At 33.5% G+C, this 70445-nt stretch overlaps 2 protein-coding genes, 1 long non-coding RNA gene and 2 pseudogenes across 4 annotated transcripts; 4 read left to right on the forward strand and 1 right to left on the reverse strand.

The window, feature by feature from the left end:
* The first annotated feature begins 5254 nt into the window (after nt 1–5254).
* LOC128161050 (uncharacterized) lies at nt 5255–7194 on the forward strand (annotated as a pseudogene).
* Nucleotides 7195–16505: 9311 nt separating this feature from the next.
* On the forward strand, nt 16506–31536 carry LOC128158685 (cytochrome P450 1A2-like; annotated as a pseudogene).
* Nucleotides 18792–21006, forward strand: LOC128158700 (uncharacterized). Of its 2 annotated transcripts, XR_008240027.1 has the most exons (5): nt 18792–19050; nt 19460–19554; nt 19631–19771; nt 20134–20220; nt 20527–21006. It is a non-coding gene; the product is annotated as an uncharacterized LOC128158700 (long non-coding RNA). The 2 variants fall into 2 exon arrangements; XR_008240026.1 differs by having other exon boundaries at nt 18792–19554; nt 20527–21004.
* Nucleotides 31537–34213: 2677 nt separating the features above from the next.
* Nucleotides 34214–37854, forward strand: LOC128158695 (protein rolling stone-like). Its single transcript, XM_052821639.1, has 4 exons — nt 34214–34817; nt 35707–35926; nt 36410–36520; nt 37353–37854. Exons 1-4 carry the CDS (start codon nt 34689–34691, stop codon nt 37745–37747), a joined length of 855 nt encoding a protein of 284 aa, XP_052677599.1. The 5' UTR covers nt 34214–34688; the 3' UTR covers nt 37748–37854.
* A 4684-nt stretch (nt 37855–42538) lies between these two features.
* Nucleotides 42539–44100, reverse strand: LOC128158693 (uncharacterized). The gene has a single exon (XM_052821637.1). It carries the CDS (start codon nt 43757–43759, stop codon nt 42764–42766), a length of 996 nt encoding a protein of 331 aa, XP_052677597.1. The 5' UTR covers nt 43760–44100; the 3' UTR covers nt 42539–42763.
* Nucleotides 44101–70445: the final 26345 nt, after the last annotated feature.

A 70445-nucleotide genomic window follows, 5' to 3' on the forward strand; every position in this document is an offset into this window, starting at 1 on the left:
TTTTATACATATCTTGTTTACTTTTATATTTTCTATGTCTTGTAAAACATTTTTACAGGGACCTGTTAAGAGACATTCTGTTTTAGACATATTTAATTTCATACCTGATACTTTACTAAAACTTTGTATTATCTCTAGGGAATTTTTCAATGAAGCTTCGTCTTTTAAAGGGAGAGTACAGTCATATGCATGTTGTAAAATCTTTATACTCTGAGTCATTCCAGGTTTTTGAAAACTATTATATTTGGATTAAACCTTATGACGATTGCTAGGATTTCAACAACAAAAAGAAATAATATTGCTGATACCGGACACCCCTGTCGTATGCCTGTATACACATTACATGTCTTAGATATCCAACCATTGTTTTTTATTCTGAATATAGGTTTGTAATACAATATGTTAATCCATTTTAAAAAGTTTTCTCCAAAATTGAATTTTTTAAGAACTTTTAACATAAAATTCAACTCTACAGAATCAACCACTTTTTGAAAGTCAAGAAACAAGATTGATTCCAAGTCATTCTCCTCATAATAATAAAAAATATCAACAATTAATCTTGCGTTTAACGCTATATTTCGTCCTTTAATATAAGCTGATTGATTTATATGTATTGTTTTATCAAGTACATTTTGTAGTCTGTTACCAAAAATAAAAGCCCTAATTTTTTTAATCGGTGTTTGTAAGGCTAATAGGTCTATAATTACAGTACCGATCAGACCCAACCTAACACCAGAGTAAACCCCAACTAAACACTGGGTCTACTTTTTGGGTTTACTTGGGGTTTACTTTTTGAAAATTTGGGTCCACTCGGAGTTTACTTTGGGTTTACTCGGGGTTTACTTTGGGTTTACTCGAGAATTGCTTTTAGAGTCACCTATACGCACTGAAGTGTAAAGCAGACCTGTATTTTATCTTATCATCCTACTGCCAGTGATTCCTTCCCCTTGTATATTCCGAATACACATGTAGTGTCTGCTTTCAGGGTATACTTCTGATCGGGGTTTCCTCTCTGTGTCCACTCTGGGTTTACTTGGGGTTTACTCTGGGTTTACTCTTGGTCCACTCTAGTAAACCCAGAGTAAACCTAGAAAGTAAACCCAGGGTTTAGTTGGGGTTTTACTTTCTGTTAGATTGGGTCTGATCGGTACTGTATTTAAGTTTTGTGGATCTCCTTTTAAAAATAATAGAGTGATTAGGGAAAGCCTCTGCGAATATGCCATAGTTTCCTTTTTATAAATTTCTTGAATAATACAATAATAATTTTCTTTTAAGCTTTCCTAAAATGTTTGGTAAAATTCTGATGGTAATCCATCAAGTCCCGGGGACTTATTTCTATCATACTTAGTATAGCTTTTGTACATTCCGAAAGCGTTGGAAATTTGTCTGGTTCTATTCTGTCTTTGTCGCTTAATATATATTCTAAATTTAGATTATCGAGATATTCATCTACTGTACTGTTATTTGTGTTTTGCATGATTTATATAATTTCTCATAAAATTCGCAAAGAGATTGTAAAATTTGGTCTTCATCAGATAAATAATCATTTCCGTTTCTTAAAGATTTAATCACGTTTGATAATTGTCTTTTCTTTTCTAAATTTAGAAAGTAAGCGTTTTTTTTTCTCCATTTTCTATCCAGTTTGCTCTCGACCTCATTTGAGCACCTTTTGCTTTTTTGTTGATCAACTCTGATAATTCTGTTTCTAATTCTCTTTTTCTGTTCATACACGTTTGATAGTTCTGTTATGAACTCCCACCTGTTAACATTTCAGTATATCTAAACATTGAGAGTTCAAGTTGAACTGCCTTCCTATATCAATCATTGCATTGTTGTATTATATTTTACTTATATCATTATTGTCCAATATGCCGCGTATTCAAGGAGATGAAGAGCAGGAACATGAGGCAGGTAACCCACATGATGCAAAAGATGAAAAGGGTGCCACAGTTACTGGTTTATCAGAGAAAAATATGACAGAATTATATGCTACTTTAGACAAAATGAAGATTTAACCAGATAACTTCATTTCGTGGTTTACAAAGCAGGCAGGGGAGAAAAAAGAAGCCTAATATTCCAATTCCACCTAAAACTCCTGTAACATTGTCACGACACTTACCACCAACGCCACAATCAGATAACAGCTATAAAGTACCATTGAGAATTTCATTCTTCTCAGAATAAGAGAAAGACTCATATGACTTCTGGAAATATGAGGTCATTTGTCTCATGAAGGAACCTCATTTTGAACAGCCTCTTCTTCAAGCTATTAGAAGGTCTCTAAAAGGTTAAGCAGCCAAGGTTATTATGAGATTAGGAGTTGGTGCTAATGTGCAAGAAATTCTGTCAAAGTTAGACAGTATCTATGGAAACGTGTTAGAGAAAGAGAATATTTTGGCTGAATTTTACAGCGCTAAGCAAAGGGATGATGAGACTTGTTCTGCATGGAGTTGTCGCCTTGAGGAAATTATATGTAAAGCAATGAAGATGGGCAGAGTGCAGGATCAGGCAGCAAACGAAATGCTACGAACTATGTTTTGTAAAGGTTTGAGGCAAGACCTTAAGGATATCAGTGGACACTTATACCACTCTATTACTGATTTTGATGAGTTACGGGTAGAAATCCGAAAAATTGATACTGAGCATCCAGTTCAGAGCAGATCTAAGCAAACCTGCAATAGTAAACTCGGGTATATCTCAGGCTGATACAACAAGTACCTTTGAAGTTTCAAGTTTGAAGATCTTCAGGCTCAGATTAATCAGCTGAAGACATCTCATTCATCCCACTATAGGCCCCCCTCTTATGGTTTTAATAACTACAGGGGTAGACCATCCTTCCAGAGAGGTTTCTCAAGACATGGTAGAGGATACACTCCCAGGATGCCTGAGCCGAGGATCACTGATGTAGATCCGAGACTACAGATGCCTCCAAGCACCAACAGCAATGTCTGTTATAGATGCGGACAAGAAGGTCACATAGCCATTGGATGCAGAGTTAGGATAGATCACAAAAGGAATTTAAATTTCAGACGGCCGACTTCCGGGGACAAGGGTCCGGCTGGCAGAGACATGGTCCCATCCACTCGCAAATAGTAGGAACAGCCAATGAAGTTCAAGTTGCTATTAATAGAGTATCATGTTTAGCACTGCTTGATACAGGTGCAACAGTATCTACAATATCCCAAACATTTTATGTACAGAATCTGCAGGGAAAGACAGAACTGCATGCATTAGAAGAGCAGATTGATATTGAGTGTGCAGATGGGCAGATGATGCCTTACTTGGGATTTGTAATTGTAGACTTATCCATTTATGGATTTTCAACATTAGAAGTATTGAGACAGTGTATGTTTTTGGTTATTCCGGATAGGCAGTACAATGCAAAGATACCTGTTCTTATTAGAACAAATATTTTAAATCATTTGCTAGAAGTTACCCGATCAGAGCATGGCTCTCGATTTTTACAAGATGCTGACTTGCACACATCATGGTACTTAGCTTTTCGATGTTTAACTTTAATGGAGAAACAACTTCAGAGGAATAGAAGTCGACTCGCTATAATGAAGTCAGCAGAATCTGCAAGAATCATCATACCACCCAATGGTCGAGTGGTTATACGTGCTTACCTTGACAGAAAGATTCCTTACCACAGAGTTCTAGCTATGCTGCATCCGACACACAAGTCTTGCATTCCAACTGACCTGGATATAACTCCAACTTTACATTACTATGGTTTTAAAGAGTCTAGTATTATCCCAATAGAGGTAAGTAATGTAACAATGCAGACCGTGTCAGTCCCTTCAAAGGACTTTTTTGTGAAATGCAGCCAGTTTCTATCACAGATACAGTCAAAGCTGAACCGAATTCTTCATTGTAGTGTATACTTGATAAGGTAAGTATTTCAGATTCCCTCACTGATTCGGAGAAACAAGAATGTCAAGAACTTATTGCAGAATATCAAAACATTTTTTCAACAAGTTCTACTGACATTGGTAGTATAGACAAAGTACACCATCATATAGAGTTGACAGATCTTACTCCTTTTAAGCAGAAATATCGGCGAATACCCCCAGCAATGATAGATTTTAGCTGCTGGTACACTGTATTATAAGGCCGTCCCACTCGCAATTCTCATCTAATGTCGTTTTGGTGAAAAAACAGCTGAATCAGAGGACAGTGAGGGATAAGTACGCACTGCCTAGGATAGATGAAATCCTTGATTCTCTGTCTGGATATAAGTTCTTCTCCGTCCTGGATATGAAATCTGGTTACCACCAAATTGAGATCTTGGAAAAACACAAGCAAAGGACAGCTTTCAGTGTGGGGCCATTAGGTTTTTTCGAATTTAACAAGATGTCTTTCGGACTCGCTAATGCCCCAGCAACATACGAACTTCATTATAAGACTTGTTTCATTTACTTAGATGATGTAATCATCTTTTCTAAGACTGAGCACCTTGATCGACTTAAGCAAGTCTTTGAGAGATGTAGAGACTCTAGATTGAAATTGTCCCCCAAGAAATGTTTCTTCTTTATGAAAAGGGTAAAGTATAGGCCACATTGTCACTGAAGATGGGGTACAAGCAGACCCTGAGAAAGTAGACAAAGTGAGAGATGGGTCCACACCTAAATCTCCTGTAGATGTTTGGCAGTTCCTCGGCTTTGCAGGGTATTATAGGAAATTCATTCAAGATTTTTCCAAGATTGCTTGCCCTTTAATTAATATAATGGCAGTTGGGAGGAAGCCTAGAGGAAACTAAAAGCTGCCAACGTCTAGTTGAAATTGGGGACCAAGTCAGGAGAAGGCCTTTGCTCTACTGAAGGAGAAATTAACTTCAGCGCCAGTACTTGGTTATCCCGAGTTCAATTCCCCATTTAAGCTTTATACAGACGCTTGTCAAAGTGGCTTAGGGGCAGTCCTGTACCAGGAACAGGGAGGTGTTACAAGGGTCATAGCGTATGCTAGTAGGGGACTTAGTAAGTCAGAACAAAATTACCCAACTCATAAGTTGGAATTTCTCTCATTAAAATGGGCGATTACAGAGAAGTTCTCTGATTATCTGACAGGTCAGACATTTTCTGTTTTTACTGACAATAATCCCCTCACATATGTACTGACATCAGCTAAGCTTGATGCAACTGGGCACCGTTGGGTTGCAGCTTTGTCATCCTATTACTTCAACATCACATACAAACCTGGTAAGTCAAATACTGATGCTGACCTGCTATCTAGACTGCCATCTTAGATGGAGACTATGGATGGAGATACAGTCCGAGCAGTTATGGATGAAAAGCAGCCCTACATTGAGACCCTCCCAGTTCCCCCTTCTGTATGCCAGAAATTACAGACTACTGATATACTAGATAAGTTTGACAGACTGATTGATCTTAAGCAGATCCAGAGGGAAGATCCTGTTATCTCCACTATTATAGACTATATCAGACAAGGAAACAGACCTCCAAAGAACTCGGCCAATAGTGAGACTGAAGCTATTTTATATCAAAACTTTAAGTAGTTAGAGTTAGAAGACAACCTTCTAGTCAGGGTGACACAGAGAGATGGAGTTGTGCAGAAGCAGTATGTTGTGCCATGTGCATAGTGTCAGTTGATTCTACAGTATTTGCACAACAATAGGGGTCACCCTGGCCGAGACAAGACAATAGCTTTAGTCAGAGAAAGATTTTATTGGCATAGGATGTATCCAGACATAGCTAAGTGGATAAATGACTGTGGAAGATGTATAAAATTCAAGACACCTGATAATAAAAGAGCATCCCTAGTTAACATCACAACAACAGAACCCTTGGAGTTGGTATGCATGGATTATTTGACAGTGGAACCATCAAAAGGAAACATCCAAAATATATTAGTTATGGCAGACCATTTCATCAAGTTTACCATAGCAGTGCCAACTACGAATCAAACTGCAAGAACAACAGCAAGGCAATTTTTAATGAGTTTATTTTGCATTATGGATTGCCGAGAAATCTTCACTCAGATCAAGGAGCTAACTTTTGTAGTAACATCATTAAAGAACTATGTCAAATCACCGGAATTTCCAAATCAAGAACCACTCCTTACCATCCTATGGGAAATGGAATTACAGAAATATTTAACTGTACTTTAATTTCAATGCTAGGAACTTTAGATCCAGAACAGAAACATAATTGGAGGAAATACATTTATCCATTGGTACATCCCTACAATTCAACTATTCATATTCACCCTACTTTTTGATGTTTGGAAGAGACCCAATTCCGCCCATAGACTAAGTTTTTGGTTTAAACAGAAATAAGGATAAGAACTCAACAACTTCAGCATATATAGAGAACTTGAAAGATAGACTCCAGAGTGCATATCAGAAAGCACAGACAGCAATAAAGAATTCCCAGGAAAAACAGAAGTCTAACTATGACTCTAAGATCAGAGGAGTTTCTTTAAAAGAAGGTTATAGGGTTCTCGTTCATGTTGTCAAGTTTGATGGAAGACATAAGATTCAAGACAGATGGGAAGATCATCCGTATTATATCATCAGTCAGCCTAACAGAGATATCCCAGTTTTCAAAGTCAAGAGAGAGGATGACCAAGGGAAAGAAAGAGGTCTTCATAGGAATCTCATGCTCCCTTATGGATCAAAATTGACCTCCCCTCTTCCAGCATTCAGGAATAGAAAAAAGAAAACTGAGGAAACTGAGGTTGAGGAATTATCCATCCATCATCAGGTAGGATGATAGTATTTATCTGATAGCGGAATACCCTGTACAGAACAAAGATACGTCTGAGGATGGAAGCATTCCCACTTTAACTGGTGACGATCAGGAAAGTGCGGAGGGCCTGGAGGAAGAATCAAGGGAGGACGCTCCTAATCAGAACACATATGCATCTGATGATCCTGATACCAGCAGTAGCAGTAGCAGTAGCAATAGTAGTATTTCAGGAGTTCTTGATGATACTCAGGATGAAATACAAGACAATGATGCTGCTGATGATGATGATCAGAATATCCCAAGAAGGTCAACAAGAGTAAAACAAAAGCCAAAAGGAATGGAAAACTTTGTAAGCAGTCAGTTAGCATACCAACCATCCAAATGGAAAGAAAAGGTGTTATGCTTTAAGGAAATGGCATCTGAATTGAAAGAAATGGACAAAGAAATGTCAAAAAAGTTTTTAAAAATGTTAATCAAGAAATTTTGATTGTATTGTTTTCAGATTTATATACATGTTTTTATTTTTTTTGCAGACTCAGGGTTGGTAAGTCCCCTTTAAATGACATGGAAGTCATTTTAAAAGGAGGGGGAGTTTGTAGGAGTTACAGATTTATTAATTATGAAATGAATAAATCTTTAAATAAAAGTAATTAATTTATTGATAATTAAATTAAAATAATTATGTTTTAATTATTGTACAAATAAACTTAAAAATATTAATACTTAAGTATCTAATAAAATCTTAAATAAACTTAAAAATCTGGCCATGGTCAATTGAATAGAACAGGCTATCTTGACCATGGTATAAATTGCCTTAGGGTTGTAGTTAAGGTTCAGGCCAAATATATAATGTATCTAGGTATTCAATTGGATTTCAGTTTTTTCTTCTTTGATTTTATTGGTTGTTGATATTTCCCTCCAAATTCTTGGAGCTGGTTTGTCATATTTCTTTGTCACATCAAAGAGAGTGGAGGTTTTTCGTAATCTGAAAGCTGACTTTTGAAACGTAACAAACCCTACCTCTTGGTAAGTTAACATTACTAATTCTAATAATTTTGATTAATAGTAATACATTTCATTAACAGTGAATTCTATAATTTTTGCTAAATTCAAACAATAGCTCATGCACAGCAAGAGTGAATGATTTTTTGTGAGATATCAACTTTTTAATAGATAAGAATAACATGAATATGTTCACTGTTTTTATCCCTTTATATTTTGAACGTAAGTACAAGTTTGTTAATGTAAACTTTACAATAATTTGTAGTTGCCATACCAGATAGTACACTGTGCATACAAATTTTCATAACGCGCTAACGCGCGTTAATCAAAACTGTATGGAAACACAATCATAATTGACAGTTATAATACAAGTGACAGCAGAATTGGTAGAAAATGGTACAGTCGCGTCGTGATTTCTTAAAACAATTATAGTATTTATACCACAAAAAAGTCGTAAACTGACTTTTATTGGCAAAGTCTCTATTTAACGATACTACCAGTAATAGAATGGTTTGTCGCAATTTATTTTTGCTAAACATTCTTTAATGCACCTTTAACTCATGCCATAAACATCAGAAAGCTGATTTGCAGTGAGAAATATTCGTAATAGGGAGGTTCGCGAATAAAAGATGGTTTTCAATTATTGTTTAGTGCTAATTGATATTTTATATGATTATTTATAAGTGTTATCTTTTTTATCCGTCTCACTATAAGGTTACATTGTATTACGAGAAAAAATTGATTAACACCTTAAAACGAATTGTTTAACGACTCTTTCAAACGTCTCAAATATTTTTTGTTCTGTTGCATTAGTCGATGACCAAAGAAAAGCATGCTTCGATGTTTTTTCTCCTTCCGTTATGCCAATTAAATTTGATTATATTGACTTGATAGAATGAAATGCTGTAGTTGGTCCTTTTGGTATATGTAGAACATCAGAAATGCAACGATCTTCCTTGGTTTGTGCAAGCAAAGTAAGCCATTTATTTTCATTAAATTTTAAACAATAGAAATTCTTTTTTTTTTGTGTTTTTGAAAGACGGTTTTCTTTCTTTGAGAATTTATATGCACAGGTAGGATTATCATTGTTATAATGCACACAATTTGGGATAAAGTCCGGTATATTTCAAGCCTTAGTGAAAATGTATTCTATTTATTACGTATGTCTTTAGAGAACAAGCAGTAGCAGGTTGTAGGTTTAGGAACTTTTGTGTGAAACAATCAATACATATCTACAGACTGTCATCAAAACATCTATGGAATGTTTCTGCAATTTTTCTAAGAATGTTGTTGCAAAGCAACTTGCTTACGTGACTTTGAATTATCTTTAAATTTTCGACTTTATTGTCTGTTTTATTTTGTTGAAATATCATTATCTGCAAAAACGGTTTTTTAGATAAAACCCATCAACCCCTCCCCCAGAAATATACAGAAATAGACGTGCTGAATAAAACGTTTGAGCAGCTTTTAATAGATTATTTTTATTTTCACATACACGTAGCAAAATTGCAATTAAGGTAATACAAAACAGTTACGCCTCAATTTTACTAAAATTTAATTTTTCCGACATTTTTTGTTTTTGATTTCTTTCTTAAACATGTAAAATTTGGAAATAACCCGGCCTCACAATTTTAGCCCACATGTAAATCGTCTCAAACCTTCTATTTGAATCTCCTCTCACAAGGAGTGTAAATTGATATAGTCCTTGTTAGAAATTGGTATGCAAATTCACTACATTGTATTACTGTATGTTACTTTTTTAAGGTTATTAAATGTTAATATGTGCTGCAATTTTAAATAAATTCTAACTGAAGGTATATTTTGATTTAAGATAACGCAAAACTAGCGCTTGTAAATTATTTATTTTAGGACGAAAATTTGCGACACTTAACGGTCTCTTAAACGATACTGTATGATTCAAATTCAAATAAAATTTAACAGTATGGTTTTTATGACCCCGTTGTTAAAATATATCAAAATAATACAAATTCGACCATATGGGTTTTAGATAAATTGAAGTTTAAATTTTTTGACATAGGTCAAGGTTTTGATAAAACATAGATGACGTAATCAAATATGACTTTTGACATTTTAATACGACCTTGAAAGTTGGTTGTACACAAATTTCAGATCTTTTCTTTGAAAAGAACTTAAGTTCAATATGTTTAAATGATAGAGGGCCAGATTGCACAAACATCGAAATAACGCCTGTCAAATGTAGGCTTCAACATGATAAAAATACGGTGCACCTTCAGTATTTAATTTGTATAATTTATATATTTTAATAACGATAGTCTATTGAAATTAACTTTTACATGATATTAAGCCATTATTATGTGTATTTGGGTAAATACGTTGTATTTCATGCAACATGTATCGATTTCACGGGTACCAGTGTTTCGAATTACCTCAAATTTATAGGTCAAGTAAGCTAAACAAAATCAGTGATAATGGATTTCAATTGAGCAAAATTGGAAATAACTTGTCTTTTGATCCAACAGAAGTCTTAAAAAAGCTCTTTTTATAGTAGATAAATGCCCTAATTAGTGCAAACGTATTATTTTTAAAAATTAACGAGAAATACATGCATGCCCTTTGATATATCCCTTTTACATAGTTATTTTCTCGTAGCCCCCTCTGACTAAAAAAAATATGAAAATTGACTGCATTTGGAGGAGGTTTCAGATGCTTCAAGGAGCAATTATAAGGTTTTGTCCTAATTTAAATGAAAGGTGTGTCTTTAAAGTGTCTTTAAATAGTCTTCTTCTTAAGAACCGTCTTTAGGGCTTCTCACATCTTGCAGCTCAGCTTGCTTTTATTCGTGAGCGAGTTAATTACATTATGGATTTGTGTTGTTGACAATCTCGGCTAATATTCAAAGGAATTAATGTTGGGAAGCAATACACGACCTTCATTTTGCGATGTACTTTTTACGAAATAATACGTTAAGGCTCGATGGTCGTGGCAAATTTTAGACATTAACAGGTTGGGCACCCCCCCCCCCCCCCAATGGTGGTTTGAGTCCCGTTTGGTGGGTAAACGCCTAAATGGTATATAAATATATGGTTGTGGCAAATTTAAGACATTAATTGGTCTTTTTTAAAAGACGAGCTCTATATAAAAATATACAAATTTACCCAAATTTAATAGTTAAAATGTAAAGATTTTTTGTAAACTAGATAATAGTTTAGAGCTCAACAAATCATATCTTAAAATAGACATATGTAATGGTGAATTTGTTGACCATCCAGCCTCCTTAAAATCTTGTATTTTTTCTCGTCTCAAACTCTTGATGTTAAGCTCTTAATAAAACAAAAAATAAAGAGTCATTTACTGAGGTCAAGAGCTTGTTTAATGCCGTTTTTGGAGAGACTGTAGGCAATCTAGATATATTTCATCAGTCAATAATGGACACAACTCCGAGATTTGTTACTTTTCTCCTTCATATTTCATAGAAAATGGTTATTTAAAAAATGACTTTTCATTGTGTTTACCAAATATTTAAGCCCCGGTACACCCTATGAAACATAAATATTGTTATGAAGAATCATTAAAAGAATTTATATCTTGAATATCATAAACCTGTAGGCACCTGTCATTTACTAGATCTTGACCTTAAGCTCTAAATAAAATAAAAAATAGAGAGTCATCTACTGAGCTTCATTATTTGATTCTTAAACCTGCTGAGGCTATTACAATTCACTCATACGAATTTATGAATTTTGTGGTCAAACATCGATTATAAATTTTATTATTTCCGTTCGTTTTAGTTTGTATATGGTCTACTTAGATTAACGTGATACCTAAAGCACTGTCTTACAACTAGGGTTCTCTATCTGTGCATTTTGACGATGTGACTCAAAAAATGTTCTATGCATACCACCTTAAATTGTCAAAACCTGACAAACTGCCTTATTATTATGTACGGGTATAAAATATGTTTTGAAGCATGAATGCAGGTTCAATTTTAAGTAGGTCACGTTTGAATAATAAAATCTTGATAACGATAAACACGCAAGTGGCTGTGTATAGGTTAGTAGACCTTGACATGCATTAACGGTAAGACTTCACTTTTTAGTTTGGTTTAAAAATATATCTTATTCCATATGATGTTTATAACAAAATAATCTGGCATGCGTTCTTGAAATTACGCCGTGTACAAACAGGAGCATTGACTAAAATATCTGCAAACTAGTCAGAATGTGAAACAACATCGCTGAAGTAAATCCAGCATACCGGTAAAGTACTTGGCATTGTATTGGTTATACGAAGCTTTTATTTTTTTTTTTTAAATTTTTGAAACATTTTATTGAAACTCTTTTACAATTTTACATGGTACAAGAAAAATTAGTATATAGCATAATATTTTGCAAAAGAGTAATATATGATAAAGAAAGAAAAAAGAGAAAAAAAGACAGACAGGCAATCACATCATGTACATCAAACATGAATCAGCTATGTATATTTTACTTATAGTAATAAATGTATTAGATATTGGGTTCCTAAGTTCTATATAATAGCTAATTTATATGCTACCTACAGCAAATCACAAATTGCTTTCCATTCTCTTTTATATTCTAAATATTTGCAGTTTTTTAATAACATTTATACCAAACCTTTAAAGGTTTTTCAAATTACATGAAGTTTTTATCCATGATTTTTCATACAATTATGAAATTGAAAGTACAGCCGCTGAAATGTGCCACTGCGGATTTTGTTAAATAAAAAAAACTGTATCACATCGTGCATGAACATGCACACCGTTCTGAAAAAAGAAGCGTATTGTTGACGAAACGAAAAAATGTGCAATCAACATAGATTGAGAAAAATGTTCAAGTCTAACTCTTCCAGTGTCGTTCATGCTACTTCTATACCCTGGATCTTTGACAAAAGCTTGCTGATATATTTTTATTTATCCCTGATCCAGTTGAATATTGATTTTAACTACACAATTTTGAACTGGTCGTCGCTTTGTACAATATAATCAATAAATATTTAAAATAATAAAGATTTGAACTCAATACACTGTTGTAAGTACAATTATATGAGGACGATTAAAACTTTTTTTTAGGAAAAGGAGTAAGATTCAGTCAACTCCAGATATTTTTGCTAGAAGAGGACATTATTAACTGTTAGTTTTCGAAAATCGAACATTCCCTTTTGAAATTATTCCTCCCTTTTCCTTCTATCAGAAAAAAATGATTGTCCGTTCATTAAAATCAACTTGCCAAAATATATGACAAATATAAATTTTCTGGCATATTTACATATTAGCTTTTCGAGAAGTCAATATATTATCTGATAGAAAATAATCAAAGATTAAACCAGCAGTTGAAAAACTAGCCAAATCAGTTCCTTTAAACTAGACTTCTTATTAAATGGTGTCGACTTGTTTGATGATAAGCATTTATCTTTCAAATTACAAAAAATTGTCGAGTATTCACAATTATCCGACGAGTCATTTAAGTATTATTTAATTTATGAATGGAATGTACCCGCTTCTAGCATCTAACATTTTCTTTGGCTAAATTTAAAGATTTATCATGAATCAAAAGAAGTCTCATTTATCCATACCTGTGTTATGACACACTGAATTTTGTATTACTAATTTATGTTTTAATTTTTGTGTTCTTCGAGAGAGACAACTGTTACACAATATTTCGCATAACAAAACAAAATTGGGTATGTTCATGTTCTAATAGCCTTTTATTCTTTTGTCCTCGTGCATACTTTATCATATAGTTTCCTTTTGGGCTGAAAATATTGTACTCATAAATGACAAAAGCGATGCATCGTTCGATTGAAATTATTCATAAGTCGATTGTAACAAATTTATCAAACGCATAAACGACCTGCTTTCTTTTCTAGACTAATATATACATGATTTTGCACAAGGATTAAATTAAGGAAACTAACAAATTGCACTATCATTTTTCCCACGTGCAATATGTGTTGTTGCATGTTTGTCTTTGTTGTTGTTGAATAATTATCGTTATGATAAGATGCCAGTTCATTTTAAAGTGTGTTAAAGCAAGATGCCAGTTCATTTTAAATAGGCCACGTTTAAATAAGAAACATAATAAGGTTAGTCACAAGTTCATACGTGTCATTTTGGTGGACCTTGATTCATTTGCAAACCGTCGACACAACAAATTGAACGGTAAGAATTCCATGTATTGAAAAGTTTTTAATTTGGTTGACTAGATTTTGATAAGCGTTTGACACACGTTCATATAATTACGTTGTTTACATGTATCTTTGAACATATATTTTAAAAGAAACAAAAATTACACGCGGGCTTTAGTGGATTTCGCATAACTAAGCATTATATACTAGCGGAAAAAAGAAACTGTGCATTATAAAATTTAGTATAATTTTTCTATATCTATTGTTTGTATTTATAAAATTTAAACAATCGATAATGGTAATGTTTTTGACAAAATCGGATGGTAACCGTCCGGGTGCACGGACTTTTTCATTGTTATGAGCACCTGTTGTTTATTGAAGAATATGTACGCACGAGTTTTACGGGCCAATACTGTTTGGGATAAGAACTGTAAAGGATTTGTTTAAATTTGTTTTGTTAAGGAAATCACTTTAGTTCAACAAAATTTACCCCTATGTCATGCCACGACTCAACGAAAACCAACGTAATCGTGCTGTTGGGATGCTGCAAGCTGGAATGGACAAAATACTGTAGTAAGACACTTTGGAGTTCATCGGAACACCATCCAGTCATTATGGAGACGTTTTCAACAATCTGGCAACACTCAGGATCGACCGCGCTCTGGGCGACCTCGTGTGACGTCACGTCAACAGGACAACCACATTAGTCTTGTGCATCTAAGAAATCGTTTCCAGACAGCAAGTTTGACTGCCCGTAGCATTCCAGGGCTTCGACCAATTAGTCCAAGAACTGTGCGTAATCGTCTGCGCGAGCAAAACATCAGACCAAGACGTCCAGCGGTGCGCCCAGTACTGCTTCAACGTCATCGTATCGCCAGACTAGCGTGGTGCACACAACATCTGCGATTCAGAATAAAGGACTTGGCCAATATTCTGTTCACTGATGAATCCACATTTGGATAGCAGTGACGGCCGTTGTAGGGTGTATCGTCGCGTTGGGGAGCGTTACCAGGACGCTTGTGTTGTGAAACGTCGACAATTAGGTTGAGGTAGCGTTATGGTATGGAGAGGAATATCAGCACGTGGAAGGACCCCTCTACAAATTGTCAATGGAAATCTCACCGGCGTACGCTATCGAGATGAAATTATTCAGCGTCATGTGATACCCTTAATACAGAGACATCAAAATCACATCACTCTGCAGCAAGACAACGCAAGACCACACGTTGCACGTGTAGTCAGGGACTTGTTTGTTCAACAGAATGTCGATGTCTTGCCTTGGCCAGCTGTTTCCCCCGATTTGTCGCCGATCGAGCACGTCTGGGATGAAATGGAAAGAAGTTTACGCCGTTTACCAAATCAGCCAGTGACATTGGCTGATTTAGGCCAGGCTTTAACCAACATCTGGAACAACATCCCTCAAGCATTTCTGATCACTTTAGTGACATCAATGAGGCGTCGCTGTCAAGCATGCGTTAACGCAAATGGTGGTCACACGCGTTATTAATTTTGTTAATTCAATTTCAAATAAAAGTGACTTTCGAGTGTGCTTAAATTGACGTTATTCGACATTGACATTAATGTGTTATGAGATGTTGCTACGAATACATGTGTTAATAGTATTACAAAAAAATAAAATTTGTTCATTGTAATTTTTAAATGTTTTTTCATATATCAAATAATGCACAGTTTCTTTTTTCCGCTAGTATATATTGAATGTTCTCATAAGAACTTAAAATGGAATGCACTTGCAAATATACATGTAGTTGTCCGAATTTCCCGACAAAGTATGTAAATTATAAGTGGTAAGGAATATGTTTTGCTAAATTGAATGCAATGCCCCCAGAATGCTTGTTGAACTTACATTTAGTACATTAAGTAGGTTTCGTGGAATTGCCTTATCATTCTTCAAATGATATATGATGAAGTGTACTGTACTGTACGTTTCTTACCATGACATTATTCATACGTTGCTCCAAGAAACGAAGTGTGTCGTTTACAAACAATGTTCAGTGAACATAAGTTGAAATATTATCCAAAGATTAAAGCAGTGTGTCTCAACATTATCCCCTCTTATCAGCAATGAACTCTTCCAGCTCGTCCCTAGCTACTCTTTACAATCAGCTAGGCAATAAACACCAAACTTAAGATATATTTAGAAATTTTTCGTTGTAGTTTAAGGCAAGGGTCGTCAAGGTCAACATTTTAAAAAAATGTTGACAGCTTTTGTCCATGATTATTACCAATGAATACAAATAACCCCGTTTGCCACCCATACCTAATACGTCAATATGTGTACATCTGCATCAGTTGTATGGACGAATTTATAAAACAACCATTTTGTTTTCGTTCTTTCAAAAATAATGTAAAAACGTACTAGTATTATATGGTGTGCAGTGTCATTTTGTTGTGTGTATTTGTAATTATGCGGTGTGGATATTTGCAACTGATGTGTGGTGTTTGATATGGAAAAAAAAGTTTAAGTTTTGAATTGGTTTTACGTCGTAATACATATATTATATTACATCCTGAAGTTTGCATTTATGTACATGGTGTGGCGACTGCATTGAAAATATATTTTTTTACATATCATTTATTTTGTTTCTTTAGATAAACACATGTAATTGAACAACTCTATTGTTTATCTTTACAGAACAGCAGAGACATAAAATGTTGGAATATATTCTTTTCTCCGTTTTCTGCCTTTTATGTGGAATCTACATTTCGCACAAAATGCAATTTTTTTGGAAAAAACAAAGCCCCGGGACCAAAGGGGTGGCCATATTTTGGTGTAGTATTTGAGGTTAAAATTGCAACATTACACTTAACACTATACGATTGGGCAAAACAATACGGGGACGTGTTTCAATTCAACATGCTAGGAAAGAAATTCTTTTGTATAAATTCTGTAGATGTTTTAAGAGATACTTTTCTAAAAGAACCAAATGCAACTATAACTGCAAACAGGCCCCCGACTTTCATCGGAAAGTACAGCTTGTCGAATTACGCCGATGTTGGGTTTGCTTCTCCAAGCCCTCTTTGGACCAGGCGTCGAAAGCTCACCTATCAACTGCTTCATGCTTATGGGGAAGGCTTGACTTGCTTAGAGAAGCAGATTCTGAAAAATCTTCAAATACTAAAGGGTGAAGTCCAGGCTCTAGACGGTCGTAATGCGGAGCCAAATGTGGTGGTCGATAATTTCATCTGGAACACTGTTGAAATACTGGTGATACTTCTTATTATGTTTGGATACAAAATTCGAAATATTTTGTGATGGTTTATTTTTGAAACAAACCTTTAATATTCTAATTCTGTTCTTATACCATGACCTCCGGAAGGTAATATTTAGCAGAAAAAAAATGTAATTAAGCATGTAGGAAGAATTTTATTTCATTAATTACCCGAATTTCAGTTAATGATATGTAGAAACCAAATGGTATTTGATTTATCGATTACCAATGTCTAATAGCAGCACTAGAAAATAGTGACTAAAACTTTCAATTTAGGACCCGTCAAAAGTCAAGGATGTAGTTTAAAAGTAAGCATTTAAAAATTTTTAATTTTTTTTTTGTATAGTCTGTCCCAAGATATTCATGCAGCACATTTGGGCGATTTTTAACAAAAATACACATACCACTGAAAGAATTGCAGTTGAAATAGTTGTAAAGGATAATTTCCAAGATAATTTCATTGACACATTATCATCTTTCACTCGGAAAAATTCACAGGAACAAAAACAGATTCCTTACGGAGATTTATAATGTTGAATGTTTACATCTTTTCTCCATTCGGAATACACTCGTAATACATCGCGCAATTTTTCAACGTTAACATCCGGGCTTTCTGCAATGCATAATCCCCGTTGACATCACAATTTTTAGCATTGTATTGAAACCTTATAAGCTAAGGTATTTACACAGCTAATTGTGCCACATACGTTTCACATATGTTTGAACTTAACACACGTACAACATACGTAAAACATACGTTACACACATGTGAAGTCAAACCGTACGTTACACATATGTTGAGAAACGCATGGTTAACATACGTGTGATAACATACGTTCAACATCACATATGTTTAACATACGTTAGATTTTACATATGTTAAACATATGTGAACCATATGTTTTACATATGTAGATCTCAACCACATGTTACACATATGTTAATAAACACATGGTTAACATGAGTTCTAAAAACCATGTTACACGTGCGTTCATAATATCAGGCACGTAGCATCAGGGGGGGCCAGGGGGGGCCTGGCCCCCCCACTTTTTCTCGCAGCAACAAATTTTTTAAAATTTACATATAAAAAAATGAATGATAATAGAGTTGGCCCCCCCACTTTTTTGGCAGTTAGTAAAATATTGATATGAAAATAAGGAAATGAGTAGTCAAATTGAAGGTACTACCCCCCCCCCCCCCCCCCACGGATTAGGAATTTGAAGATTTGGAGGAAAAAATTTTTTGGTAGGGAAGAATTTTTTTGGAAGTATAGTTGAGTCCCCCCCCCCCCCCCCCCCCCGGAATAGGATTTTGAAGATTTTTGGAAAACTTTAAATTTCCTTTTTTTTTTTTTTTTTTTTTTTGCTTGTCAAGATTTTTTGGATGGGTCTGGCCCCCCCACTTTCAAAAACGATGCTACGTGCCTGAATATATATGTTTTACATATGTGTGAACTGAAGGCATGCATTTGAATTACTTTACATTAAAATTATCTGCATGCGCGGATCTAAGGGGTGGGGGGGGGGTCGGAAGGATCCCCCCCACCGGAAAAAGAAAGTTAATGAAATTTACACAGTAATATTATCGCAAATATGCCTCGGACCCCCCCCCCCCCCCCCCCTGGGCAAACACAATTATCGTTCGAAGCCCCTCCCCCCCCCCCGGAAAAAAAATTTCTGGATCCGCGCATGATCTGCATGTACATGTCTGATGTTGCTTTATTACTCATGTCTTTGAAATGAATGCATGTGAACATGTGTGAAGAATAGCCTTGCTACTTTGCGTGTTTATTGGTTTAAACTATGCATAAATAAAGTTGTTTAATTAACAGAAGCCACGTGTCTTCTTAAAATTAATTCGATAACGAATCCGGAATTAATACGAAATCGGTTTTAGTTTTGTCGATGACAAACTATACGTCACATTTTTACGTCACGGAACCAGAAGATCGAACTGCAGTGTAGGATGGATTTAGCAGAGCTGAGGTAATGATTGTCAAGCATTCGTTTTTATTTACTTGCATTTGAAAATTATATCGTACAATTACCGATGTCAAAAGAGTAAACATGTAGCACGGAGCTGTAACTGTGTTCTCCGGGAAAATTCGGGCTGAATTAATGACGATAAAAATGATGTTTCCCCAGAGAGCTACAACTAAGCAGCTATTTGGTTTAGTTAATATAGAAGAATCAATACTTATTAAAACCCATAAAATATATGTCGATCTTGGATAAAACGCATTTGAAAACTGAAATATTTGAAACTAGAGAAAAACTAGAGCAAAGCCTATGTAAAGTAACGAGTAGGTCTTCCATTGCAACTAAGTGAAATAATTATTGAATTGCCTCTATTAAGTTGTATTCTTATTGCATGGTCATTGAAATTTTTTTATAGGCATGCCTTGGCTGTTTCACATATCCCTGGAAGAGGACACCAACTAGCTAACACAGTCAATGACAGATGTCTCTTTGAATGGATAAAATCATAATGTAAGTACACATACCATTGCATTTCACAATTTAAACATTATATCTATTTATCTAATGCATATATTATATTTTGTAGCAAATGGATATAATACAGAAGTTTCAAAGATCTGTTTTGATGTAGCCTGAAGATTTTGTAATGAATGATCCAGGATCCAAAAGTTCTTCGCGGAGTTCAAAGACAGTTGCAATGTGGTTGCTAATTTAGTGACAGATTAAGGTAATTCAATTTAGATAAAGATTAATACAGACATGTATCCAGTCACCCCCAACCCAATACCCCCCTATTTTTTTTTTTTGTTGCAGCAAAGATTTCTCTTAAATTTTCATATAAAAAGTGAATTATCAAGGAGTTGCCCCCCCCCCCCCCAATGCATGCACACACACTTTTCTGGGGACTATGTGAAACTATGTGTAAGTGTACTTTAGAATATCATTTCACCCAAATGATTCAAGTTTATTTGCATAAAAAATATTTACCTGTATAGGTTGTTTTCCGCTTACATGTATAAATTATATTTTTTATCGTGTATTTAAAAACTCTAATGATTGTATGTACTTAAGTTTGTATTAATATTTTAGAAAGAAGTTCAAACAAGCATTGTCATGGGAAAACATTAAAAAGGAAGAAGTTGGAGGTGGACAAAAATCAGGATGAATATACTAGAGGTAAAAAATTATTTTGTCAAATTAATACTTGTGATTGACCTTCTAATTCCCCTCTCTCTCTCTCTCTCTCTCTCTCTCTCTCTCTCTCTCTCTCTCTCTCTCTCTCTCTCTCTTTCTGAGAGCTTGCAAATAAAAAAAATTTATTAACAATTGTAAACTTTCTTCATGTTGTATTTGCAATAAAAACTAAATGGATCCTGTCATTCTTTAACAATATTGTTAAATAAAAAAAGCAACTGAGGCATTTGTAAATTTTACTTCATCATAAAATGAAATTTAATGTAAAATTCTTTGTTTTTTTTCCAGAAACTATTAAAGCACAGAAGAATGACAACAATATAAATCTAAATGTAATCATTCAAGGAATTAAATTCATTTTTAATCTCGAAACTGTCTTTTTTCTGTAACTCTAATTTTAGATTAACAAGTAGCTGGAAATGCAAAATGAATGTTTCCAAAGATTCACTGAAGTTACTGAGTGATTAATTGAAATGATTCAAGCAGCAAGATGAAGTATATCAAGAATGCAAGAATGAACTGAAAAATTAAAAATATTCAAGTAATGTAATTAAGCAATTTACATGCGATATGTATGTAATTTATGTGAAAAACGTACGTTGGATCCACATACGTAAAACGTATGGAATGTATCACGTATGTCTAACACACGTGTAACATACGTTTCACATATGTTCATTAACGTATGTTAAACACACGTGGTACTTAAATCACGTTAAACGTGCGTGAGGTCACATACGTATCACACACGTTTAACGTATGTGAAACGTATGTGGCACATTTTGCTGTATATAAATATCAAGCAATTAAGCCAAATGTGAATCCAGAATATCTTGGGACAGAGTATAAGACACTATTCAATAACATACGCATACAGATACGACGGCTGTTCGGAAAAATTGAGACATTTACGCTTATTCCCTTGGGAAATAAGATAAACCATTGAAATTTCACTAAAACGTAACCCAGGATAGAGTTAATCAATATGAACAATTTTTAGTCCATGGCATGATTAGATCATTCCTGGTAAGCTGACCAACTTGCCTTCCTACAGGAAGTTTTCATTTCAAGATGTCAACAATTACCTATTCTCTCCATTCATTTTCTTTTGTGATAAAAACCGAGTTATTTTATACCCGAAAGTCAGATTACTGTGAAACGTCCCCTACAGTCATTTTGTACATATTCTAGAACTATTGACATCAGTGAGTAAACAATACTCGATTTTTAGTCTCTTTGGTTCAATTATAGTCAAACAATCTGTGAAAAAGGCAATAAACTAAACCTCTTTATCCCTTTCCATCTTATAGCTTTTGTTTAAGCAATTGCGTGGATTGAATAGGTCTTCCTCCGAGATTTCAACCATTTGATGTATATTCTCTGCGCCGCCTTGACGTCAATATTCAAAAAAACCATCTTTGTCAGATTACTATTGCTTGGTAAATATATTTGTACCATATCAGTATTTCAACTTAAACACTTGTGAAACTTCAATATTAGTCAGTTACAATAAATTGCAAAATGAATATATATAATTTGATTTTTTTTTCATCATAAACTGTAGTTTAAGGACTCTAAGAAAGTAGATGTTAAAGGTTTGTAATAACCCAGTTTGTACCTGCGTCGGATACCCCAACTACAAACATACCTATTGTTGGGGTTTCTTTAATGTTTATGCCAATTCTCACCAAAATTTGTAACATAGAAATAAGAAAATAATAATGTTGTCTCAATAATTTCCGAACAACCTTCGTAATATCATCTTTGAATATGAAGATAATTCCAATACAGTTATTGCATCTAGTTCGGACATGAATATATGTGCGCAGAACTAATAAATTTTGTTAATTGAAAGGTGTACATGCAGACAAGTTAAAATACTGTTATTATAATAAAAAAAATTATCCCGATTGTTACACAAATTGCAGTAGCAATAATTTGTGCTGATACGTCCACATAAGCGGTCTTTGGACACAAAAATGGTGCATTTCATATGTTGACATTTAAAAGTGACAAGTTGACATAAAAAGTTGCATGTTAACAGAATTATCTCGCATAGTAACATCAATAAGTCGCATGTTAACTAATTAACGTTGCATCTTGTTTGCTTTCAGAAACCGTTTTAGATAGTAAATTGCCAATTTTAAGAAAAAAAAGATAAGCAACTTGCATGTCAACTTATATATCTGGATGTAGACATAATTGACATACGTTTTTGCATGTTGACATATTATGTCATATTTGTAAATTTGAATTGTTCATCAGGCGAGGACAAATATCATATATATATTATGCAATATTTTATTTTATTCAATAGTTAATCGGACGAAGTTTCGGTAAAACTGGACCACTTCAAACTTTGCTGAGACAGCTGGAAAAACATACCGTAATTTCGAACCCGGGATATGATACCATATATAGCAAGTTACCGTGGTTACGTTTTCTTCCGCTCCCTGCATCTAAAGCCTATGCCACAGTGTCGAAAATACGTCTTGACCTAATAGACCAACTAGAAAAGTTATCAGTATGTTATATACGAGAATTTGATTGTCGTTTTAAGACGTAATAGCATTTCTCAAAAGAAGGGACACCTGAGATCTAAATTTTTCTGCGATTATCGTCCGTTTTTTTTTCTTCAAAATTTAACTTTTTTACGGGTATTTTAAAAAAAGTTATTTCTTATTAAAGAAACAAAATCATCTGTATTTATAACGTACATATTTTATTTTAGAACGAAGAATGTGCAGAAAGGGGGATTTATCATACAATGAAGGAAGTCATGAAGGAAAGAGACAAAGATGGGAAACAATGGCTAACGAAAGAAAACGTGAAATGCATCATCTATGACCTATATGCTGCAGGTCTTGTTTCAAGCTTCACAATTTGAATTTTCTAAATAAGGTTTAGGGCAACAGGATGGAGAGAAAGTTTACCATTAAATATGCTTTAAGTTTTAGAAAAGTTTTTGAGCTCCATGTACACGTAGAAGCAAAATATATTCAAAATGTTTGAATATTCTCCTATATCTTCATACAAAACTCTTTTCCTATGTATAGGAGAGTAATGTAGTCTGAGAATGGACACAACGATTTAGCTTTCTTAATTAAAGCAGAGGTTTATTTTATCATGGGTCAACTGGATCGATCACACATTTAACACACAGCCGGTATTTTATGGTTCTTAATCCTAAAGGGTTATACGCTTTGGAATTTCGATATATAAAATTACTTATTCAAAAGTTTCTTCTAGCGGATATTTAGCAAGTAAACATTAAAAGTATAAAAAGTATATATTTTTATTAAAAGCAAGAATGACTACACCAAAGTTATGAACTGATTGCGAAATAATGATTGTGTTTTGTGTCATAGCGGTTAGTTACAAGATATATGGTGATTTTGCATTATTTCAAGAAGTTTTCTGTACATAACGATATCTTGAGACATAATGAGTAAGCTAATTAGAATAAGTATAAAATCTTTACTCCTGGATATACCCTAGACTATTTGAGAGCATGGTAAGGATGACCAAGGAGGCCGTTGCAAAAAGCTGCTGAATCAGACGACCGTATGTGAAATATAAGGATTCCAAGGACGAGGGGGAGTGGCTCTATTAATCATATACAGTCAAAATTGATCGAAATCTTTAAAGGGTTTTTAAAAGGCTTCTGTAACCATGGTTCTCCTTTCAAATAGAACACAGAGTTGGACACTCCCACACTAAGGCCAGAAAGTAATCGAGCGTACGTCAAGATCAATTGGAATCTTATTCTATTTAAAGAAAATCATTCTCTTAGGTTAATGATAAAATGTTGTAGTGGTGTTGTTTTTGATATATCAATCAGTTGATAGCAGACAATACTATGTACTGCGGGTTGAAAACGTTTTGCCGATCCTTTCGTACTTTTTTTGTTCCAGGTACAAGTTTAAGAGTATTTCACCCAAGAAACAACACATATTTTAAGAAGATATATCAAATACATACATTTATAAAAAACATTTACTTTTTCCCTCTTTATTTCATCGTAGGTTATCGAACAACAAGAGCAGCAATTCTATCAATGATTCACATTCTTGCAAAAAGGCCTGACTTACAGAGAGAATTGCAGAAAGAAATGGATACTGTCATTGGATCAGAAAGGGAACCCAGACTTTCTGACCGCGGAGATTGTCCCCGAATAGAGTCCTTCATCCTGGAGACCTTGCGATATATTTCGCATTTGCCACTGTTCGTTTTTCATGCTGCCTCGCAATCTACATCTATTGGTGGCTATGATGTAGAGAAAGATACAGTGGTATTTGAATTCATTACATTATCCAAAACACTCATGTGACCAAATGGTACCTTTGTCCGAGCAAGTCGTCTATCTGGTTTAATTCTTATTCGTTTTAAATCATTATAGCTATGATTATATAACCCACTCTTGCTTATCATGACCAAAATTTGTGCATGCGGAGGAAATAGAAACTTTCAAAGTTAATACCTAACGTAGTTATCGTTTTTACCATTCTTAAAAAAGTTCTCAAGCAAAGTTCTTTCACACAAATGGTACTCTTGGCCATTTTTGCATTGATCTTAGATAATAGTGATTAAGATCCTAAACGTGATTGAAATAATGGTGTTTGTACATCGATGTATTGTCTTGCAGATGTAGTCAACCAAAATATGTACATCAATGAGGAATTTATCTTGTTTTGAGTTATGTCGTTTGGTTATAAAATGAAAGTCTTTTTTAATGAAACAACTCGCTTATTTGTTAAAAAAACGATAAATATATATATTAGCATCCACTTGCCTTGGTTTAGCGAGTAAGAATTAGATGCTATAGGGTCATATCTGTAATAAAATTGCCAAAATTCATTTTTAATCAAAAGAGTACTCCACCTAAAAACGCCTGTGCGTTTATAAGATACAGCAGAATACATCAATGTGTTCTATTACACATTTAATGCATTGTTTTTTTGTGTCCCTCATGATACAATGCAAGACCCTAATAGTAAATATTAGATAATAATACTGTTTTTCATAGATTGTAGCAAATAGCTGGACAATGCATCATTCTGAGAAATACTGGGACGAACCTTTCAGTTTTAAGGCGGAGAGATTTCTCGATAGCAATGGACAGCTTTTCCCCGCAACTCATCCAATCAGAAAGAGGTATTTTTTAAAGGGGCATGGTCACGATTTTGGTCAAATTTTATTTTTCTGTTTTTATTATTTGCAATGCTTTAGGGATGCATTTCTAATGATCAAATGAATTTTGCGAGTCAATCGTAGAGTTATAAGTAAGATACAGGGCTCACAACTCTTTGTGATGTAAACAAGGCTCGTGCCCTGTTTTTGATTACATATGTTAAATATACCAGTGAAAATATTTTTTTTCAAACTGATTTGTCTATCTTCTTATTCATTTTAAGCATAAATAAACAGTTCCTAACGTTTAACACAATATTTTTGGTCTAAAACTGGAATTTCACTTCAACATTCAAAATGTAAACAAAGGCTTCGTTTACACAGCAAAGAATTGTAAGCTCTGTAACTCGCTTATAACTCAACAAATGACTCTCAAATTTTAATTGCATATCAAAAATGACTTACTGAAGCATTATAAACATTAAAATCGGAGAAATATTTTTTGACCAAAATCGTGACCATGCCCCTTTTCAGATATCAGAGGTTTTTCTAATTAAATGTTCAATTACATTTCAAAAGGATCAATTCATGATTAAAACAAATACATCTTAAAGGCAGTACTATGTGCATGTTTAGTTAAAAAATGGAATTGTAACCATCGACAGTATCATTTAATTCTAAGAAAATTCCAGTGTATATTTTGTTACATGTGTATTACTATAAACAACACAGGGTTTAACATTCTTCTTATTTACAGAATCAATCAATAAAAATTCAGCAAGAAAAACTGCATAACAAAATGCGAACACAATGCAAAAATAACTGAAGTGATAAATCTACAATAATGCAAATAAAATAAATTTTGACTACATTTTGAGGATAAAATTGAAAATCGTCTATTTCAGATTATTGGTATTTGGCCTTGGAAAGAGGAGCTGCATTGGTGAGGTATTCGCCAAATCTCGTACCTTTCTATTTTTGTCAACTTTGCTGCAAACTACCACCATTGTCGAACCTGAAGGGATAACATTACCAGAATTCGACCCTAGAGCCATGGTTCCCGGCATCGTGATTCAACCACAGCCGTTTGAAGTTCGATTTGTGGTTCGGTCCAAAAGAAATTCTTAATTCTAGAATTTTAGTGAAACCTTTGGAGCTTTTGGATTCATACATTTAAAACCCCTGGATTCAACCCCCTGAATAAATTTGAGAGATTATGTTTAAAAGACATAGATGTAAAAGGTCGTTACTTAAAACCTATCACTGGAAGCAGAATGGTAACTTGTAAATTGTGCGTGATTTATCGGCGAATATAAATGACGACTATCAATTCCGGTTTTAAGAGAAAAGAACAATTAGAATTTGTTGATAATTATGATAATTGATTCTCTTTGTACTTTAACTCAGTGATGTAATGTACCTAAATGTAGAAGAATAAATAACTTCCTTGTTTGAAAGCGTCATTCTTATTACAGTATCCTTTTTTCCGCTTTAACAAATAACGGATAGAGTATTGTATGCAAAGATAACAATATAATATATATTCAGCCATTTCGAAATTGATCGAATCCCGACCTCCTCTTGTTACAAGAAGTATGACCAACTCTTGTCCATCCAAGGTAAGGATTTGAATTTGATTACTGTATATTTAATTTATTTAACGAGTACGATATATGGCAGAAATTAGTTTTAGTAGGTTAGCGCACATTTCTGATATATTTAGACATTATCATAATATATGCACAACATTTAACGACGTATTTTCAAGATTTATCGGAAGCTGCTTCCGCAAAGTTTTAGAAAGTACAGACATACGATAAGAGTATTTTACACACATCGCGTTAGAACAGAGGCGTGTTCAACTGCACGAGCGCTCGCATGCGCTATCTCTTTTTTCAGCGATATTTCCAAAATTGCAAAAACTGCTCGATGTAAATATATCTATAGCTAGTTCCTGGAATACTAAATATTTATTCATCAAAATGATTATAATTTATTTCCTTTTTTATTTTTAGATGCATATTTCCCCCTCTATGTACGTGTATATGTAAAACACTAAAAACAACTGATGCATTTAAAAAAAAAAACTGTTTTCAGTTCCTGAAATATAAAGTATAAGTATGCCTCTAAACATCCTCTTTTTAAGATATGATATACATTAATAGGGATCAATGATTTATCTAAAAATTTATTAATTAAATCTTCATTAAAAAATCTTTTTGAAAATGATAACTTCCCAAACATACGGTACAAAAATTCAGAAAATAAATGTGATGGATACAATCTTAAAGACTATCTATACCTCGTTCTTTGGCTCTTTTAACATAAAGCTAGGTCTTTTTTCCTATCATTACAATTAGGCATAACCAGATTTGTTCATAAACACCGTCATGTTTGTCCTGAAATCACTGTTTCTGTTTCCTGAAACTGGTGTCTGAAACCACAGCTGTATACAATGGCGGATTCTAACCCGGATGATAGGCCATATCTTCATACATAAACACACATTTTCAAGATATTTATAATCATAGCCATGAAATCTATTATTCTTGAAGAAATACAACCAACGTTGATACAGTTTTAGGAATTTAATTGAAATCTACTCACTGACAGGTGCGTGTTCCAGAAAGGGGCAGTAATGAGACAGAGTCTGGTACAGCACGTGTTACAGCAAGTGTGACGATGACTCGAAATATCAGGGAGGAGATTAGGCTGACGATGTTGAGGACTAAAGAGGCGGATCCAAAGAGTTTTGTCACTACAAGTGTAGGTACATAAAGTGATTATTTATGAATAAATTTGTGTCAGGACTTGCATCTATCCAAAATAAAAAAAAAAAGAATGTTAAATAGTTAATCTCTGGTTTACTGAAATACTTGTAATTACAGATGTGTTCCTGGAATTATTCTGCTGCTATTTAGATACTGTCTATATTGTTATTAATATATTGGCGTTTTTCTTCGCCTTTTAATATATAACACGGAAGAATTTATCACCCAACAATAATGCTAAAAGCAGGTTTGGTATAAGCATGTATAATGTGTGATTTCCTGCTTTAGGAGACTCGGTTTAAAAGATTGCTTTGATCCAACAACATTGATCACGTACGCCCGGAACAGAATTCGAAATTAAAAAAAAAAGAAAAGAATAAAAAAACAAACAAACAAACAAACAAACAAACAAAACAGTTGCATTCTGTTATTTTTATACATTCGATTTCATATCTTTTACAGGTATCGATAGCTATAGCTAATATTCATCAAACTTTTTATGGCAGTTTAATAATTTTATAAGATGACCATCCCCTCCAAACTTCATTAAAAAAATTTTCTGCAACGTTGTTTGATATACATTTATACAAAAAATAAACCTGTGCCATTCAGTGAACTGAACGTTGATAGAGTGATTTAGTCACGTTTAAATCATCTTTCAGTCACTGGTGACAAAGCCTCATGTTGAAATCCATTTATCGTTTTTCCTTCAAGGCAGGACCATCATTCCTCTTTCCAATATGGACCACATTCTGGGCGGTTTTTCATGCAGTTGTCCTACTTCTCCTGAACCTTGAGATCGTGTATTCCTCCCAGGCAGTCACGTGGTACCTTGACCTAACGTACTGGACCAATAGCCTCGTTGTCATGTCCTCTGTATGCGACTGTTTTTCTACATTGTTTGTTCACTCATGTCGAAGGCATCTGTTTGAATCCACAGCTGGTATGTGACAAAATGATTTGCCTCAATATATACATAAATTTTTTCATTCGTTTTAAAGTAACATGATTAGAATACCACTTTTGCTTTTTTCAAGTTTTGATATAAGAGTAGAAAACGCAAAACAAATATGATGATATATGTATGTATTACTAGTGCTCATGTTTGTTAAAGATAATATAGATCATCCTTTGTGTGTCTGATTTCATTGGCTAAAAATCATCAAATTTACTTGAGCCAAAAAAAATATTATAGGCCATTAAAATCATGAAATACCCGATATAAATTTGTTACCCGAATACTCATTAGCTTTAAGGAGGTTGACACCTAAAATAAAAGTAATGTCAATTATTCGAAAACCACTTTGATATAAAGATGGGGATCTAAAAATGTTCATTTATTTTATTTGTGACCCACGTCACATGCCATTTTTTGAAAATATAGGGCCCCAAACAGAAATGATAATTTTCCTGAAATTTTTGCTAAAATTTGACATAGAAATTGATAATTTGAAGAAATCAAACAAATGACTATAGTTTGAACTATCATTTAGTTATGTTTTAATACAGTATGAAGATGGACACATGTAGTGACTATATGAGTAAAATCTAAGTCAAAGTTTAAAAATTCTTTCTTTACTGGTGGCTTCAAATACCAGTACATAATGAACAGAACAACAGATGTTACAAAAATCAAATTGTGTATAAAATGTAATCAAATTATAACGCAAATAAAAAGAATTATAGTAATGTCATCTTTCCAATATATAAATAGATATACATTTAATATCTCATTTAATAGTAAAACAAGTAGGGGTCACATATCAAAACTATGAGATATAGCATGAAATAAGCGAATTTTTAGGCTAAAATTGGGGTTATTTTTCTTAACTTCAATGAAATATATACTTAATATGCCAAAATATATTGATTGAAATATAAAAATATTGTCTAATTATTTTTTTAAGAACATCATGAATATATCCAAATACATAAATTATCTGGAAGTTTGGTCTGCGCTGAAAATTAGGAAGCTAAAGTAACAGTACTCTAAAACCAGTGAGTTATGAAAATTGTTCATTTTCTTCTTGAAAACCTTCCGCCCTAGTAAATTTCCACTGCTCAGTGTCTTTGTCTGTGAAAACACTACGAATCACTTTTGTACTATACAGTACAATAAATTCAAATGACGTAATATTGGGGCCAAAGCGGGTTTTACATAATTAAAAGAAATGGAAATTACATAAATGTCGAAATTACATAAAAATAAGAAATAAGGATTCATTCTTCGAATCTTATGAGGTGATGATTTCTGTCCGGGTGCGATGAAACATTTCAGCTCTTCGGTTCTTATTCAATTTGATCACGCCCCAAGCAAAAGTATCACCTCAAAATATTCAACGAATGATTCCGCATTTCTTAGATACAGTGTTCATGAGTTCAATGTTTTCTAGAAAGACAGCATAATGTTCCATGGTACATGCAGATGGTCTGGATTTTCTACAACATCTCGAACACCGCCGTACTCATATCTACACTGTTACTGGGCAGTCTCGTTCCATTAAGTACGTACATGTGCAGGTATTTCTTTTTGTTTTGGTAATCAAGGATAGGGAATGTTTACCATTTTATCCTACTTTTTTTAACATCCAAACGAAGAAGAGTTGCTTGCATTTAAAGATACAGATTACGAAATTCCACAGAATAAGTGAATGCATCCTTTTTTGAAGCACATCAAATATTTTTCCAATCTTCGATAATACCGTAATATCACCTTTTAATCACAATATAAAAATTGTCTCTTTTGCTTTCAAATTGTAATAGTTGTTTTAGTTGAATTTATTTTAATAATTTTTCTTTAAAAAACCCCCGATTAGTTAAAATAATATTTATTATATAATATGTTTCAATTTTAGATGTGTATATGTGTCAAATATAGAATTATTCTATAGAATTTAGAAAAAAAATTGTTGATATTTTTATGAATATATTAAATCAAATTATCTTGTTTAGCATGAGTCATTTTGTCAAAGAAATATCATGTTCTTTAATATACATTATATGTAAACAATTATAAGACTCGAGCTTTGTTTACATAACAATGATTTCCTACCTCTGTGTCTTGCCTGTAACTCGACTTCTAACTTTTAGTCCATCATTCAAAATGCGCAACTAAAGCATTTTAAACATCCAAAAAAAAAATGAAATTTTGATCTCAAACCGTGTCTAGGTCCCTTAAATATACATAGTTGTTATCTGTACCATACTCACACAAGAAAACATGTGTATCCTAAAAATAACTTTCTTTGTTCTTCGACAGGATCTGACCCAGTTATATTCCTCATACAGATAGTGAGCCCAGTCTACGTCATCGCAAATGTCATCGTGTCAGCCAAGGAAACAAGAATTCTTCATCTCTATCAGCCTGCATCATTCCTTCTTATGTACATTCTAACTAACATGGCGCATTGCCTAGCAACAGGATCACGTGTTTATGCATTGCTGAATTGGACTGGTTCTCCTGTTATCACCATAGCGATATCGTTGGGTATATTGCTGGTGTTCACCCCTCTTCTTCATATGTTTGTTTATGGATTATTTAGATTAAGGACGTATTTGATTGACGCATACCGAGAGCTTTTAGAAAATGTTGATGATGTTATTTAGGAAACTGTGTCGGCAACTTTGGGAAATCAGTAAATCAATCCAAGCATCTAGTGATTTCTTTGTCTTCACTTTATAAGCCTTGATGTGATGCATAACGACCAATGTTTATTATTGCAATATAAGCATTTCTTTTTTCAACAGCTTTGACCGATGGCTTTTTGTAATGAAAAAAAAACTTATTGATGAATTTCTTGTTCATCATTACCTGAAAATACCAATCTCTTCTCATGCAACCACGATGGCCAAATCCTAGGGTCATACATTCTGGGTGTGTGTCTGCATGCGCGGATCCAGAAAATTTTTCCAGGGGGGGTCCGAAGGATAATTGTGTTTGCCAGGGGGGGTCCGAGGCATATTTTCGCGATAATTTTACTATGTAAATTTAATAATTTTTCATTTTCCAGGGGGGGGGGGGGGTCGGGACCTCCCCCCCCCCCCCCGACCCCCCCTCTAGATCCGCGCATGTGTCTGTGACTATGTTAATGACTAAATGAATCGAATATAGCACTAAAAAGATGATGACAAATCTTACAAACTATATTGAAATCTAATAAAAGATCAATTTACATGTACGAATATTTATTATATTCGTTAGCTTCGAATGTTTACTCTGTTTTCTGAGTCGGTAGGTTTTTGGTTTTTGTTTTTTGCTGAGATTTAACTTCAGTTAAATGCCATTGTTATAATGAAATAATATTCTCTCATTTTTATCAAGTAATTAAAAATTAAGTTTTTGTTAAACATAAAGTAGTAGATAAATAAATGAATTAATTAAAAGTTTCTTAATTTTTATTATCAGTTTTTAATTCCAATTGGAAACCACAGATATTCGTAAAATACCACTAGACAAAAAGTTAAGTTTTTGAAGTATGTATCTATACAATGACCTGGGTAGGATTATACTGTGGACCCTCTTGAAAAGTGTCACTCCTGGAGCTTTTGATTTGATCGACTTAGTTGATTATTCTTTAATAGGGCAAATAACAAGAAAAGATTAAACGGTAAAGTGTTGTATTCTCTCTTAAAAACGACACCATTTGAAGCCTAGTAACGTTCGTTTAATTAGTTAATCTTATTTGATTTTAAATTCTATTAAACATTGGTTATGGTCCCGTGAATAAATAAATGTTTAAGCCTTGCAATGCTAATCGCATTCTGTTTGTCATTGGAAATTCCCTCATTAGTAAGGTAAATCAAGGTTCTAGTGGACAAACTGCATAAACATGACTTCTATTCAGAAAAGTACATGTGAACTTAAACACTCACCCTCATATGGACAGCTGTCAACTACTTCATTTGATAAGGCATACAAATATGATTAAACCCATCTTAAAAAAGTCCAAAAACGGTTTATGCCAAATAATGATACATGTATTTATAAAAAACGCAAATTCAAATTATGAAAAATAGAACTTTGAAACAATTTGAAGTTTATTAAATGATATTACCAATTTTTTTATTGTTTTAATGCTTGACAAACTGAACCTATTGCAAAGTTACTTCATTTTCCCTACAAATCCCAAAATGCGTGCATGCATGTAACTGCACGTAAACGAACTTGCTGCTATGACAATTTTTGGAAAAGTTAAAAAAGCTTGATTTACTACAAAAAACATCTCCGAAGAACATGTTAGAATACCTATATAATGAACTGCAATTGAACTGCTGGATCAATCCATGAAGCATATTAGTGTGTAAAATGTACATGCATATCTAATGTGTTATTTATCAACCTACTTGTATAATTATGCATGACATTTTGATCGTGTCACAGGAAGCAGGAGACGCTACCTGTTACATACCTGTATAATTTAACGTAATCAATCATTTTCTTATAACACCTGTACGATCATGGAGTTGCGTACTGTCCATTTATTTACCTGTAAATACATTGTACATGTTTTCTAAATCTGGTGATTTTTTTTATTAACAACGATACATAGTTATGCTATATAAACAAGGAAAAAAGGGTTTTTTATTTCAATATTTTTGAGATGCATTTTTCTGATACCTCGCTACACTTTTTACGGATATAATTATACAATATTTCATCGTATTTGTCAATTCTAGCAGAAAAAAAATTCAATTCAAAAACTTCATTTACATAATCATCATTTGAAGAAAACATGATCATTACAGAAAATGATGATAATACGTATAGAAAATAATCGGCATTATTAAGGTATTAAGGAGGGAAGGTATTAAACACTCCCCGCAGTGAATGTTATTATAGCCTCGGTTGGGTAGGAACAACGTTTTGAAACAAAATAGCAATCCTCGACCGATATCTTTTAAAAAGCATCCTCTTGTGAAACAAGCTTCCAAAAAGATCTAGATTAATTGAGCGTCTTCAGCCGGTATTAATTCGCGGGTCGCAACACTTTTAATAGTGCTAATACCTTGTGGTCATTGAAACACCGCTGATCTACTTAGAAGGACTTAGCGAAGTTGTAAAATGCGAGCAATGGTACACATTGTGTAACGCCTTACAATGATCTTGTTAATTAGCGTAAGTGAAAAAAAAATTCTCTGGCATAGTTTAGTTAAATATTAATTCTTTTAAACCAAAGAACAGCTGTGGAACATTTGATTTTTCGGTGACCAGAGGCAGAAAACTTTCGCACTGACGAAGAAACTAACAGTGACATAACATCGCCATTTTGCACTATGAGATGAAGGAGGGGGTGTTACTGTTATAGAAATTGATCGTATGAGGTCAAAACATTTCGAGGGACTTTTACGCAAGTTTGGGTCGGAAACAGTTACGATTTACCGGAAACAGTCAGGATAGTACCTTACATAACGTTACTCTATGCCTACGACTGACTGACTGCCTTGCCCCCCTTATGGATATATATCTAACATTTCTTTTCTCTACGTATGTGTATCGGAAATGTGTGTAAATAGACATTTGCATGAAACTGGGGTGCTTAGGATTAAAACATGACTTTCAAAGACGAAAAAAGCAGTGAAATTAGTTCGTGTGTGTGCAGTCGAACCATCAAAGAGGAGTTTCGACTACGGAACCTGACTTTGAAACACAACAGAGCGAAATCGTTCGTGACATCAGAGGTTGGTTGAGCTGTCATGATGAGGAAATATTCAGTGCTATCATTAGTTTTTTTTTTTTTTTGATAATGAATTTTATAGTTGGTTTAAAAATGAAAAGCATAAAATTATTATGCTTTTGAGGCCATCAACGTTGAAAGATCAATCTGATCTGAAGGTTTATTTAAAACTCTTACAATTCAGCATGGATACTGGAGTTTGTAAATCTCTGTAAGATAGAGATATCATGTACATTTGCAACTTACATGTAGCGTAGATCTGATATATACATAAGAGATTAAGTTCTGTGAATATATGATCTTTTAAATAAGGATATTAACGCATGTGCATGGAACCACTTTGTATCAATATATTAATCATCGACCAGGTTTAACAGAAGATCAAATGCTAAATCATCTCTATTATGATTTTATGCGTCTCTAATGAAATGTTACCTTATTTAGAGAATACTGGAAATTGATCATTTGCATTTTTGACGTTTCTAGATCTAAGGAGAAATTACAGGTAGTGAATTTGTGGGCTACTTTTAAGTACATGTATATGGAAATAAATTCTTATAATTATTATTTAAATTTCACGTTTCGTATATAGTTGAATATATCAAATACAAAATATAATTAATCCAAATAAATACTTATGATTTTAATATACGTACAATTTTAAGTAATTGATCACTCGCGACAAAAATAAAAGATTTCACAGGGATTTTCCCCTCCCCCTCCCAAACCGCCTCAATTAATAATAAACACACCGCTTTTTCTTTACACGAACGTCATATTCTAGTAAGGCCGCGCCTGCTCTATAGTAAAGCCTTCAAGGAAATTAACAAAATAAAAATAAAATTGACATTAAATTGCCGATTTTTCATTACACATTATATGTGATTTTGTAGTGTGGACCTCGGCTGTTCTACCCAGTATGGACGGGGTTATGTGCCCTGTATCACCTGCTGAACCTGCTCCTGATGGCCTACTATGAGAAGCAATGGCCCAACCCTCAGGCCTGGCCCGTGTACCTGACCAACCTGGGCTACGCTCTCTTGGGTCTGTTCTCTATCAGTGACTGTGTAGTGACCGTGTATGTGCACGTGAAACGACCGGATATTTTATCTGGTGGGTATCAGGAAATATAATTTATTAACAAATAAGTGTATTTTAAATATTACAATAAAGCGAAATTCATCATTTTATACATGTATTTTAAATATTATTATCAAGCGAAATTCGTTATTTTAAAAAGAAAATGGAAATTGGTTTAAATATTAAATAAAGGAAAATGGTCAAAATATCAAATCTAATCTATTTGAATTGGAATATATATGTATAAAAATCACGTAAAAATGTTCTTTTATTGAACTACAGAATATTTCTTACAGGCATACTTTTAAGACTTGAACTCATTGTGTTTTGTTTGAAGTATAAATTATACATTTACATGCACATGAAAACATTTTTCTTTCATTCTAAAAAAGGGTGCTATAATAATAATATATTCGATATTTAATATTCGCAAATGGACTAATGATTTGAGCCCTTTAAAATGTAGAATGTTTGAACTTGACACCTTCAGTTCTTTTATTTTCTGTCTTGATTCAGGGACTACGTGTGAGTCTCCGTGGTACGTCCAGTTTGTGTGGTGCCTGTACAACCTGAACAACGTGGTGTCCCTCACAGTCTCACTATCATACTACACCTTACTCAGTGTCGGTAAGTCAAACCTCATACATGTATACATGTAGGTTTTTCTACATATACATGCATATCTAAAAATTCACGTGAAATCGTAAGACAGAATTGCTCTCCCATCAATATTAATGCGCTAAGCCCCCCCCCTTTTTTTTACAAACTTGAGCACTAAAATTATCGCCCCCTTCCAAATTCTTTCTACAGGTCGTTTTCAACCATACCTTGTCCACTCTATATTTTGTTTTCACTACATGTACCAACCATTAATGATTCTCGATTTCTTTAATGAGTGCAACGTGTGTCATTTTAACTTAAGATATATGTAGTGTTTAAACATACGCGCATACGTTCAGATACACAGAAAGAGACTGAAATTCCTTACGCAAAAGAAAATATCCAGTTATGAATTCGAAAAAAGCCATGCACAGCAAATGCAAATATATATTATTGAGGCACAAACAACACTGTAACAATCATTCAAAATATAACCGACAGCATATAACAGAAAACTGTTTTCAACCTATTTTGCACCCCCCCCCCCCCCCCAAAAAAAAAAACAACAAAAATGTTGCCATTCTATTTGTTTTTGTTGGAAATTCTGATTGATTTTTTTAAAAATCAAAACTAGTACATTCACCTTTTGATTTAAATACATTTTTAATTCAATTTAATTCATAGGCGTCGGAACGAGGGGGGGGGGGGGGGGGGGTTGTTGTTGGAGGTTTGGTTGGTTAGCTTGACAATATTTTTGATAAGTCTCTAGCCCTCCCCCCCCCCCTTCCAAATTGCTTCCGAAGCCACTGTTATTAGATAAGATCAATTTCAGTAAATAATTGTTGTGCGATTTTTTCAGGGTTGGATCCGCCCAGCATCATAACCCACATGATCAACTCGCTTTTCACCATCTCCAACATCCTTGTCTGTGCCAAACCCACCAGACTTCTACATCTGTACCAGCCATATTTGTTTTCCACTGCTTACATCGTCCTGACCCTCATATATCACGCGGCCGGTGGGTCGGCCATATACCCTGTCTTGGACTGGGACAAAATTTCCGTGGCCCTGCCCACTAGTCTCGTTGTGGCGTTTCTTTTAGGCGCCATTGTTCACCTGTTTGTGTTCGTCCTGTTCAAGATTCGGGTTCTCGTTCATAATCGATTGTGCAATGAAAAGAAAATTGACATTATAGGTATTCCTATTGATGAAACAACGGACATTGAAAAATGTAGCGTGGATACTAAATATTGAATATAATTATTTATTGTATAAAAGTCAGCTGTTTATCTATTTTGTGTATTAATTAAGTTATCTGTGTATTCATTGGACCATGATTGTTTTATAAAACATTTTATACAGAGCGGCGTACTTGTTTACATGGATACAAAGTTCGAATATAAGTTCTGGACCGCGTTGAGTAAAGCAAAGTAAGGCCACACCAATCCATTTTCTTGTTCGTTGGACCCCGCGCGTTCGTATTTTAATAATTCTGTACAAATAATATTATTATTAATTTCCCGCATCCAGGTAGTTCTGAAGTGTTTTCTGTTCTATTTCCGCACTAATTTTCGTATTTTAAATAATTTTAAAATATAAATCAGAAACAAGCAGAAAAAAATATATTCGTCCGCACAAATCTTTTTATGTACCGCCTAAAAATTTTGCAAACTAATAATTTTTTTTATTATTTAATCGCTCGCCCGCCCCACCTTTTTTTTATTGAATATCAGAAGAACAAGAAATTATATTGGTGTGGCCTAAACGCTTAAATGTTTGATAGGATTAGGCGCGTTTTTAGATCTATTCTAACGAAATAACAAAAACAATCCCAATTCCCACCCCTTCCCTTTAAAAAATTCACCATTAGTGACGACAAATCTAGACATTCTAGACATTGTTTTCCTTGATTTAATTGGTTTTAATTGTTTTAAAAAATTATAACTGGAAGTACAGTATATACGAGAGACAGCTGATTGTTTGAATGAAGTTTCAGGAATAAGCTATTAAAAATCGACCTGAAAAAAATTCTCAAGTTACGAGAAATATATCCTTTTTTAAATGTGAGCTTACAATTTTTATGTATGTACATAGATATAAAATCCGGCAGTAAGTATATTCGAAATTCAAACTCTGCATAATGTTCAAATCTCATAAACCAAGTATTTAATAAATGCTCTAAGTTTTAAATAAGTCAGATAAATGCAATTTATACATATAATTGAAATATTAATGAAATTTTTATATCAAATTTTTAAACTTCCTATGCCCTTTTTTTTTTTTTTTACAGAAAAGCATATGGACACATGTACATAATTTTTGCTCTGGATATAAGGAATTCATTATAGTCGTATGTAAATAATCACATCAAAACTGCATTAATTTTTTACTAAACTTTTAAATATAGTTACATAATTTCCTATCAAGTCGTTTATTTTGTAAACACGTTCAAATTCAATGACAACGACAAAGGTTATTGTATATATATATAAGAATACATGTACACACAAAATCACGAATGCATTTATTATGTCTTAGATTTAGCCATTACGGTAAGTGTTAAGATTTTCTACTAGACAAGAAAAAGAGGTCTTTGCCATATTAAGTATGTGTATAAGTGATATCAGAATTTAAAAAGAATACCAAAATTCGCTTAGCTGATATATCAAACAAACTTCAGCATCTCTGTTATCGAACATTATAGGAATTTGCTCCATTCAATATCCGACCCAGAGAAAAAATGCTCTACTTGTGTGCGACTCGAAGTACCATATGCTGCATCAGAACCACTTGAGCTTCTATAATCGAACACGTTCCTATGGAGAAACAACAGCACTTTATCGTTATAGAGCCGGTGATTTTGATTGATATTTGTGTAATACGAACTTTTAGGGAATCATATCCACGGACAGAAGTCGTGCCGACACTTTGGAGTTTTATTGCCAGGTTTTCTTTAGAAACAGAATATCGAACGTCCCGCAGCCTTCAACAACAGGAGAAGCTGTTGGTTTTGTCATTTTATGCACGTGCAAATACACGATCGCGCGACGCATTTATAGAGAAATATGCAGTCAAGTCTCTACAGGGTTGTAGATTTGGAATGATTTTATATCACCTGCGCGCAGAACTAATAAAAACGGTTAAAGCAATCTCCTTATGACATTTCAGTGTCATAAAACTAGCACCGACTCCTTTTAACCGGACTTCGCTTTAGTAAAGAATGATTAATGTTTATTTCTTTTTTTAATAATAGATATAAATAACAAAATCCCCCACATTCAGAAAACTAGATGCTTTATTATTTGCCTTGAATCACTTAGCAGTATGGGTATAATAAAACCAAAGATGTATAACAAATTGATTATTTTCTTAATCATCTCTTGGTACATATGTACTATGAGCATAAATTCAAAACATGTGCATGATAAAACAGTCGTTGCAATAATAAACTAGTTGGTAACAATTTTTGTAATGCTAAACCATAAAAATAAAATAAATGTTACTTAAATTATTATAGCTAAGTAATTTTTTAAGAAAAGAAATTATCCAATTTGGTTATTATTTTAATAAATTTGAAAACAGTAAATAAAAGATGCAAAAAATATATATCTTCATTTATTGACAATGTAAAGCATACAAGGATTGTTCGGACATTTTTTAGATATATTTTTTTCTTATTCCATTTGGAAAAAAAGCAACCTCTTGAAATTTCACCAAAACGTAAATCGGGATAGAGTTTATCAGTGTAAAAAGTTTCTAATCCATGGCATGATCAGATCATTCCTGGTAAGCTGACCAACGTGCCTTCGTTAAGGTGGGTCGCGGGTTTACCCCATAACAAATCTCACGAGAAAACATACCCTGAAAATTTGTCAAATCGTTCTGTAGGGTTTACAGTTCATTATATAAAATATTTATCTTTGTCTACGCTGTTTTTAATGCTGTTTTTTAAGTAGGTTCCAAATTACCACATTCTCTTTGTCAAATGTAATGTTAAATGTTAATGTAAATATATGCGAATAGTCTCAAATCTAGAAAACGGATGATATTTGTAAGATATTAACTTTTATTTTGGTTATCAAAATCTTCGCAACTATAATTTAGAAAATTTAATTCCCCTGCTTTGCTCCTCCCTTTTATCGGTTAAAATAGGTACGATATACTCACTATAAATGCTTGTTAATTTTTTTCTTTTGAAGAATTATTACCGACCCAAACTATTTTACAAACACATCTCTCTCTCTCTCTCTCTCTCTCTCTCTCTCTCTCTCTCTTTCTCAAGTTTGAGACTACATGACTGTCATTACTTAGCTTTTATGGACGATTTCACATAGAGTTAAAAAGTAACGCTCCAATTCTTGCTAATAATCTACGTAGTTATGATGTATTGCTTCCAATCTGCATTTCCAACTTACGATTCTTACCTGAAAACTAAGACTTGGTATGAATTACTACTTTATTTACTACAGACCTAAATCGAATTTCGTTAATATAACTAAAAGCATTTGACGTTAGAAAATGTGAAGCGGGAAACCTTGAGATGTCTCCTTTATGACGTCATAAACAAATGTGCACAAAACAGCCAGTCGAGTTGTCTAAATTGAGTACAGAATTTGATGACGAAAGCAAACCCGCGACCCACCTTAAGTGACCCAAAGCAATCGCAAACTTTTTGCAACGTTATTTCAACGCCCCTCTTGAAAACATCCTACATACGAAAGGAAATAAGAATTATTCTTCATTTCTCATCTTTTGTTTTCATTTCAAGATGACAACACAATCATACATATTCTCTCCATTCTTGAATTTTGTAAAAATCAATTCGAGTTATTTTTTCCTGAAAATCAAATTACTGTGAAATGTCCCTTGCAGTCATTTTGTACATATTATAGATCCGTTGACATCACTTTGTGTGTAAAAAGTACTAAATGTTTAGTCTCTTTGTCTTAATTCTTCTTAAACAATCAGTGAAAAAAGACGAAAAAAACCTGAAGCTCTTTATCCCTCGTCATCGTATAGGTTCTGTTTAAACAACTGCGTGGTGTTAAAAGACCTTCTTTTGATATTTCCACTTATTTGATGTATATTTGTTGCGCAGCCTTGACGTCACAGTTCAATATAACGCCGATGCCAGATTTCAGTTGCGTTGTAAATACATTTGTACCATATCTGTATATCAACTCGAGCATTAGTGAAACTTGTTCAAAAGTTCGTCACAATAAATAGCAAAATGAAGATATTTAATTTGATTTCTTTATCATTAATTCTAAGTGTATGGACACTTAGATAGTAGATGTTTGAAGTTTTTTAATCTCCGAGTGTATGCCAGCGCCGGGTACCCCGACCATCAACTTGTTTATCTACCGTCGTAAACAAAATATTAGATGTTCTTTTAATATCACTTTGTTTTATTGTTTGTTGAGATTTCTTCGATGTTTATGCCAATCAATTTCCACAAAATTTCGTCGTTTAAAAAGGAAAATATGTGTTTTATTTCTATAATTTTCGAATGACCCACGTATAGCACAACTTTATTAATTAAGGCTATTGAATTTCAAACACTTAAATCTGTTTTTCTTTGAACGAATCTAATGAGAAATATGTCGTTTCTTGATATGGCAATAACAATATTGTTAATAATTACTTTAATCACCTCGATTATTTCAACTGTATGTATTATGACATAGAAAATATTTTTCAAAAAGTTTCAACCACCGGATTGTATTTTCATAAATTTTTGTTTCAAATTTTCTTATGTAGAATACTCTTATTGTGTAATAAGCAGGAATGAACTTGAAATACACATGTTTGAATATGTTACCAAAATCAGTCACAAATACATGTACCTATCTTTTATCTATGTCTATATACACCTTTCTATAATGCAGTTTTAAGTACTTTCATTTACTTTTTATGAATGTTTTAAATAAATATTTTATATATAAAAAAGAGCGAAAAAGGCAGCAATTTGGCCGAAAAAAATACTCTCCCTTTGTGCTTTATGGGTTTTTGTTTGCAAGGGTTACAACAAGTATATTTGCCAGGTCGGAACTATTTATTTATTAAACAACAAAACAACAAACAAACAATATTAAGTCACATCATCATCATCATCATCATCATCATCATCATCAGTAGATACAACAAGATCAATAAAATAATCTCATTAATAAAATCAATTATCACAAAATTAAATGTAGTTGAATTAAAATTCTAAATAATGATTATTACTTTGACTATCTTTGTAACCATTTTCTACGTTGCAAACATTTATACAGTAGCCCTGGTATTTTTCCTGGAATATGCACAAATTGTACATTTGGTTTTGGCACAAAAGTAGTATATAAACGGATTTGCTGTAAATTTGATAGAATTGAAAAAGAAACAGATATTGAAAATCAGTGGCGAATTTGCGCTCCAGGAAAACGTGCAGAACATTTCCATGAACTTCAAAACATCTACAATGAGGAAAGGTCCATTAGAGATAAAATACACTATCAATATAGCATACACAGATTTCGTCATTCTGGAAGTAGTGCGATTGACTTGAAGTTCGGGTGCCAGATTTGTCTTACGCAATCGTTTAATTTTAGCCCGATGTATCACAATCAATAACACAAGAGTGACAATCCAAAATATCGTCCCCAAAGCACCAAAATACGGCATGATGCAATGGGCATCCATCCGCTTACAAATTAATTGAACAATCAAAAAGATAACAAAGACGTTAAGAGCACCAGTAAGGATCAAAGATATGATGGATTTCAACAGAATCCTCTTGGGTGTCTGCTGTCTCGCATACTTGATGGGATTCTTCATTAGGTAATATCTCTCTAAAGCAAACAACACGGTGTTCTCATTGGACCACAATACCGCCGTCACCATGACAATCAGAATATTCCGATCCACGATCTCAAAAATTTGAGAAATGGAGGTCGTATGAATAAACTTCATGTTCAGATCAACAATGGCGGCGATCATGGATACAGATGACAAGATGTCACTTACAGAGAGGACCAGAATACAGGTGAAGGTCGTGGATCGGTATGACCTTGCCCTAAGGATCTGGAAACACAACACGCCATTTGCAATAATCCCTAAAACCAAAGGCAGCAAAGAAAGAACGTAAGTCGCACACATAAACCACACGCTGGGGTGACACACGGGTATGTGTTTCTCCAATGGATTGGAGCTGTTTCCAGACTGTGCAGTACTTCCATTTTCAAAGGACCCTAGATACGACAGCGTTACCAGTTGTGCGTTCATTTGTTTCTGAAATGGACGTGTAGTTGGTTGAAATATTTCAATACTAATTAACACTAGAAGACTGTTCTGAACTCAAACCAAACTTTTCAGAAAAAAAATCGATGCCATGCTATACATTCTAAAGAGACAATATGATTATTGTGATTCCCAAGCCAATTACTGTGTAATACAATTTACCTTGGGTCTATCGATGTATTTCATCAATATCGGGACAAGAGATGCTATTCTATGTCACAAATAGAATTAGAATTAGATGATTCTCAATCTGAGTTGTTTTGTGAAAGGCTACTTATATAATGAAAAAAGTTTATTTGTGAAATGCCTTATTTACCTATAAATACGAGCTTGAAAAATCAATTTTGGAACAATGTAATTGTTAACTTGTTTACTCTCGTCTGGACCAGCTTTTTAATAGATTTGGTTACCTTTTATTTGTTCTTGATGATATACTATTATTTATAATGAATGAATTCTATATTTCGTAATTCGTTAGACCGAAAATATATCCTTTGGATCACTAGAAATATATTTAACTTGACCGCTGCAATTTTAAAATGATTTAAATTTACATCAGCTAAATGAGTATTTTAGCTTTATATACCCCTCTCCAAATTGAAAAAAAGAGAACCACGGAAAAAAATAAAAAATAAAAGGCATTAACTAGAAAATTATATGTAAACTTTCCTGTTTTGATATATAATGGGGCTCATCAAATTTTAATAAAGATACATTGATTTCATCAATAACTTATCAAAATAATATCTGAGTATTGCACGTGTTTTGTGACTGATTTTCTCTCAATTTAAGTCCCTAATTTGACATCAATTTAAATTATGAATATTAATATCATAATCGAAATACGGAATTAAATTTGATAAAAGAAACTGGACCTTACCTGATCGATTGTAGTTGAACGTGTTCTGAAGACTTGCAACAACTTAAAGCCTTATAAACAAGGATAAAAAATCAATAAATCTAATCACATTTAAGAAACGTGATCTCAGTCTAAACAGAACAAATACACATTTTATCGCAGTTATCAATATGTGTGTAATGATTTGAAAGGTGCATCCGTCCCAAGTGAATTTTAAAAGAACTAATATGAACCCTCACTACGATATCCACTGTCTGCAAGCATTAAGGGTGACTACAATGTATAATAAACTATTCATATTATTGTAATCTAAATATTATCGATATCGAATTTCAATTGATAACAGAGAAATGTTTGGTTTATGAAAACACACGATATTCAACACTATTCGTTTAACAATATTGAGTGTCGCACTTAGCAGAGCAATTAAAACACAGACACATAAATCTTTTTAAAAAAAATAACGATAAACAAAGATTAAGGAAAGGTTAAAGTCAGACCTTGACCAAACTAGTAAAGACTAGAAAAAATCTGGAAAGAGGAAAAGGTGACAAAGAAATTAACGAAGGGACTTCTCAGCAAATTTCGAAGAAAGGCGACTTAGATCATTAAAGAGGGGGGACCATGCTGCCATTAGCCTGAAAAATACACATCAGAATCCTCATCAACAGAATACAAGTGGAACCTGGGGAAAGAGCGGGCAGGATTCCAGAGAGGGAAAGGGACTGTCATTAACATCTTAAATTTACTAGTATCCTAAGAAACATACTGGAGCATGCCAATGAGTGGAATGCTACCATTTTTATGGACTTCAAAAACATTCGACTCGGTACCTTAAATGATGAATTTTAGTACTCAGTGATTAAGAACAATGTGACACCATCCCCATTTCTTGAGATGACCGGCGTCAAACGAGGCTGCTACATGTCAGGTTTCTTGTTCCTTCTCACATTTGAGTCATGCAACATACAGTCAAAGAAGAGAGTGCGGGGACTCGCTTGAATTTCACCACTATGTTTTTGACCTTGACTTGAACCACCAATGAACAAAATTGACGGCAACTCAGTAAAAGTTAGAATGAAGCTCAATTCAAAGAATGCAAAGTGCTTAGGTTGAACAGCAAGAGCAAAGCCAAGCCTAACAGTCAGACCAGTAAAGCAGAAGCAGACTTCACTTATCTTTACACCAATGTCATAAAGGACAGCGGTGGCACTGACATTATGAAGAGAATAGCGATGGGCTGGTGCATCCTTCATTAGTCCAGCCAACAACTAGAAGGTCACAGATTATCAGTGGAAAGACCAAAGTATCTATCTTTTAGAACCTGGTCCTGTCTGCATTGTTGTATTGATGTGAGACTTTGTAGCTTACCATACGAAGGAAAAGAGGACAGACGCCTTTCAGACCAAGTGCCTTAGAGAGATTCTTATGTCCAGATGGCAGCAGCATACTGTGGTTTCATTGATTTTCAAGGGTATCAATTTTCTTGAATAAAGTGAAAATTACAGTTTTAACGATACGTAAATTCGTGGTTAATAGATGATCCTGTCAATACGAAATGTTAGTAGAAATTGTACTTCAATAAACATGAAAATTCGTGGATCAACTAAACAAGAAAAGTGACGAAAATTGGTTTACAACGAATATTGATAAAACCACAGTATCCCAAACAAGACAGAAATGGAGATGGCAGAGGCAGAAAACATCAAGGGCGAGATGATGAGGAGGAGATGGAAATGGATCGGTCACGTGCTTAGAAAGGATCCAACGGATGATTGTGCTGTGTTCCTCTTGTTGACGCCTGCGAGGAGAAGGAAGAGGGGCGCCTAATAACAACATGGCGACGGATGGTAGAGGTTGAGCGAATAAATGCAGGCTAGTGCTGGAGCTTCTGGATCGGCGTGCAGCTGTGCAGCCTCATACCGGCACCTGCACCAAAGGAAGACTTTTATAGCAATATGTGCCTCATGACACGGAAGGAATAAAGAATAAGGTTAAGGATGCAACAGTGTTACAAATGAGTTATTGTTAATTGGTTTATCTTAAATATTATAAGTTCTATCATTTGAGAGAGAGAGAGAGAGAGAGAGAGAGAGAGAGAGAGAGAGAAAGAGAGAGAGAGATTTTGAGACTAGAAAAGATGAACTGTCTTCTTGGCCAGTATGTAAAATATGGTATCCCATCATATCACAAATTAATTTTGTCTCCTAAATCAATGTTATATATGTAGCGTCGAATATACCCGACATTTTTACAGTTTTGAAGGAAAGGTCTCAAACCAAACACAGTGCGAGATAATGCCAAGATGACATTTTTTACACACGCTTTAGATGCTGTTTCGTAAAAAAAATATGATTCAAATAATAAACCGTTGCTTAGAGAGTAAGTAATCACATGTGTCTCAATTGACAGGTGAGAGATTTACCTTTAAAAAATATGCAGTACTATAAGAAAGTAAAAATTCCCATCTATTAGGAAAAATAAAATTCATACATTTTTTAAAAGTCCTACAGGAGTTACATTCCCTACAGGAGAAAAGTTTTTCCTACAAGATTTTATCAGGGAGTTTTTTCTATAGAAAAAATTCAGATTTCCTATCGGATATTAAAATCCTATAGAAGATTTGTTCAAACCCCATCGGATTCTCTTACTCCGGTATGAACATCCAAATACCTTATAGGAAAATTGATTTTCCTATGGGTAAAACTAATTTCCTGTAGGAATTTTTTCAAAGTTCTTATCTCACATTACAGTCTAGATATATCAATTACAATATTTGATATAAATTCTTTAAGCAATTACCTATCGTATGGCATATTTGAATTGTTTGTTACATTCACCTTAGACGGCTGCAAAAATGCCACCTTGGCACTAATTGTATGCAGCACATTGACAAGCTTGTATTCATAAATAAATAGTGCCTGTTTGGGAGGATAACGGTTGAAATTGACACCCTGAGAAAACCATTGTCAACCGACGCGAAGCGGAGGTTGACAATGGTTTACAAATTTACAATGGTTTACAAATTTACAAGGGGTGTCGATTTGTTAATAAAAAAACCCCTAAAAAAACAAACCTATAATACCTTCTCTTTCAAAAATATCACGGATCTAGGCAGTTTTTTGGTCTTCGCTTTTCTATGTAGGCGTTAAACAATGTGTCTCTAGACTAAAGATGCCGGATTTTGTTAATGCAGCTAATTTTCAATCCTATGAGCGGGGGCTGTTTGGAAGTTATTGAGACATTTGCGCCAACTCCCTTGGGAAAAAGATAAACCATTGACATTTTAATAAAAACTTAACCAGGATACTGTTTTTTAATGTAAAAATTTCCAGTCAAAGACGTCATTAGATTTTTTATGTTAAGCTGATAAACTTGTTTAAATCAGTGACCCCAAACTCATTGCGCAACGTCATTTTAACGCGTTTCCTTGCTCCAATACTTTAACGCCTTACAAACAAATCCTCGATTGTTTAAAATTTATGCTAATTTTGGTGTAGTTATGCGTGCATTTAAATCAAAAGTATCCATCAGTGCGTAATGTTCTACTAAGAAAAAAACCCACTGAAAAAGGGCCCATTCTCTAAAGCTTAGTGCATTCGTTCTTCGTATTCATTTTTTGTGACGAAAATAAGTGCGAAGCTTTAGACTGAAAACCAAAGAAAGTTGACATTAAACAAAAATCTGCAATCCGGGTTCACACTGAAACTTTGATTTTTATCGATCTTGAAATAACCAAAATGTTGTAACCCGTTTAAATTATAGTAATGTGAACTTTTTTGTTCATTAAAATTCAAATATTTACATTCTACTGTGTTTTTCCATTAAATTCTGTGATCTTCAAATGCCTCTAAATGCAACAAGTAGTCAAAGGTCAAAATGACGAGTTTTTGTTATGACGTCACAAACGTTAAACGCTGTAAACTGCAACGTCACAAGCGAAAATCAAAGTTCACGCTTGTGGCTGTTACTGTGGCTCTTCCATTAATATTAACTTACGCGCGTTACTCAATTTGTATGCACACACCGCTGCAGTTATGAATGTGTATACTTCAAAAAATCATGATTCAATGCTATATTAAACGACGTGAATTTCACATTGGCATATTCAATGACGGATATACTTAATTTTTTCTTGTCACATCGTGATTCTCTTTGTTAATGGATAGACATGTATTAACAGGATATGATTTCTCAAGAAATAGGGATAATGACTAATGTTTGGTAAATACCTTTTATAATTTAACGCATTTGTGTTATCTAAATATATTAAAGAAATTCTTATTGATATATTCCACTTTCACTACAAAGTTATATAATAGCCAATGTAATCAGAACAGACGAATTTCCTTTTTAAAATCAAATAACCCATCTTAGTTTATTTTGTTTATAGGTCATAAAAGGAGAATTTTTAGTTTTTAATTGCAGGGACGCCGTCTGCTTCTCCTTACAAGAATTGCAATCATATCAGATCGTCTCAAGAACCAATCCTTTAAATTCTATTCATATGTACCTAAAAATCAAAACTATTCATTTCATTCCCTTACCTATATCCAAAAAAAAAAATAAATACATACCGTCTGAAAATTTAAATTGAATAATTATTACGTTATAACCATTATTAGTCTCGCAGAGTCTCATTCCAATCTCGAGGGTTTCGTCCGTGACAAAATAGCTAAACAATTTAAAGGTGACCTTGCTGCAGAGCTAACGGTAAGATGAGTTCAAGTTGATATTATAAGAAACTTTACTTAAAACAGTTTAATGTTTAGGGTACAGAGAATATGAAACATTTCCTTTATATTATATCGGTGAAGTAAATTATGTTGATCAACTGCAGATAAAAGAAATTCAGAATCGCCAGAAATAAGAAATATAATAAACTGATTTCAGTTTGAAAAACATGGTACAGATGTCAAAATCATTTGTAACACTTTGGGGTCCATGCGTTTCGTGTTACTGAAGCTAAGGTTTTTCTTGCTCAAGACATAACATATGGAGGGTAATCGTGTTCAAAAATCCAGACATGTAAACTTGTAAATCCGAATATGCAATCGTGTTGATGTGTGAGCCTGAGTATGAATATGTGTAATTCTGATCGTGTAACCTTTAAAACTCGGGCATAAACACGTGTAAGATTTGACTCAGTTCCTTCGCATGATGCACATTTTGCAACCTTATTGTTTACATTAGTTAATTAAACCTTCAACTTTGCACACTTTCAATCCGTAGTTTCTGCATTTGTAACTTCAGGCTCGGCAACAGCACATCTGACATGATACAAATTGACAAATGTAAAGTCTACAACTTTGTCGAATTTTGACATGACCTTATATGGAAACAGTGACGTCACTGATAGAAAAAGGCTAGCTGCAGGTAAAGGCATGCCGTAATCGCCGGAATAGGGACGGAATAAAAAAAAAAATATTAAGTAGGCCTATAATCATATTATCTCTGGATAACAACATTTCATAGAGTATTATTTTTCGGAAAATTAAATCATGAGATTGGTGTACATTTTATCAAGAGAATGTATAAAAGATGCGAGTAAAGAATTCGATCGGCTTCAGATATCTTCTTAGAACTGAAAAAAATTACATTTAATGACTTTGTTTGAATACACGTGTATAAAGATATATAAACGGGGGAGGGGGGGGGATGAGGGACTTAGCCCCCCCCCCCTTTTTTTGCCAAGTTAGACCTAACCATTAGGAACATAGCAACAGGGAGAATTCACCCCCCCCCTACTTTTCCCTCGCAACAAACAAAATTGTTCCTTAAAAGACCTTAAAAAGAATGAAATATTAATAGTGATATTGAAAATTAGAGTCATAGTAGGTATACTAGCACCCCCCCCCCCCCCCCAACCACCACGGATTAGGAATTTCATGATTTGGGGGGGGGGGGGAATTGGGCAGTTAAATTTGAGTTATTGATATACCCTCCCCCACGGATTAGAATTTTCATGAATATGGGAATTCTTGTCAATATTTTTTATGATTAGTTTAGCCCCACCCCCTTTCAATTTGCTTCCGACGCCACTGTTATTAGAGTACATGCAACAAATTGTTAAAGTATAGACCTCGGCTGAATTAAGAAAATATCTCCAAATGCATCCTTATCGCTACCACAAAGTTGTGCCCAGACCTCCTTCCCCCCACACCCCCGCGAAAAATTACACGGGGTCGGCCAGCTGAGTTGCAAAGTTATCGATAAGAAAAACAAACTATTTAAAGACATTGGTTTTGAGATTGTAATTAATATTAGACATAATAAGCGACACCCTCTTAAAAAAAAATGAATAAAAATTCTAAAGATAAGGTTAACTGTCGTGAAATTGAAATATGTATTAATATTATTTCAAGAAATGTTGCTTTGCATTGTCGGCAATATATAGGGAAAAAAGCATATCATACAGGTAAAAATTGACATTTCTTTAAAATCATTTCAAGCAATTATTACGGGATATTAGTATGACGTCCTGAATGTCGGTTCAATACAGACTCACTTTGTGAAGTTGGTTGATAAACAATTTCTGGAGAGCTATTATAATACAGCTTTACAGCCACTTGTGAACTAGCTGCAGGTCTGTAGCTTCCTGTCTAAAAATACAGATGGACGATCTGGGAGCTACAGTGCCTCCCATAGTAAAACTTCAATTTACGGCGCACAAAAATACGCGCTAGTTTTATATTATTATTGAAGATTGTGTTATTATTATTCTTTCACTTACACAACAACAAAAAGTATAAATACATGTAAAGTAACATAAATTTTTCCGCAAAAAATTACCAAATCCTTGCAGGTCGTTTATTCTAACTTATTCAGAAAAATAACAAGAGTAAAAATGGGGTACTCTATATGCAATGTTTTTGCCCCAAAAATGACTAAGTTCAACGGCTGATATTTTTTCATAAATTATCAGAAATCAAAATCCTAGCAATTTGCATACCACTGATATATATGTATAAATGATCTGCAAAAGAACAACTTCCTATCTAGATCTTGAAAACTGTTCGAGGAGTTATCGGTACAATAAGGGTACCTTTTTGACAGCCACTCGTCCGCTTGCAATTTTTACTATTTCAATAATCGGAAACCCGGTTAAAAATTCTCTCTCAAAATTCTTAAAATTCAGAAGCAATGGAGTTACATGGGACCTCACGGCGGTCTTTGAACCCCATGCCGCTCAAAATATATTTACCCCCTTAGGAAATTTCTTGATCCGTCTCATTTCTAGAAAAGAGTACGCATTTACTTATATTCCAGTTTAAATTACATATCGATTTTTTTTAAGAAATAAGATATTAGGCATTTCCTTTTATAATACATGTACGATGAGATTTACTGTAGTACTACAGTATATCTATACGGGTGCAATCGTCACATCGGCATCGATTTTTTTTTCTACATGAACCTCTTCCTGTTTGGTCTAGCTTCAATCATACCTCAATTTTTTTTCTAAAAAAAAATACCGGTGTTTTCGATAGAAAAGGTGTCGTTCCTTAAAAGCTTATTGCAACAGTTTACCTGAATATTATGTTTATTTTTCGTTCATTCCGGCGGTTACGGCATGCCTTTCCCGCAGCGAGGCAGTTGCCATATAAGGTCATGTCAAAATTCGACAAACTTGTAGACTTTACATTTGTTAATTTGTATCATGTCAGATGTGCTATTGCCGAACCTGGAGTTACAAATGTAGAAACTACGGATTAAAAGTGTGCAACTTTGAAAGTTTAATTAACTAATGTAAACAATAAAGTTGCAAAATGTGCATTATGCGAAGGAACGGAGTCAAATTTTACACGTGTTTATGCCCGAGTTTTATAGGTTACACGATCAGAATTACACATATTCATACTCAGGCTCACACATCAACACGATTGCATATTTGGATTTACAAGTTTACACGTCTGGATTTTTGAACACGATTACCCTCCATAATAACAGTTCATGGTAAACCTCGAACATATACGATAAGATAGATTTTACCATATTAAACATCATTTCAAATACACGATGCTGTTTTAGATCTGAACACTGCTTAACAGTATTTCAAGTAAGTTATTCAAAATCTGAAACATTGATATATTCATTTTAAAATAAAATGGCAACATAGTTATTCACTTTGTTCGTCAAAATGGGGAGCATTGATTGTACCGTGTAACCACCATTTATTTAATTCTGTTCTATCTATCTATCTATCTATCTATCTATCTATCTATCTATCTATCTATCTATCTATCTGTCCGTCCGTCCGTCCGTCCGTCCGTCCGTCCGTCCGTCCGTCCGTCCGTCCGTCTGTCTATCTATCTATCTATCTATCTATCTATCTATCTATCTATCTATCTATCTATCTATCTATCTATCTATCTATCTATCTATCTATCTATCTATCTATCAGGCTTGGGGCGAATTACATTGTAAAGAAATGCATTACATTACCATTACTTCATAAATTTGGGCATTAAATTACCATTACCATTACTTGATTTTCTCGAAGTAATGCATTACATTACCATTACATGGGTAAAGTAATGCATTACCATTACCATTACTTTGTTTTAAAAAAGTAAAGCTAATAAAGAGTTTTTGCAAATGTTTCAAATATAAAACACTCTTTAACATATCTACAGGTTCATGCTCAGTATGAGGTTCAAATTCACTGTCTATACAAGAGTCATTCTTTATTTGCTCAATATATAATCATCTTATGGCATTATGAACAACATATTACATAAGTAAAATGATATTTATAGACATTTGGCATGATACAATGTAGGATACGAAATAGAGACACAGAATTACATGCATAACAAAAAACAATTTATGGAATAATGTTGCGGTTATCAAAAGCTAAATAGAGATATTTCCCCAGATTACACAAATCTTTATAATTTTGGACACTTAATTGTATCAATTCATAAACAGATGGTTTTTCCCAGTTATATTTCTTAAGATACTGTATTTGAATCGTATTTCTTTCTACTGAGGACACTTTAGGACAAAAGATTGCTGTTGCACTTTATGATCGAAGTTTCAAAGGGTTCATCTTTTAACTGCATCCTGTTAGTTTGAAAATCTTCCCAGCTATACTAAATAAATGTTTTACAGGAGCAGTCGAAGCTTGGACTGAAAAGTACTGTTTGACGATCTTTATCTTAGGATATATTAAGTGCAATAATAGAAAAAATACACGAATCTTGTAATTTCTACCAGTCCAAACAAATGTACAGTGTACTTAATATACAAGAGAGAGAGAAAGAGAGAGAGAGAGATATAATAAGTAAGTAAAATTATTTTCAAATGGGTTATAATATTGGAAGTGATATTGATTTTCATCATGGATGGACAGTGCATTCATTTTACGTTCACTTTATAATAATATTAAGTCTTGTGTTTTATTAGATGGTAAGTTATCAGATTTTTTTGTGAATAATCTTGGTGTTTTACAAGGGGAAATAATTTCCCCTCTCCTTTTTTCCCTTTATGTCAATGATTGCGAAATGGAATTTTTAAGCAATGGAAATACTCCAATTGAATTACAAGAGCTATCCTTATTTTTACTGATGTACGCAGACGACATGGTTATTTTTGCTCAGTCTGCTGCTGACTTACAGTCAATGTTGAATACTTTAGAAAATTATACAGAGAAATGGTCGTTAACGGTTAATGTAAACAAAACAAAAATAATGGTTTTTAGAAATGGGGGAATTTTGCGAACAGAAGATGTGTGGTTTTATAAGTGTGAACAAATTGAAGTAGTGAACAGTTTTTGTTATCTAGGACTTTTGTTGAATTACAATGGCAAATTTCATGTTACGCAGAAACAATTGTCATTACAATGTATGAAGGCGCTTTTTGCACTGAAAAGGAAATGTTGTAATATGAGTCTTAATTTTACTACGCTTTTGTCTCTTTTTGACACTCATGTAGGAAGCATTGCTTACTACGGTTGTGAAGTCTGGGGCTTTCATTCTGCCCCAGATATAGAAAAAATTCATCTTAATTATTGTAAAAACATACTTAATGTTAAAAGGGGCACATCTAATGCAGTTATTTATTGTGAATTGGGCAGAATGCCTCTGCAATGTATCAGAAAAATACGTATTTTAAGATATTGGATGAAACTTTTATCATCAAGAAATTGCATTTTGAATTCATGTTATGTTAATATGTATAATGAAACTTTAGGTAAAAACAAATGTAAAAACTGGGCTGCAGAGATCAAGAATATGTTAACAAGTATTGGGCTAATGAACTTATGGGAAAACCAATTTTTTGAAAAGCCAGAAATTATTTTAACGATCGCCAAGCAACGTATTTTTGATAATTTTAAACAGTCTTTACTAGCTGACATAAATGCCTCTTCCAAATGTACAATCTATAGATATTTAGTTGATCATTGTACCTTGCAGTCATATCTAACAAAAAGAATTCCTTTACAATATAAGAAACTTATATGTAAATTAAGATTATCATCCCATTGTCTTACCATCGAAACTGGCAGATATAACAATGTTCCATTACAAAGACGTTTATGTCCTCTATGTACTTTAGATATAGAAGATGAATATCATTTTATATTGAAATGTCCCTATTACTGTAACTTAAGAGAAAAATTCCTTAAGAAGTTTTATTATATTAAACCCTCTGTCTTTAAATTAATTCTATTATTGTCAACACAAAATGTAAAGGATTTGTGCAATTTAGGTAAATACATTAAAAATGCTTGTGTAATCAGAAAACTTCATGTATAAACTTGCCTTTTTTCAAGTGACCAGTATATGTATTATAACATGTGTATATTAATTGTATATGTCTATGAGCTGTACAGCTGTTGACTAATAAACAATACAATACAATACATTTTGCTTTTAAAGGTGCATGTCTGTCTCCTATTCTATTGGGACATAGCGAAGGGAAGCGATTGGGGTGTTGAGCACTTCTTATAACAATAGATTGTTTTGATACTTAGATTATCCTGGGGGCATAGTGTGTTGTTGACACATTTCTTATTGAAGTGCAAACTAATTGGAGTAAATTGTTTAAATGATTAAACACTTTTAATAACAACACTCTTAAAAATGTGATGAAATTGTGCTGTTATATTTAGTAATATTAACAATTCAAAAATGAATTTTTAAAAATCTTTTTTAATAATACAATTAAAACATTTTCATCTCAAGAATTATTTCTTTCTTCTTAAAAAATAAATTTAGTCAAATTCAATTTCAACTATTCATTTATTTATCACATTTTTAAAAGTGAACATGCATAAATAAGCATAGTAATGCAAAGTAATGCCATGTAATGCCAGCATTACACTAGATTTTGGAAAGTAATGAATTACATTACCATTACTTGTAATGCTAATTTTGTGGCATTACACATTACTAGCATTACTTTGAAAACACGTAATGCATTGCAATGCATTACCATTACATTTAGCATTACCCCAAGCCTGCTATCTATCTATCTATCTATCTATCTATCTATCTATCTATCTATCTATCTATCTATCATAACATGGTTCATCCGATTTTTTTCCTTTAAGTAATACAGAGACAGTATCCAATTTTTCATTGTAAAACAGTACATGATTTCTGTTTTGTCAAGGATTTTTTTTGAAGGCCAAACATTTTTTTTCAGGACAATTTATTAAAATGCCAATCTCTTAACTTCAAACTTATAACCATAATCATAAGCGCATGATGATTTCAGATTGATTTTTTAGTTTAAAAACCTTATCGTAGTAAACTTTCACCGACCAAAGCCATTTTATCAAAATGAATTAAACATTTAAATCTTACGTCGTCTCGTCTCGTCCCCAAAGTAGTTAATTTTACGTTAGGTCTTGTCGAGTCTCATTTAAATATACACAGTGATTGTTATATAATTTGCGACCGTTAAAAATGTCAAATCATTCAAAGGATATTGTCATTTTTTCGCTGATCATCGTTCCATGTTTTATTTGGTCTGTTATTATTAGAAAGTATATACAATCTACTAAAAGATGTTTTTCCAATAAATTCTGTGATGTTTAAATGCCTCTAAATGCAATACCTATTCACTGCGTATGAATTTACAAGTAATTTACATAAAAAGTTCTCAAACAGTGATTTCTATGTTATCGGTGAAAAAATATATTTTATAAATCGATTTATTTAAGTAAACAAGTTGCTGTCCTTTAAAAAAGGAATACAATACGTGGACCTGTGTATGTGTTTCCAACGAAAACGTGAAAGCCTTAAGATCATCAGCGATTCCACCGACTCTAGCCCCCTGCTTTTCACCACTAAATTTGTACGTTGTATGACGTATATGTATAGCCCTGATTTTTTATCTCAGAATATAAAGGGTTCATACTTCTAAAATAAATATGATCTATATTAATGAAGATTGCATGTATAGTATCAGGCATTCGATGAATTCTACTATTTGCGCACACATTATACTTCGCACTACTTTGTTAACTTTGCAGTGAAAGCTTTTTGTAAATTAATTTCATATTTTGATGCATTTTTCTTGAGATTTCAACTTCTATACAGTGACATATTTATTCAATCATTTATTATATGCAGTCACATAATTATTCAACCATACTTTAAAAATGCTTAACAAATTTTAATCGGGAAGTATTCTAGCCTCGCCTTCTATAAAAGTAAAGTTAAGCAACATGTGTATTCGGAAAACGACAAAACGTTGCAAATTATGCTATTTGATGCATGTTGTAGTTTCGGCATAACATTAACTTATTTCACAATACTGGCAGTTCATATCACATGCCGACCATTTCTTTAAAGGGAATACATTGTTTCTGTACTGTTTACCGACAACTTTACAATAGTACAGCGCCTTTAAATGATAGGACACAGACCACAATTATTTTTCCCTCTTATTCCTTTATAAAACAAAAATTCATATAAAAGATTCTACCGGCTCAAATCTATTCAAATTTGACATAATGACAGACAAACAATAGTCCAACAACATTTCCAAAGTGCAGGAAAATCAATCGAGAGGGGGCTGAGATATGGCCCCTACAATAACCCCTACCCTGCAATATCCACTTTCACTTCGGAATATTTGTAAACATTGGCCTCTTTACACCCTTCCTATTGCGCCTTTAAAGATAGATTTTCCCAATTATTTTTAGTTAGTATTTTTTTTCAAACCTTCTTCTTTCCATCCATGCCCTAAAAGGCGCCAAATTCGCCCATTTAGCACCCCTGGGAATTTTTGGAAAAAAACATACATTTTTAGAATAGAACTACTTGCCGTGATCAATGAGCACGGGGTAAAAATAGTGGTATGTGACCTAATAATTTCACATACCTTTATTGATTTTAATGAAACTTGGTAGGTTGACACCTGTGGGTATTTCCAATATCTCCTATAAGTTTCGGTGAAATCCTTCTACTTACATCAGAGTTATGGGCCCCTGAAAAAAGGTACAGGAATAGCCTAAATTGCATGCCAACACCAGCATCTCACACAAAATTCACTTCACTAAAGTACTCATAATGACCTTATTTTATAATCAATTTCCTTGAAACTTTAATAGGTCATATTTCAACTTTTTGCCCACAGACATCTGAAATTTTTTCTCATCAAGATTAATATTATGCAATTTTAATATTTTTTTGAAAGAATACCCCAAATAAGGCTATAAATTATGGAGGGTAATCGTGTTCAAAAATCCAGACATGTAAACTTGTAAATCCGAATATGCAATCGTGTTGATGCGTGAGCCTGAGCATGAATATGTGTAATTCTGATCGTGTAACCTATAAAACTCGGGCATAAACACGTGTAAGATTTGACTCAGTTCCTTCGCATGATGCACATTTTGCAACTTTATTGTTTACATTAGTTAAATAAACCTTCAACTTTACACACTTTCAATCCGTAGTTTCTGCGTTTGTAACTTCAGAATCGGCAATAGCACATCTGACATGATACAAATTGACAAATGTAAAGTCTACAAGTTTGTCGAATTTTGACAAGACCTTATATGGAAACAGTGACGTCACTGATAGAAAAAGGCTAGCTGCAGGTAAAGGCATGCCGTAATCGCCGGAATAGGGACGGAATAATTAAAAAAGAAATATTAGGTAAGCCTATGATCATATTATTTCTGGATAACAACATTTCATAGAGTATTATTTTTCGGAAAATTAAATCATGAGATTGGTGTACATTTTACCAAGAGAATGTATAAAAGATGCGAGTAAAGAATTCGATCGGCTTCAAATATCCTCTTAGAACTGAAAAAATTACATTTAATGACTTTGTTTGAATACACGTGTATAAAGATATATACGCATTTTTATTCATAGGCGTCTGAACCGGGAGTGGGGGGGGGGGGGCTAGCCAAGTTAGACCTAACCATTAGGAACATAGCAACAGGGAGGATTCACCCCCCCCCCTACTTTTCCCGGCCTCGCAACAAACAAAATTGTTCCTTAAAAGACCTTAATGAGAATGAAATATTAATGGTGATATTGAAAATTAGAGTCATAGTAGGTGTACTAGCACCCCCCCCCCCCCACCACCACCACCACCACGGATTAGGAATTTCATGATTTGGGGGGTTGGGGGGTTGGGCAGGTAAGATTGGAGTTATTGGTATACCCTCCCCCACGGATTAGAATTTTCATGATTATGGGAATTCTTGTCAATATTTTTCATGATTAGTTTAGCCCTCCCCCCTTTCAATTTGCTTCTGACGCCACTGTTATTAGAGTACATGCAACAAATTGTTAAAGTATAGGCCTCGGCTGAATTAAGAAAATATCTCCAAATGCATCCTTATCGCTACCACAAAGTTGTGACAAGACCCCCCCCCCCCCCCACGCGAAAAATTACACGGGGTCCGTCAGCTGAGTTGCAAAGTTATCGATAAGTTAAACAAACTATTTAAAGACATTGGTTTTGAGATTGTGATTACCCGGTTATATGAGACATAAGAAGCGACACCCTCTTTAAAAAAAATGAATAAAAATTCCAAAGATAAGGTTAACTGTCGTGAAATTAAAATGTGTATAAATTATTTTAAGAAATGTTTCTTCGCATTGTCGGCAATATATAGGAAAAAAAGCCTATCATGCAGGTAAAAATTGACATTTTTTAAAAATTATTTTATGCAATTATTACGGGATTGAGTATGACGTCCTGAATGTCGGTTCAATACAGACTCACTTTGTGAAGTTGGCTGATAAAAAATTTCTGGAGAGCTAGTATAATGCAGCTTTACAGCCACTTGTGAACTACCTGCAGGTCTGTAGCTCCCTGTCTAAAAATACAGATGGACGATCTTTGAGCTACAATGCCTCCCATAGTAAAACTTCGATTTACGGCGCACAAAAAATATGCGCTAGGTTTTTTTTAATTAGTATTGAAGATTGTGTTATTATTTATCTTTCACTTACACAACAACAAAAAGTATAAATACATGTAAAGTAACAAATTTTTCCGCGAAAAATTACCAAATCCTTGCAGGTCGTTTATTCTAACTAATTCAGAAAAATAACAAGAGTAAAAATGGGGTACTCTATATGCAATGTTTTTGCCCAAAAATGACTAAGTTCAACAGCTGATAATTTTATAAATTATCAGAAATCAAAATGCTAGCAATTTGCATACTTCTGATATATATGTATAAATGATCTGCAAAAGAACAACTTCCTATCTTGAAAACTGTTCGAGGAGTTATCCGTACAATGAGGGTACCTTTTTGACAGCCACTCGCCCGTCTGCAATGTTTACTATTTCAATAATCGGAAACCCGGTTAAAAATTCACTCTCAAAATTCTTAGAATTCTGAAGCAATGGAGTTACATGGGACCTCACGGCGGTCTTCGAACCCCATGTCGCTCAAAATATATTTACCCCCTTAGGAAATTTCTTGATCCGTCTCATTTCTAGAAAAGAGTACGCATTTACTTATATTCCAGCTTAAATTACATGTCAATTTTTTTTTTAGAGATATAAGATATTAGGCATTTCCTTTTATAATACCATGAGAATTATATTACGGAAATTAGCGCATTCGTCACATCGGCAACGATTTTTTTTTCTACATGAACCTCTTCCTGTTTGGTCCAGTTTCAATCATACCTCAATTTTTTTCTTCTAAAAATAATACCGGTGTTTTCGATAGAAAAGGTGTCGTTCATTAAAAGTTCAGCTGAATATTATGTTTATTTTTCGTTCATTCCGGTCCGGCGGTTACGGCATGCCTTTTCCCGCAGCAAGGCAGTTGCCATATAAGGTCATGTCAAGATTCGACAAACTTGTAGACTTTACATTTGTCAATTTGTATCATGTCAGATGTGCTATTGCCGATTCTGAAGTTACAAACGCAGAAACTACGGATTGAAAGTGTGTAAAGTTGAAGGTTTATTTAACTAATGTAAACAATAAAGTTGCAAAATGTGCATCATGCGAAGGAACTGAGTCAAATCTTACACGTGTTTATGCCCGAGTTTTATAGGTTACACGATCAGAATTACACATATTCATGCTCAGGCTCACACATCAACACGATTGCATATTCGGATTTACAAGTTTACATGTCTGGATTTTTGAACACGATTACCCTCCATAATAAATCCCCAGAAAAGCCCAAAAATAAAACATGTAGACACAGATTTTTCAGTAGGAAAAAATATGTAATTTTTTTACATTTAATATACTATAGAAATCAGACATGCTAGTAAATAAACAGCAAGTAATCCCTTTGTTGTAAGCAGATAATCAAACATGGCCACTACCACTGCAATGTTTTCATGCATCAACGGTTAGACGACAGAACACACGTTTACAAAGACATGAGGAAAACATTTCCTTAGCCATCGCATACATGATTGTACTATTATTTTCCATCATGTTTTCTCTTGATATTTATTTAAGGAATGAATAAAATTTCTACCTATGTTATACGATATAACATAACTTGGGGCAGTTTACGCTTTATTAAAAAGCGTAAACTGTTCCAAGTTTTGTTATACTCGTTTAACATAGGTAGAAATTAAATTTATTCCTTATAATTTATTTTCTACTTTTTAAATTAGATAATAAGGCCGATTAATTAGTTAAAATATGTTAATTTGTACAAAATTTAAACGTAACGTCAAGCGGATTCAAACGTTTCGCACGCGCGTTGTATTGTGACGTAGGCAAGTTATGTTATACGATATATATGAATTTGTTTAGCCAATCAAATGAGGCGTTACAATCAGAATTAAATTATAATAAAATAAAATGAACCGTTCTGCGAATGAAAATTGTTGAAATGATCATGACGTAAATGTAAGTCAATAACGTATTAATGACGATATATTTTTACAACTGATATATGTAGGCTATGACCTAGGAAAATTATAGTATTCATTCACTATCTTGACAACAGTCTATCCTTCTCTTATGCAGCGGACCCAGGGTCCACATCGCTCACCCGAGAAACATTGGTCCTAACTCTAATCAAGGCGGATTACCGTAATCAAATCAGTTTTATAAATTGTTTTAGGGGTTGTTGCGTCATCAATTAGGAATCGGGATACTTGAATAACTAACGATATTGTAGATTGTAGATCAATGATTGATGATGTGATCTTTGCTCGGAATGCCCAATAGCAAATTGTGCTTGCTCCATATTGCTTTTATTTATTGTTGATTTTTAAGGTTCTCACTGATTGACGCCGTGACCCCAAGTTTTGCTTGGGATGTTTAATATTAAATTATGCTGCTAGCCATTGCTTATTTTTTTTTTATTGATTTTAGGGTGCTCTCTGATCAATGATGTGATTCCACACTGTTTTTATTTATTTATTTTGTTGATTTTGAGGGTGCTCACTGATTGATGATATGACCCCACGATATTTTCAGGTGGCTGAACCCTACTTGCACTTAGAAGTTTTTTTTTTGCATTTAGGTGTTTACTGGTTTTGATTTGGATTGCGAAACTTAGTATCATTTTGTTTTTGTATTTTGTATGTGTACTGGATTTAGAGGGTTAGTTTACTGGTGGTGCAGACTTTGCAGTGCGTGCAAATATTTCAGCTTACCTGTAGTGCTCACATAGACATTAATGTTTATGTAATATGTTTAGGTATTATTAGTCTCCTACCGGTTTTCACCGGAGGGGACTATAGCTTTCCTATCCGTCCGTCAGTCCGTCCGTCCGTCCGTCTGTCCGTCCCACTTCAGTTTTCCATACTTTTTTCTTGATGCGTTTGAGGAATAATATGAAATTTGCTGAACAGCTTCAAAATGTCAAACTACAGATCAAGTTTACACTTTTGGAGCGTATGGTTGACATATTTTCGAGAAAAGTAATTTTTTATATTCCAATTTTTAGCTCACCTGAGCCAAAGGCTCAAGTGAGCTTTTCTGATCACAATTTGTCCGTTGTCTGTCGTCGTTGTCGTCGTCGTTGTTGTCAGTAAACTTTTCACATTTTCATCTTCTTCTCAAGAACCACTGGGCAGATTTCAACCAAATTTGGCACAAAGCACCACTAGGTGAAGGGCATTCAAGTTTGTGCAAAGGAAGGGCAACGCCCTTTTTAAAGGGGAGATAATTGAGAATTATTGAAAATTTGTTGGTATTTTTAAAAACTTCTTCTAAAAAACTATTAGGCCGGTAAAGCTTAAACTTTTGTGGAGGCATCATAGTGTAGATTCAAGTTTGTTCAAATCATGGTCCCCGGGGGTAGGGTGGGGCCACAATTGGGGGATCAAGTTTTACATAGGAATATATAGAGAAAATCTTTAAAAATCTTCTTCTCAAAAACTATCAGGCGAGAAAGATTCAAATTAAAATGGGAGCATCCTCATGTAGTGTAGATTCAAGTTTGTTCAAATCATGGTCTCCAGGGGTAGGGTGGGGCCACAATTGGGGATCAAGTTTTACATAGGAATATATAGAGAAAATCTTTTAAAATCTTCTTCTACAAAAACTATCAGGCCAGAAAAGCTCAAATTAAAATGGCAGCATCCTCAGGAAGTGTAGATTCAAGTTTGTTCAAATCATGGTCACTGGGGGTAGGGTGGGGCCACAATTGGGGGATCAAGTTTTACATAGGAATATATAGAGAAAATCTTTTAAAACATTCTTTTAAAAACTATTAGGCCAGAAAAGCTCAAATTAAAATGGAAGCATCCTCAGGAAGTGTTGATTCAAGTTTGTTCGAATCATGGTCTCCGGGGGTAGGGTGGGGCCACAATTGGGGGATTAAGTTTTACATAGGAATATATAGAGAAAATCTTTTAAAAATCTTCTTCTCAAAAACTATTAGGCCAGAAACGCTCAAATTAAAATGGAAGCATCCACAGGAAATGTTGATTCAAATTTGTTTAAATCATGGTCCCCGGGGTTAAGGTGGAGCCACAATTGGGGGATCAAGTTTTACATAGGAATATATAGAGAAAATATTCAAACATTTTCTTCTCAAAAACTATTAGGCCAGGAAAGCTCAACTTTAAGTGGAGGCATCATCAGGTAGTGTAGATTCAAGTTTGTTCAAATCATGGTCCCAGGGGGTAGGGTGGGGCCACAATTGGGGGATCAAGTTTTACACAGGAATATATAAAGAAATTCTTTAAAAATCTTCTTCTCAAAAACCATCTGGCCAGATAGACTCACATTAAAATGGGATAATCCTCATGTAGTGTAGATTCAAGTTTGTTCAAATCATTGTCCCCGGGGTAGGGTGGGGACACAATTGGGGGATCAAGTTTTACAACCTTTAAAAATATTCTGGGAAAGTTTTCGGTCCAAAACTCAGTACTTAGTGTGAAAGCACAGGTTATGAGATTAAAGGTAGATCTAAGTTTGATGAAACCATGATTCCCTAGAGAATAGTGGGGCCACGAAATGGGGAGGGGGGGGGGGTTATAGGAATAGAGAAAAATCTTCTTACAGGTACAACAACAAAAGGGGCTTGGTATTTACCAAAAAATAAGAGGTGGATAAAAATTGGCAGATTTCCAATTTTTTTTTAAGCAAGATCTACTGTACTCAGTTGTCAAGATATTTTGATACTGTAATGCTAATTTGATCAAAATTAAGGCAATTGTTGCTCAGGTGAGCGATGTGGCCCCTGGGCCTCTTGTTTAATGTTCGGGTTCGATATTCTGCATAACAGTGCATTGTTTTCACAATTTCCACAAACCGGTAGCAAACGTGTATTGCTTATGCAGTACTCTCAGAATGCTTGTTGAATAGAATATAATTTTTTTTTACGGGTGAACAGCTGGTCTTAGGGTTCACCTTGTATTCTGTATTCATTTTAATATCAAACAGCCGTGGCCGTTATCGCCAATAAATTCATAAAATTCACATATATATATATATATATATATATATATATATATATATATATATATATATATATATATATATATATATATATATATATATATATTATTTTTTCGTTAAATTTTTTATCTCTTGACATCTATGTAAGCAATGTTTTGTCTTTCATAGTTTGCTCATACTAGTATATTGTATTTATAGTCTGTTGTCTTCAATATATTGTCCTATGGGTACTATATATTTTATGCAAGTTTTTTTCTATGAAAATTTAGCAACGAGAATAAATGTTCAGAGCAGCGAGAATTTCAAAAGGTTATATAGTTGTATTTCAAATCAAACAAATAATCATATTATTAAGTACATATTTGCAGCTTAAGCGTTTTTACACGCCATAAAATACCTTAATATGACATAAACCGGCCGAAACAATCCTCTTATAACCTTACACTTGATTACCCAAAAGAAACTGAATCAAAAGTTTATGTTATGCAAACTCTTCATTTATCTTAAGCATTCTAAGTCAACTCACCTCCAATATTTTAAAATTCACCAAAAAAAAAATCATCGCACTATCCGTCATAGAATCTATCCTTACTTTCCCAACAACCTCATATCTTTTGATACCCCTTATGATCTGTGTATCTCACACTTAATGAACCAGAAGTATAAAGGCCCTTACAAAATGAAAAAAAGACTTGTATTTTTCGATATCCATGGAAGATAAATTTGGTTGTATTTTGTCAATGTTGTTGTAATCTTATAATATTAATTAACCTATATTAACTTGATGTGATTATGGCAGTTAAATGAATAAGGGTAGATGGGCTACAAAGCGATATAAATATGAAATGCTCGATTATCATTAGGACAGTATATGATATTATACGAAAAAGTTACAAAATTATATAAATAGAATTCTCTTTTTATTGAATTCTAGTCATTCTAATGTTCAGTTTATTTGACGTTCTTATCAGTTGATCAACAGAAACTTGTGTATCAACTAACATAAACTAATAAATACATGTATTAGAATGATTTTGATATGTAATACTGCAAAATGTTTTTATTTTTTAAAGTTTATCCTAGACTTTGACCCGTGCGTGCACGGGTTGACATTATGATATCGGACATTTACAAAATAAATACATCAACACACCGTATTTTTAACTTTTACATAACCAAGCTTTAAGCCTACAATAATGCTATTAATTTCACTTCACTCTGCTTAGTTTGAATAATCTAACTGTGTCTCGGGACAGGCCATCGCTAAAATTAGTTAAAATGCCTCCTATATACCTGTAATGTATCAAAAAATTGCAGAGTCGCTCCGAAATTGCACTGAAAATAGCAGTTCAATTGTTCATAACAAACCATTTTGAGGCTGTGAATATCTTTCATCTAAAAATTTACTTCATATTAATGAAGAATTCAACACTTTTTAACCAATGTTTTTTACTAGCTTCGAGTTTACAGGTTGACATTCGAAACTCTCGTTATTTCTCATATTAAATACACTGAGTTAGAGTTATCTCCCGTATTTCCTTTGATGAACAGAATATATGAAAACTTTTCAATAAAAATTTACCGTTTCTGAGTTTATCCATGCAAATGTGATATTGTGAAAACATTAACTAAAGAGCCTCCCGTGATTTAGCGTGAATATAATGCACACGCGCAAGATTATAAAATCCAAAAAATCCAGATGATTTCAGGATTTTTAAAAGGAATTTTCGTTGATTATGAATTAACGAAGCTTGACTGAGAAATAAACGAAAACAAATTGGTAATCTTCAAGTACTTAGTCTAATGCTGTTTAATATATATATATATATATATATATATATATATATATATATATATATATATATATATATATATATATATATATATATATATATATATATATATATATATATAAAAGAATATTAAAGAAGTTTTTCGTTGCTGTTACAACAGTGCATGTGTTGAGCATTCCTTCTTATAAACAGGAATTGTGCCCAATTACTCACTTAGGTAAAGATTGTTCCAAGTTATTTTTTCCTACATTATTCATGATTTTAATGAAATTTAAAATACACGGACCTGTCAACGAATGAAAAAAAATCCAAGATTTCTTCATTGACCCTTCCTCTTTTTTTACCTAGACAGGTGTACACAAACCAAATATTTCTTACAGAGATTTATAATGGGAAAATCTGACTTGTTTTATAATTCGGAAGTCACTTGGAACACCTTGCACAACTTTTCAACGTTATCACAAACATGACAAGAATCTTCAGTTAAAAATGTATACATTAAGGGAGAAAACGCTCAAAAGATCTAACTAGTCGAAATACTATTTTCTAGACAATCGTAATTCACTTTGAAAACATTATGATCGCTCAAGAAATTAGGAATCCTTTATGTTTAGATATAACATATTATATAATATTATTTTGATAATGTTTGGCATTATTTTTGACGTCGTCGTGTTATCATGATGATGTGTCACATCAACGTCAGAAATAAATCATTAATGCTTATGTTAACATTCTGTTTTATGAAATCAATTATTTTATTAAATAAATAGATACAAGTAACTCTCGATGGCTCGAACTTCGATCGCTCGAAGTTCTTGATCGCTCGAAGGGAGTCTAGGGTCCCGATTTTTCCCTTATATAACTAGGCAAATTTACTCTTGATTTCTCGAACTCTTGATTTCTCGAAACCCTTGATCCCTCGAAGTCAAACTTTAGTCCCGTTATTCATAATCTATAGTTTTATACTCTCGATACCTCGAGGTTGCTTTGTATCTCCAAGCACTATACCTAATTAACACCTACTTGGTTATTTAAATGGCAACTGGCGTGAGACCCGGGACCCGTGTCACAGGTTGTTTATTCAGGCGACACTTGTCCTGCAAGGTGATAATTTTTTGATGATTGACCATACCGATACCTAATCTATAATTAACATAAACCGTTTTACGATAATTTGGAGACGCAATGAATTTATTGAGACGAAACGATAATATAATATTGAGTCATGGTCAAATTATAGAATTATAAAACTGTAAAAATTATGCTTATCAGCATCATTGTCATTATAATGATTATTGCTAAACAAGTTCAAACACCTGGTGATGGACCTGTACAGTGGGAACAATGGATGATACTCGGATATCTCATTTATGACATGTCGATCGTCTCGCAGTTCACTGGTACTAAGCAATCTGGTCTTAATATAATGCATTAAATAAATAATTATCATGAATTTATTCAATATTTGTTTGTATTTCGTTTTTAAAACACCCAGTTCTGTATATGTACTGAAAAGAAAACGTTGTTTAAACACGTGCGTAAGGTTAGCACTAAATATATGGCTTAATTATAACATCCGGTAAGACTTTAGTTATTTTAAAACCCGTCGGTCAACCCAGAAAATTTCGATCTCTTGAAAACTCTAACTCTTGAAACCTCGAAGTTTTTCCTCGGTCCCATGGACTTCGAGCTTTCGAGAGATACCTGTATAGTTAAAAATCATTGAAGGGGTAAATTAGTAACAGCAAGGCAAGAACATCTGTTTTGTAAAACCGGGATACATCATTGTTTGCATTAAAAATGGCTTAATCGACCGGGAAAACCATTGTCATGTCTTTTATTATTTATAAATATAGCATAATCATCGTATAGATTTAAGCGCTCACAAAATGTTACCAAGCAGCTTTACTAATTCTTTGTCACCACAATTCTAATTGATTTTTTTTTCCAAATTATCAGACAATTGTTCATATTAATTGATCAAAGTCGTGTAAATATTTAAATCTTATACCCTTAAAACTAGGAGGGAGTTGTCCATTTATAAACAATTCAAATGCTTTAGAGATGACGTCGATGCAGAACAAAAGGCAAATAAAATGAATGCGACAATATATATAGCTAGAAAAACAAATTACGGTCAATTGTTGCCACTGATTTTGAGAACGTAACCATCGATTATAATATCAAGCAAGGTAAGTTTATAAATCAATATGATTATGTAATAATTCTATGCATTTCGAATCTTAAGAATTGAAAAATATGTTGAATAAAATTTAGTCAAAATATCATGGTCGAGATTTTAAATCTTTTGTGACTCCTTCGAGTCCGTGCTGTCCGTGTTCCAACCGAAGCTACAGTTGTTATCGATCTTTGAATAACCAAAATGTTGTAGCCCGTAAAAATTTTGCCTTAAGTCAAATAGCAATGTGCTTGTGTTTAAATTTATTCATAAAAATTCAAATCAGCGATGTTATTTGAAATTCAAGAAATAAAAACTGCGTTAATAGGGGTTTTAATGAAATTTTAACAATGTGTCGTGTCGTGTTTTTGACTACGCTTGTATAGGGGGAATTCTATAACTCGCTTGCAGTGGGAGGACCCGTTTTGCAATGTCCAGTCCAAAAGGTTTGGGACGATTGCACTGAAATCAGAACAGGGAAGCCTTTAGACAATTAAATGATGATGTTTATTGTTGCAGGTCTCCGATTAGAATGAACATAATATTAGTCACCAGGCAGGCACAATAAAAATTATGACACTATCTGCATTACGCATTACAAAGGTGGGTGCCCTAGCCTACCTAACACTGGTGACTATCAGAGTGATTAAACAATATAAAAAAAACTCACTCTGTATAAAAAAATATAAACAATGACATTTTCTTTAATAAAAGTTAAGGTAAACAATTGTCGAGGAAATTCGAACTTATAAAAGTAAATAGAGTTAACAGTTATCTAATGAACGAGGCTTTACACAAACGAAGCGGTAATTCAAACAATGCATAAATTTACCTGAGTATTCCTTTAAATAAGGATCAATTAAGTATTTAAAGTATAAACTTACGATATAAAAGTTAACTGTTGCATCGCTGTGCAGTAAACAAATTTTAAACTCAAGAACCAACAACGGAATCACTATTTCCGACTTTGTAAGAAGAAATAAAGTGCAAGGGCCGCAGGTGTCAGTTATGAATCAATAAACAAAAATAACTATAATTAACTGATTAAAATAATGAATTCATAGACTAAGACAGAATTGTAACTAAAGTTAACAATTTAAAATAGCAAAACAAGGTTTAAATCAAATATAGCTCGGCTAAGAAAATTAATGAAGTAAATCAAAACTTTAACTTAGACGAAAGCTCAAATTTCTTAAAAACACATTTAACTTAAAAATGGCATGAAAAACTTTTATGCATTTAAAAATTTAGAAATGGTTAAACTTTTAAAATAAACTTTAAATTAAAAAAAAATAACATAAACCATATTTTACCTGAACAAAATATTGAGATCAATAAAACGAATTAACTACTCTACTTTATCAAACAAACTATGACTAAAATTCCTCTACTAATATTCTACACAAAACAATTTTACTCATATATATTTAATTAAACACACATATACTGTTGATAAACATATCTGTCCTTTCTGATATATTTCATTTTGTCAAATAAAATATACAGCATGAC

Source organism: Crassostrea angulata, chromosome 8, assembly GCF_025612915.1.
Source record: "Crassostrea angulata isolate pt1a10 chromosome 8, ASM2561291v2, whole genome shotgun sequence".
NCBI classification, from domain to species: domain Eukaryota; kingdom Metazoa; phylum Mollusca; class Bivalvia; order Ostreida; family Ostreidae; genus Magallana; species Magallana angulata.

Bases quoted from the DNA above. Each gene is read 5' to 3' on its own strand.
- LOC128158695 (XM_052821639.1), top strand. From the start codon at position 34,689: ATGACTTTCAAAGACGAAAAAAGCAGTGAAATTAGTTCGTGTGTGTGC. The intron at 34,818-35,706 runs GTTGGTTGAGCT...GTGATTTTGTAG, and splicing joins AATCGTTCGTGACATCAGAG to TGTGGACCTCGGCTGTTCTA. The intron at 35,927-36,409 runs GTGGGTATCAGG...GTCTTGATTCAG, and splicing joins ACGACCGGATATTTTATCTG to GGACTACGTGTGAGTCTCCG.
- LOC128158693 (XM_052821637.1), bottom strand. From the start codon at position 43,759: ATGAACGCACAACTGGTAACGCTGTCGTATCTAGGGTCCTTTGAAAAT.